Source organism: Myxocyprinus asiaticus, chromosome 47 (genome assembly GCF_019703515.2).
Source record: "Myxocyprinus asiaticus isolate MX2 ecotype Aquarium Trade chromosome 47, UBuf_Myxa_2, whole genome shotgun sequence".
Classification (NCBI taxonomy): Eukaryota; Metazoa; Chordata; class Actinopteri; order Cypriniformes; family Catostomidae; genus Myxocyprinus; species Myxocyprinus asiaticus.
The window spans coordinates 29,117,382-29,179,713 of record NC_059390.1 but is presented as its reverse complement, the minus strand read 5'-3'; the positions used below and the strand labels follow the sequence as shown (position 1 = coordinate 29,179,713).

General features: G+C 39.8%; 2 protein-coding genes across 3 annotated transcripts; one reads left to right on the top strand and one right to left on the bottom strand.

Annotated features, from left to right (window-relative positions):
- Positions 1-41,587: 41,587 nt before the first annotated feature.
- LOC127437004 (T-complex protein 1 subunit beta) lies at positions 41,588-50,578 on the bottom strand. Its single transcript, XM_051691584.1, has 16 exons — positions 50,459-50,578; positions 47,574-47,648; positions 47,425-47,490; positions 47,236-47,347; positions 47,080-47,156; positions 46,888-47,000; positions 46,602-46,804; positions 46,363-46,463; positions 46,156-46,283; positions 43,294-43,397; positions 42,890-43,009; positions 42,630-42,758; positions 42,449-42,552; positions 42,135-42,234; positions 41,870-42,011; positions 41,588-41,758 (listed from the first exon to the last, which is right to left on the bottom strand). The coding sequence occupies exons 1-16, from the start codon at positions 50,459-50,461 to the stop codon at positions 41,728-41,730; spliced, it is 1,608 nt and encodes a 535-aa protein (XP_051547544.1). The 5' UTR covers positions 50,462-50,578; the 3' UTR covers positions 41,588-41,727.
- Positions 50,579-51,884: 1,306 nt separating this feature from the next.
- Positions 51,885-59,799, top strand: LOC127437024 (ras-related protein Rab-19-like). Of its 2 annotated transcripts, none has more exons than XM_051691655.1 (3): positions 51,885-52,514; positions 56,511-56,688; positions 56,898-59,799. In XM_051691655.1, the coding sequence occupies exons 1-3, from the start codon at positions 52,296-52,298 to the stop codon at positions 57,182-57,184; spliced, it is 684 nt and encodes a 227-aa protein (XP_051547615.1). In that variant the 5' UTR covers positions 51,885-52,295; the 3' UTR covers positions 57,185-59,799. The 2 variants fall into 2 exon arrangements, with proteins under 2 accessions (XP_051547615.1, XP_051547614.1); XM_051691654.1 differs by having other exon boundaries at positions 56,505-56,688.
- Positions 59,800-62,332: the final 2,533 nt, after the last annotated feature.

Genomic DNA, 62,332 nt, shown 5'->3' with positions numbered 1-62,332 from the left:
AAGCTGCTTATATGACATCTTTTCAAAAACCGCCCCCCTGCCCAATTCAATGAACCATTCTTGAAATGAGGGAGCGCCAATTGTCTGCCAATCATTACACTAGTTTACTTTAGTAACTTCCCCATCACCCAATACACATGGTCTGGGGCAAAATGAAATTTGAGTATCTAAAACCTTATTGATAAAATTCTGGACTCTTGCCCAGAATTCTTGAATCTTAGAGCAGAACCACAGAGCATGGGCTATGTCTCCATCCTCCAACTGACATCGCCAGCTGGTAGGTGTGCTTTTTAAACCAAGCCTAAACAATTTAGAGGGAGTCCAATAGAAACTATGCAAAATCTTAAACTGAATAAGGCATACTCTTGCATCCCTAGACATAGTTTTTTACATTTTTTAAAACTCTTTCCCACTCCCCATCCTCCAATACCAAGTTCAAATCTCGTTCCCATAACCTCATAAGAGCTGTTAAGGCTCCGTCACCAAGACTCTGAATCAACAAGGAATAATACACTGACGCTTCATGCCCCTTTCCAAAGGCTGTGAGCACCATACAGAGAGTGTTATATTTTCAAATGATTTCAAAGCTCCATTTTCATAAAGGTCACCAAGTGTAGCCATCCCTCTCCATCCATTCTTTCCAGCAAAAGGGAGACTTGTTAAAACATAATTTGGGGTTCAGCCATATGCTTTAGGAAACATTTAGGTAAGTATCAAAATTGAACAGATGGAAAACCTTTGTCCATACCGAATGTAAGTGTGAAATAATGGGGTGCATTTTCACATTGTAATGCAGGGGTGTCAAACTCGGTTCCTGGAGGGACACAGTCCAGCAAAGTTTAGCTCCAACCTTAATTAAACACACCTGAAGCAGCTAATCAAGGTCTTCGGGAGTGCTTGAAGATTACGGAGGCATTTTAGAGCAGGGCTGGAACTAAACTCTGCAGGGCTGTGGCCCTCCAGGAACTGAGTTTGACACCCCTGTTAACGAATGAGGCTGGTATCCCTTCAGCTGACCACCAGAGGGAGCCCTCTCCTGAATACTGACACTGTACCATTTCTTCTATGGTGACTTCCTGTTTGCATCATATAAATAGCCATGCTTTTCCATTGTTCATTTGTGAAGTATTGCCAGTTTCACTGCCTTACCAAGCATTATTCTCATTGCCTGTTTATTGCCTACTTGTTATGACCATTGTGCCTGCCATACCAGGTGATGCCTTCTGGCCTGGCCAACGCACCAGCTGTGTTCCAGTCATTCATCAATGAGATCTTCAGAGACCTCCTCAACCAATGTGTCATCGCCTACATTGACGAAATGCTAATTTACTCTCAAGATAAAGCACAACACAAAGACATTAAAATGGTCCTCTCCCGCCTGCTGAAACACCAACTCTACGTGAAAGCAGAGAAATGTGAGTTCCATGTTACCCATACAACGTTCTTAGGGTATATCATTAGCCATAGAGGTGTTGGATGACTCCAAGAACAAGGCAGTCACGGAGTGACCAAAACCCAATACTGTTAAGGAGCTACAACGTTTCCTGGGTTTTGCGAACTTCTACAGGAGGTTTATCCGCAACTACAGTCTCATCTCTGCCCCCTTAACGTCTTTGCTCAAAGGAAAACCATCAAAGCTACCATGGAGTGACTCTGCTCAAAAGCCTTCGACACCCTCCAGACAAGTTTAATGACCGCCCCCATTCTCAAGCACCCAGATCCTAACCAACCATTCATTGTGGAAGCGGATGCCTCAGACTGCGGCATAGGGGCGGTTCTCTCTCAACGCCACGGTAACCCTGGAAAACTTTATCCTTGTGCTTTCTTTTCCCGTATACTGAACTCAGCTAAAAGGAACTATGATGTTGGAAACAAATAGAACTACACTCCATGAAGGCTGTGCTAGAAGAGTGGCTTGAAGGTTCTGTCCATCCATTCCAAGTAATCACCAATCATAAGAACCTCGAATACATCAAGGGAGCAAAACATCTTAATCCATATCAAGCCTGATGGTCATTCTTCACAAGGTTCCAATTCACAGTCACTTACTGCCCTGGCAGAAATAACTGGAAAGCTGATGCTGTCTCCCGTCATCATGATCCCCTTCACAACACACCTCAAAACGAATCTATACTCCCACCTTCTGTTATCATCGCACCCATAAGCTGGGACATCATGGAAGAGATCCAAAGAGTTCAACAAGCAGACCCTGCACCACCTGAATGCCCTCCAACAAAACAGTATATACCACGCACTCTAAGCCAAAGAACAATCCAATGGATCCATACCTCCCTCAGCACTGGACACCCTGGCATACAGAAAACTATAAGCCTGGTACATAACTTATTTTGGTGGCCTTCAATAATTAATGATGTCATGACAAAGTCATGTCATGCTTGTGCACAGTCAAAGACCCCCAAAGAACTGCCAGCTGGCCTTCTACAACCACTGCCTATCCCTCAGAGACCCTGGTCCCACCTGTCTGTCGACTTCATCACAGATCTGCCAAACTCCAATGGGTATACCACCATTTTTGTTATCATTGATCGTTTCTCTAAGTCATGCAGACTAATCCCCATGAAAGGTCTACCCACTGCCATGGAGACTGCTAACGCTCTTTTCCACCAAGTTTTCAGGATCTATGGTCTGCCAGAAGACATAGTATCTGACCGGGGACCACAGTTTACCTCCAGAGTCTGGCAGGCTTTCTGCAAACAACTAGACATCAACGTCAGCCTCACGTCTGGTTATCATCCTCAGGCAAATGGACAGGTGGAGAGGTTACACCAGGAGATAGGCAGATACCTCAGGTCTTACTGCAGTCATGAAAACAGAGGTGGAGTGACTTCCTCCCATGGGCGGAATATGCCCAGAACTCCCTCACTCACTACTCTACTGGACTCACTCCCTTCCAATGTGTGCTGGGCTACCAACCTCCAATGTTCCCTTGGTCAGGTGAACCCTCTACGGTGCCAGTGGTGGATGATTGGATCAGGCGGAGCGAGCAGGTGTGGGACAGTGCGAACGTCAGATTGCCGGATCCAAGCTGATCGAAGCATCCCCACCCCGACTAACAGCCTGGTCAGAGAGTCTGGCTATCTACACATGACCAAGTTACGGCTACCCTGCAGGAAGCTCAGCCCCAGATATGTTGGTCCGTTCAGAATTATCAGACAGATCAATCCTGTAACTTATCGACTGGAGCTTCCTGCTAACTACCGCATCTCTCCTTCCTTTCATGTGTCATTGTTGAAACCTGTCCACCCGACATCTGGCCCTGGAACCACGGATCCTGAGCCACCTCCTCCATTGGAGATCGACAGATCACCTGCTTACATGGTCAGAGAGATCATAGACTCACGTCGTCGAGGGGGCCAGATGCAGTACCTAGTGGACTGGGAAGGTTATGGACCAGAGGAGAGATCTTGGGTAGCCGCCAAGGACATTCTGGGCCCATCAATGATCCATGACTTCCACCGAGCACATTTGAATCGTCCTGCACCACGACCAAGGTGACGACCCAGAAGAAGAACACCGGGAGTTGTTCGTAGGGGGGGGTGGGTTCTGTAATGAATGAGGCTGGTATCCCTTCAGCCGACCACCAGAGGGAGCCGTCTCCTGAATACTGACACTGTACCATTTCTTCTATGGTGACTTCCTGATTGCATCATATAAATAGCCATGCTTTTCCATTGTTCATTTGCGAAGTATTGCCAGTTTCACTGCCTTACCAAGCATTATTCTCATTGACTGTTTATTGCCTACTTGTTATGACCATTGTGCCTGCTTTACTGGATTACTGATTTTGGATTACTGTTTTGCTCTGTTTGCCTGGTTGGACTGATTACCTGTGTAACGACTACTTTGCCTGCTTCAATGATTACGTCTCTGCCTTTTGTCTTGGATTTGTCTGCTGATTGTAATAAACTTCTTGCATATGGATTCTACCTTCGCCACCATGTCGAGTCCATTACACACATCTCAACAACTTTATAGAAAGACTTTGCAATTCAGTGTTGTACCAGAGAGGGGCTCTCTCAGGTGGAATAGACCAATGGGCCAGGTGTCTAAGACTAAAGGCATAGTAATAAAACAAAATTTTGGGGGGGCCTAAACCTCCTTTGTCAATTGTTCATGTAACTTACTGAAATGTAACCGACATCGTTTACCATTCCAAATAAAAATATTTGATATTCTATCAAATTGTTTAAAATAAGAAAGGAAATTCTAGAGGGAGAGGCTGTAGTAGATAATTGAATTTGGGGATACAATTCATTTTTATAACATTGACCTTCCCTGCCATAGACAAATGTAGTGAAGCCCAACTATCCACATCACACGAGAACCTTTTCATTAATGGGTTAACTAAATCTCTCACATTTGCTGGAAATAAAATATCTAAATACATAATGCTTTGCTTGGGCCATTGAAAGGTGCCAGGTTGGAAAGGCGTGGCATGGCTGCTGTCAGAGCAAGAGATTCTGATTTAGACCAATTCACTGTATCCTGAAAAATTGGAGAAAGAATTAATAATTTTATGGTGGCTAGGCATAGATCTACTAGGATCGGGGACAAATAATATATCATCTGTGTAGAGTAGAAGTTTATGCACCACACCTCCTGCTACAATACCAGTAAAATCATCCTCTTAATGCAGCTGCCAGTGGTTCCAGGGCGAGACAGATCAGCAAAGGGGAGAGATAACAGCCTTGACGGGTTCCCCTACCAAGAGAAAAATAATCTGAAATTAATCCATTAGTTTGCACTGCTGCTAACTGTTGTTTATAAAGTAACTTAATCCACTCAATAAAAGAGTTCCCAAACCCGTTAATTTCCAAAATCTTAAAAAGATAGTCCCATTCCACCATATCCACGCATTTTCGGCATCAAGTGAGATGGCAGCCATGGGGTCTGATCATTCGCTACTGACCACATAATATTTATAAAACATCTAATATTATCAGAAGAACTAATACCACAAATAAATCCCACTTGATCTAGATGCATAATTAGCCAGAATTTTAGACAATATTTTTTAAATCTAACTGGATCAGGGAAATTAGACGATAACATTAATTTGGGTCCTTATCTTTTTTAAGAATGAGACTGATCAGGGACTGTGTCATGGTTGGCAGTAGTTCACCTTTCACTGATGACTCTGTGTAAACTTCTAACATAAGTGGAGCCAGTGCTGTGACATAAGATTTAAAAAATTCTGCGGAAAAACCATCTGGCCCTGGTGCCTTACCTGTTGGCAAGGCTTTAATTACCTCAACAAGCTCCTCCAGGGGATTCACGTGGCACCATGCGAGGGTCGGACGTGTGAACGGCGAGCTCTGCGCACTTTGCTAGTTTTAATACTTTTTATGTCATAAACTGGTGAGAATCAATACACTTTCTTGATTGTTCTAGGAAGACAATATGTCAAAGAATTCAAAATCCTCAGGCTCTGAAGACATTAAAAGACACTTTCGTGCTCAAGCTGAAGCCCCTGAGCAACAGGCCGGAAGCCCGGGACTCAATTTAGACAGTGCGGTGAAAGAGATTCAGCGTCAACTGTTGAACATGTCAGCAATGCTGGTGACGGTCGTTGCTGACTTGGAGGATCTTGCTGTAATATGTCAATTGATCCCTGCCATGGAGACTAAATTAACTGAGATGGTTACAAGAGTGTCGGATGTTGAGAAACGGATCGATTATCTGGAGACATCGGAGAGAGAATTAGCTGCTAATCCACTAGCGACCGAGATGGACTTGGAGCGTGTCTGGGAAAAGTTGGAAAACCTTGAGAATTGTAACCGGCGAAACAACGTCCGAATTGTTGGAATTCCTGAGGACGAAGAAGGCTGAGATATGGTGAAATTCCTAGACGGGCTCTTACCGAGTCTCCTCGACATAACAGGCCATAAGCTTGAGGTCGAGCGAGCTCACAGAGTTACGGCTCGGAGATCCATGGAGGGAGACAGGCCCCGATCAATTCTGGCCAAATTTCTGATATCATCTGATACAGATCTCATGTTACGCGAGGCGAGGAGTAAAGAAAAGCTTTCTTGGAAGATCCACAACATTTTCTTGTTCCCAGACTTTGCGAATTTGACAAGAGAGTAACATGATCGATTCAAGGAATGCAAGAAACTCTTACATCAATGGAAGGTCGCTTTTGCACTGATGTTCCCTGCCAAACTGAGAATAGATACAAAGGATGGCCGAAAAAATTTACATGCCCACTGCAAGTGATGTCCTTCATAAAGTTAATGGAATGAGTAGGTCATTGTGTGATTCTCTCTCTGCAGCCGAGTGGGCCTGACTCACTGAACATTCACTTGACTGAGCGCCTTCTTTGTTTCTTTTGTGCTGGTTCTGCCTAGCAGCTGGAGTTTGTTTTGTGGGATAACACTCCTTCGGGACAGTTTGTGGATGAATCTACACGTTCTTTGTGCTTACGCCTCCTACTGGCTGGAGGTTGTTTTATAGATTATTTTCTATTTTCTGTAATTCTGTCTCACAAAATTTGTGTAGAAGCACCGGACTTGAGCAATCCGACGGCAAAGTTGTCGCGGGGGTTCTCCTAGGCATACATGGACTGTTTGAGTTTAGAGGGATGGATGCCAGTTGGCATTGTCGTGCGCGGGGTTAATGCGCATGTTTTTCTTTTTTCTATTTGTTTGGTTCTGGAGGAAGTTCAGGGTTTGATTGTTGCACTAATGTTGGAATGTGGTCGTTATAATTTTATTTTTGACACACAATTTTTTTTTTCTAATATGTCAAAATGTCAAATGTTAATATGAGTGGATTGTCTCTCTCCACATGGAATCTGAATGGGTTGGGGCACCCCATAAAAAGAAGGAAGGTTATTAATTTTCTTAAACTTAAGAAATATGATATAGTGTTTCTTCAAGAAACATATCTTTCCCCGCAGGAAGCTGAAAATTTTGGGAAGATATGGGGTGGACATGTTTTCTTTAGTGCTGGCTCAAGTAAAAGCAGGGGAGTCATTACATTGATAAGTAAGTATCTACAATTCAAATGTCTCAAACAGATTAAAGATAAATTAGGAAGAGTAATTGCTGCTTTAGCAGAAATTCATGGGCAAAGGTTGATTTTGGCTAATATTTACTCACCTAAGGCTGATAATCAGGGCTTTTTTATAGATCTTGAAGTGATGTTGCAAGCCACTGGCAACCATCATGATATAATATTGGGAGGAGACTTTAATCTTTTGATGGACTCAGTCCTTGATCATAGTGAAGCAAATGTGTGTAAGCCCCCTAGAGCAACATTGACACTTCACAGGATGTGTAAAAATCTTGGTCTTACAGATATTGGGAGACTTTTAAAACCCATCTGGTAGGGACTATACATTTTTTCATCAGTCCATAAGATTAATTCTAGAATAATTTTTTTTTTATATCTAAGTCCCTCATTTCATCTGTTGTTGAGTGTTCAATTGGAAACATTTTAGTCTCAGATCATGCCCTGGTGAGTTTAGAGATGTTGCCACATACGGAGAAAAAGAAATCATATAGTTGGCGCTTTAATTTATCCCTTTTGCAAAATCCTGAATTCCAACAAATGCTAAAGGCTGAAATCAATGTATTTATGGAGACCAACTGGTTCTCAGTATCCTCTGTGGGCGTGGCTTGGGAGGCACTTCAGGCGGTTCTTAGGGGTCGGATCATACAGTATGCCTCATTCACCAAAAAATCCAAAGCACGAGAACTCGTGGAGTTGGAAGGGAATATTAAAAATGCCAAGGCAGAGCTGAAGCACCGAATGTAGTCTGATGGCCTCAGAGAATTTACCTGATTGAAATACAGATATAATACTATTTTGTTGCGGAAGGTGGAGTTTTGGCTATTCAGGGCAAGACAGTCATATGTTGAGTCGGGGGTCAAAGCAGGGAAGCTTTTGGCTAGATATATAAAGCAGAGAGAGTCTTTTTCTACCATTCCCTCAGTGAATTCTGCTGGTGATTAAATATTTACCTCAGGCATTTATATTAATAATGCTTTTAAAGAATCTTTATCTCTATAGTTCCACATGTTTGTCTACTGATGAAGACATTAGATACTTTGTGGAACCATTAGAACTCCCTAAACTGACGGCTGAGCAAAACAAAATCTCTTGAATCTGAGATAACCTTGGAGGAGCTTGTCGAGGCAATTAAGGCTCTGGGGCCAGATGACTTTGCCGCTGAATTTTTTAGATCTTATGCTACAGAAATGGCTCCACTTTTGTTAGAAGTTAATATGGAATCATTAAAGAATGGAAAGTTTCTGCCAACCATGACTCAAGCCCAGATCAGTCTGATTCTTAAAAAGGACAAAGATCCAAGCGAAGCCCTCTTTCCCCATTATTGTTCTGTCTTGCCCTGGAACCATTAGCAGCCACGATAGGAAGGAAAGATGATTTTCCAGGGGTGGTGGCGGGAGGTGTGGCGCATAAGCTTTTGCTTTACGCAAATTATATTTTATTATCCGTCTCTGACCCCATTAGATCTATGCCTTGCCTCCATAGAATTATTCATTCCTTTTCTAAGTTCTCAGGATACAGAGTCAGTTGGTCTAAATCTGAAGCTTTGGCTCTGACAGCATACTGCCCAGTAAGGGCTTTCCAGCTGGGTGCCTTCCAGTGGCCCAAACAGGGCATTAAGTATTTGGGCATTTTATTCCCAGCAAATTTGACCATTGGATGACATTCAGCATTTCAGCTCTGTTTCAGCACTTGTAATACTCTTTTCCAATTCTATGAACTCCTGTGCTTTAATCTTTTTAATGAATGAGGCATATTGTATGACCTACCCCTGAAGAACAGCCTTAAGTGCCTCCCATACTACACCCACAGAGGGCACTGAGGACCAGTTGGTTTCTGCATAAACACTGACTTCTGTCTTTAACGTTTGTTGAAATGCTGGGTCCTGTAGAAGGGATGTATTAAAGCACCATCTATATGATTTTCTTTTCTCTATATGCGGGAACATCTCTAAACACACCAAAGCATGATCTGAGACTAAAATGTTCCCAACTGAGCAGTCAGTGGTTGATGGAATAAGTGACTAAGATATCAAAAAGGAATCTATTCTAGAGTAAATCTTATGAACTGATGAAAAAAGGTGTAGTCTCTCCCAGATGGATTCAGAAGTCTCCAAATGTCTGTAAGACACTGTAGTGTCAACGTTGCTCTAAAGGGTCTACACACTTTTGCATCACTATGATCAAGGACCGGATCCATTAAAAGATTGAAGTCTCCACCCAAAACCATATCATTGAGGATCCCAGATGCTTGTACTGTAGCTTCCCCTCAAGATCTGTGAAAATTTTTTTGATCATCAGCGTTGGGTGCATATATATTTGCCAAAACAAGATTTTGCCCCTGTATTTCAGCCAAAACAATAATGACTCTTCCTAAATGTAAACTGTTCAATTGAACTACACCTAAAAGTTTTCAATGAAATGTACCCCAGTAAATAACAACATCGAACCCACAAAATGAACAAATAAACTCAACAATAAGTCAATAAAATAAAATAATAATAAAAAGAGTAGACCAAGAAAGAGAGACGGTGGACAACCAACTAAAGGAAAATCAGGAAAATCAGACTGCATCAGGAAAATGCACAATGTGTAGTCCGTACCACTGATTCAGCACAGGCAAAGCCACCCACTCACTTTATTGATTTAATGAAGGCCATAGCTTCTTGTGGGCATGTGAAAGTCTTACGACCATCCTTGGCATCAATTCTCAGATTAGCCGGGAAAAGCAATGCAAAGCTCACATCCTGTGCATGAAGTAACTTCTTACACTCTTTGAATCTCCCGTTTCGCTTGTGTGGCACTAGCAAACTCCGGGAAAACCATAATGTTGTAATCCTCCCAGCACAACTTGCCTTTATTCCTCACCATACGTAAAACAAAGTCTCTGTCTGCTGACAGCAGGAACTTTGCCAGTATGGATCGGGGTCTGTTACCCACTCTGGGAAGCCGACGAGAGCTCTGTGCGTGCGCTCTATTTCCAGATGACGGCTCACTGTGTTGAATTAATTCGGAATAAGCCAGTCCAGGAACTTGTCCATTCTTGTGATCAGGATGGAAAGTTTCACCTCCATAGATGTGATCGCTCAACGCATTTCAGTGAGGCCCTCCATGTCGGTCGAGATTTTCATTAGCGCTACATAAATGTTCGCAATATCTTGACTTACATCCTGAGGCACTCTGTCATTCCTAACCGGATCCCCCACCATCTTGCTCTTGAGAGGCTTCAGACACGTGTGACCGTAAATGCTTTTTAATGTCCCCACAGACCGACAATTTCAAATTCTTCGACATCCTACACTCCCAGCGCAGTTTAACAATCAAAACTATGTCAGTTCACACCGAGTAATATTGATTAAAAGGATAACTGTAGCAAAGTGTAGTGGTGAACGCCACTAGGCTGCTTCCACTCGCATAGCGTCAAGTGACTCGCTGATACTTAATGATACTTACATTTTTAGAACTGGTAAGGGGAGGATTCAGACTGAAATAACTGGAACAAAAATATCACAACAAAATATTTTGAGAACAAAACCATGAATTTCATAACCTTTAAAATGTATTTAAATAAATTTCCAAATTTAATTTTCATATTTGTATTTCATAGAATTTATCTAGTTCATTGCATTACTTTCAGCAAGGAATTATTGTCTTTTATTGCTTCAATATAAATCATTAATGGTTCTTTGTTATTTTTATGCACTCTCTGCACTAAAGAATACATTTATTTTGAAATCACAAATGAGATTGCTGTTCACGACTTATGACCTGAAGCTTTATAAACATGACAGGTCCTTTAAAGAAGATACTGGGTTCAGTACTAGTTAAGATCAATCAACAGCATTTGTGGTATAATGTTAATTACCACAGAAATTTAATTTTGACATCCCTCCTTTTTAAAAAATAAAATAAAATCTGGGTTACCATGAGGCACTTACATTGGAAGTCAATGGGGCCAAACTGTAAATGTTAAAATACTCACTGTTTCACAAATTTAGCCACAAGACGTAAACATTATACATGTTAACATGATTTTAGTGCAATAAAATTGCTTGCTAAACTTTTCTGTGTAAAGTTATAGCCAATTTTACAACTTTGTTTGCCATGACGATGAAACCCCATAAACCTTAAAGCGACGATTTAAACAACTTTACAGCTCAAATTATACACAGGTCTTAACAGAATTTATATAAGTGCTTTAATAAAATTATAAGCTTCACATTTCTGCCTATAAACCCTCCAGAAATTGGCCACATTCACTTCCATAGTATAGCGTTGCAGCAAGGGGCGCTAAAGCGAGATTAGTGTGAACTGTCCACTTCTACGGTGAGTTTTCTCTTTCAAGTCAACTACTGTTATGACAGAGCAACAGTTTTAAATGAATATTGCTGAGCAAGTAATTGAACTTACTAGAATAATTACACATTCAGTTTATTGGCACAGACATTTGAAGGTAACGCTATCACCCCCTTGAGTACTGAGGTTTTTTCCCACCATGGTCACACAAGAATGCACGTTAAGCACATTCAACCGGACCTCACGTTAGCAATGTGGTGGCCAAGCACTCACATCTGCGTTCACCTACAGTACTTGCACAGAGTAGCCTATGTTTTGGCCTTAAGAATGAAGAAGGTCATTTACATACTGTGGTGCAAGACCATGAAGGGCCTTATAAATTAAAAAGTAAAATTTCAAATAAATCCTTAACTTGATAGGTAACCAATAGGGAGGACAGTACAGGGGATATATGATCCCTCTTTTTTATTATGTAGCAATGATGTAGGGGAAACCAAGGCTAGTTGTCATACTTTCTACTCCAGTGAATTTGCTTTATTTTTAAAGTTAATTTCTGTGTGGGCAAAAACCTCCTTCAGTCTTGAATACAAAAAAAGGTATTGAACATTTCACCTCTTCTCTTATAAAACAGCTATTTTATCATAGTTAACTCCACACATAGCTCATTCCAAAAGGACTGTTTAGTGTTAAACATGTTGAAGATTATCTAAAGCATTTAATTCATTAAGTGATGAACTGTTTCCTCACAAAAGCAGTTTATTCAGCACACTGAAGCATCTCTTCCAAAACATCCTTTAAAAAAACAGCCTTCACAGCTGTCTAGGGCTCATGGTGGTGTCAGCAGGAAATGTACTCTGAATTGGTGTCCAGCGAAGGAAACAGACAATTGCGTTTCAGACCGTACATGCAACGGTGATTTTTCACATGCGCAGTAAGGGGATTTATGCGTTTTTAAACGTTTCAGTGAAGATGAGGAACTTTTGGAAAATGCTAGAAAGCGGCAGTGTGGACTTAGAGCATTTAGAAAATGCCATTTTCAAATGTATCAGGATTAATGTAGGCATAGCCTAAGAGACTTCAGCACAGCAGAGTGCATAAGCATCATAAGTGTCAAAGTATTAAACAACAGGGAAACTCCGCTAATCATATTAATGTACTTGATGACGTAACTCAGGATTGTCACGTGATGTACGAAATTGAAAGTATGCTGAACCGAGAAGCATGTGTGTTTGAGAACTCCTGTTCTTTTTGTTAAGTAATCTTTGAATGGAAGAGAAGGTAAACATATTTGGCTTGCTGTCCATAATGGAGGGCTCAAGCTCGAGACCTGACCCGAGCCCGAGGTGCCCCCCCAGACTTCTTTGTCTTATTTAGTGGTAACTATAACTTTTTAACTTTTGTTAAGAACTCCATTTGTTTTCACTAAAGGAGAGAAACAAGGCGATTTTGAGACTGTTTTAAATAAATTCGTCATACACGAGAGGGTGCAGTGTCACCAATGAATCCAGGTGAAAAAGCAGAGACATTTATTCGCACGCAATATGACTTGTCAGAAAACTGTGACTTTGGCACCAACAGAAATCAGGAACATCAGAGACAGACTTGTTCTCGGCATCAGAGATAAAGACCTTTCATAAAGATTACAAGTAATTTAAGACCTAACTCTGAATGTTGTGGTACAAATAGTCTGATAAGCTGAGAAGGTTACTCCCTAGGTAAGGGGACCCCACGTGTAGCATTCAGGAAGTCGAGCACTCCAGACATAAGATTTGAAGGAGTTACTACAGGCCAGAGAACAACAGAGAGTGACAGACAAAACAGCAGTGAGGACAGGTGTGGCCGATGCGGCAAAACAGAACTGGGCCTGGTAAAACGGATAGAGGAGGTTAGTTCAGCCTTTGGGGACCACAGAACATTAAAGACTGATCCAGTGAAGATAATCCTCAAAGAAGGGTCTGAGCCATAAGCCGTTAATACTGCCTGTAGAGTCCCGTTACCACTGCTACCGAAAGTGAAAGAGGAACTAAGTAGAATGGAAGCAAATAGAGTGATTGAGAATGTCACTCAACCAACAGATTGGTGTCCGGGCCGTCCCCGAGAAAATAAAATCCAATCATTGAACTCCCATCCCCTAAGAATGTAGACAAACTACAGTTAAGTAAAGAGTGTTGGGAATGACCAATTGTATGGGGAAATACATACCTCACTTGGCAACCCTGAGAAGCCCACTATACAAGCACCTCTGAACTAAAACATCATGGACATGAGACTCGGCACAAGAGCAAGCGTTCCATCATCTTAAAGAAGCCGACACCAGCAATTACAGACTGGGTGACACGTAGACAGCTGGAAACCAGTTGCACACTGCTCATGAACACTGATCAGCGCTGTGTGCAGGTATATACAGATCAAGAAAGAGTGTCTAATGGGGGTCTGGGCATGCAAACACTTCAGTAAATACCTGAGTGGAATTGACTGATCACAAGCTACTGGTCCCTTTGATAAACTGTAACGACTTAAGACAAAGTACAGATCAAATGCCAGAGACTTTTGCTTAGACAAATGAGATTTGGCGTGTCAGCCGAATATGCTCCAAGGAAAATGGTAGCATATACATTTTCAAGGAGTCCACGGAGCAGCACCACATACAGCAGCACTGGTTGGAATAGGATGGAACCTTTGCAATGTAATCAAGTGGACCATACACAGAGACAACACAACAAACAAACACAGAGCAGCAATTCTGATTTAATGATCAAAGTGATGGAGAAAGGACCTCTTAATGGTATTTTTTGTACAAAACAAACCAGGAAGCAGCAAACTAACACCACATTCACATGACTCGTTGGAGTGAAGCAGCCAGCGTTTCCTCGCCGCCTCATTGCGCTTCCATCTTACCGATGAAGTATCATTATGTGGGCAGTATTAGCACTAAAAGCAAAACAAAGCCCTATTCAGATGGTCATTGTTTCTCAGGGTGACATTTATAAAAAGAAAATTTACATTGTTCCTCTGTGATAAAACACACATATGCGTTCGGACTACAATTAAGTCACGGTGTAAGAGCGAGTTTCGTCATCCTATGAACCCGGAAATTTGCTTCTCACGTGGTCAGTCGCATGGAATATTTGTAATATTTGTAAAAGAGTTTAGTCGAAGAATTAGTTCTGCCACTAGTTCTGTGTTCTGTGTATTTTGTGAAAATACATTTTCAAACATAGCAAATATATTTGTGTGTAAATAGAGTAAACAGTGCACTTTGCTCATTCTTTCGTTTCTTATGCGCTGAGATGAGAGCGCATCATCAGTTGTGCGCTCTCTTTCTCTCTCTCTCTCTCTCTCTCTCTCTCCAGCACACAATCAAACACACACACAAGTGAGTAGGGGGAGAGAGAGTAAGGCCACACATATGACATGTACAGTAAAGAAAATCTACATAAGAGATCCCACTCAGTATGGTGGAGTGGGACGTAACTTTCTTAATGTTTTATTAATGTGTTTCCAACATTTGTACACAATTTGTGTACCTCCCATTAGACTTTGGGAAATGGGGGGGGGGGGGGGGGGGGGATTAATAAAGCATTGTTGCATAATGTTTGCATATTGTAACATTTTTCTTTTTAAGAAGGAACTAAACGCATTTTGACAGGAAAAGTTTCAGCACTTTCAAAATCTGTGATTAACTATGTGATTAATGGCGATTAAATATTTTAATGACTGACAGCACTAAAGTTTCTACATTGTCAAATTTGTCATGTTTATTTTATACTTTTTTTTATGGTTAACATTTTTTATTGATTCTTCAAAGACAAAGAAAAACAACATATATGCAATGAATCAACATTTAACTCCCACTACTACCCCTCCCCAATTAAGAACCCCACCCAACCCCAAACGAACATCCCAGTGGTCTTACATAAATACACACACACAGAGAGAATATATATATATATATATATATATATATATATATATATATATATATAATAAACATACAACTATAAAACTATGCCTCTCTCTCCACAGTCCCACTCCGAGAGCCCCCCAAAAACATCAAATATCTACCCCATTTCCCATGAAAAGTATCCCATATCCCCAGCCTTCTACATGTTACCTCTTTGAAGGCTGCCACCATTCCCATCTCCTCACACCATTCCCGAATTGAGGGTGCTCCCACTGAGTTCCAACCCCTTAAAACAATCTGCCTGCCTATCATCGCACTGGTGAGGACCCAATCTTTTGTGCATTTGTCACCTACGTCGATGACCGCCCCATCACCCAAAACACAGAGTCTGGGGCAAAACAAAATCCGAATGCCCAACACATCACAAATAAAACTCTGTACTTTCAACCAAAATTCCTGAATCTCAGCGCACCACCAAAAAACATGGGCCATGTCTCCATCCTCCAATTGGCAACGCCAGCAGGTGGGTGTGTCTTTAAGACCATGCCTATACAGTCTAGAGGGGCCCAATAGAATCTATGTGGAATCTTGAATTGTATAAGTTGCACCCTTGCATCTCTAGATACAGACTTGACATTTTTTTGGAATCCCAGCCCACACTCCCTCCTCCAATACCAAATTAAAATCTTTCTCCCATAATCTCTTGATAGAGGTTAAAGCACCATCCCCCAGACTCTGAACTAGTAGGGAGTAATACACTGATGCCTCGTGACATTTTCCAAAAGCAGTAATCACCATTCCCAGAGTATCTGCCACTTTAGGGGGGTGTATGCTACTCTCAAAAATAGTACAGAGCAGGTGGCACAACTGTAAATACCTAAAAAACTGAGATCTGGGAATCCCAAAATGTTGAGCCAAAGGATCTCAACACTCCACTCTTATATAGGTCACTGAGTGTAGTAACCCCCCTCACAATCCACTCTGACTAGCAGAAGGGGGACTTATCAATACATAATTTTGGGTTCAGCCATATGCTCGAGGCAGCATTCAAATAAATATCTGAATTAAACACTCTGGACACTTTTGTCCATACTGAGAGCAAAATGCGAGATAACGGGGTGTAACTTAGCTTCTCCGGTTAGTTTGATAGAAAGGCTTTGCAATGGTGAAATAGGGGTAAGAACTTCCTTTTCAATAGAAAACCAGTGAGGGGCTCTTTCAGGTGGAAGCGACCAATGAGCCAAATGCATAATAAAAAAACAAAATCTTGGGTAGGCCTAGCCCACCTTTGTCAATCAGCCTATGTAATTTGTTGAAATGTAGTCTGAGATGTTTACCATTCCAAATGAAGGACTTCGCTATGCTATCAAATTGCTTGAAATAAGAGAGGGGGACATAAATAAGGAGTGACTGTACCAGGTAGTTGAATTTTGGAATACAGTTCATTTTAATAACATTAACCTTCCCAATCATCAATAAATGTAATGAAGCCCACCTGTCCACATCGCTCGGAAAACTTTTTATTAAAGGGTCAAAATTAACTCTAACTAAATCATACAAATTTGCTGGGAATAAAATCCCCAAATACTTAATGCCCTGTTTGGGCTACTGGAAGGCGCCCGGCTGGAAGGCCGTTACTGGACAGTACGCTTTCAGAGCCAAAGCTTCGGATTTAGACCAACTGACCTTGTATCCTGAGAACTCGGAAAAGGAATTAATAATTCTGTGGAGGCAAGGCATAGATCTAGCAGGGTCAGAGACAAATAATGAAATATCATCTGCGTAAAGCAGAAGCTTATGCGCCATCACCCCTGGAAAATCATCCTCCTTTCGTATCGCGGCTGCTAATGGTTCCAGGGCAAGACAGAACAGTAATGGGGAAAGAAGGCAACCCTGCCAAGCGCCCCTATTCAGAGTAAAATAATCTGAAATTAATCAATTTGTTTGTACCGCTGCTACAGGGTGTCTATAAAGTAACTTAATCCAACCATTAAATGTACTCCCAAGCCCATACATTTCCAAAATCTTAAAAAGATAATCCCATTCTACCATATCAAATGCCTTTTCAGCATCAATTGAGATGGCAGCGACCGGAGACTGATCATATATCACATGATATTGATGAAACGCCTAATGTTATCCGAAGAGCTACGGCCCCGAATAAACCCCACCTGATCTATATGTATAAGAGATGTCATAACTTTACTTAATCGGTTAGCCAAAATGTTTGACAACATTTTTACATCTAGCTGGATCAGGGAAATTGGACGGTAACTTTTACACTCGCTTGGATCTTTGTCCTTTTTAAGAATCAGACTGATCCTTTTTCTACCATTCCCTCAGTGAAATCTGCTGGTGGTGAAATATGTATCATTGATATTAATAATGCTTTTAAAGAATTCTACTTTGATCTCTATAGTTCCACGTCTTCGTCTACTGATGAAGATATTAGAAACTTTGTGGAACCATTAGAACTCCCTAAATTGACAACTGAGCAAAAAAATTCTCTTGATTCTGAGATAACCTTGGAGGAGCTTGATGAGGTAATTAAGGCCCTGCCTACTGGCAAGGCTCCGGGGCCTGACGGCTTTGCCGCTGAGTTTTTCAAATCTTATGCTACAGAACTGGCTCCACTTTTGTTAGAAGTTTTTATGGAATCATTAAAGAATGGTAAGCTTCCGCCAACCATGACACAAGCCCGGATCAGTCTGATTCTTAAAAAGGACAAAGATCCAAGCGAGTGTAAAAGTTACCGTCCAATTTCCATGATCCAGTTAGATGTAAAAATGTTGTCAAAAATTCTGGCTAACCAATTAAGTAAAGTTATGACATCACTTATACATATAGATCAGGTGGGGTTTATTTGGGGCCGTAACTCTTCTGTTAACATTAGGCGTTTCATCAATATCATGTGATCAGTAGTGAATGATCAATCTCCGGTCGCTGCCATCTCACTTGACGTCGAAAAGGCATTTGATATGGTAGAATGGGATTATCTTTTTAAGATTTTGGAAATGTATGGGTTTGGGAGTACTTTTATTGGTTGGATTAAGTTACTTTATAGACACCCTGTAGCAGCGGTATTAACAAATGGACTAATTTCAGATTATTTTACTCTGGATAGGGACACCCGGCAGGGTTGCCCTCTTTCCCCATTATTGTTCTGTCTTGCCCTGGAACCATTAGCAGCCGCGATAAGAAAGGAGGATGATTTTCCAGGGGTGATTGCGGGTGGTGTGGCGCATAAGCTTCTGCTTTATGCAGATGATATTTTATTATTCGTCTCCGACCCCACTAGATCTATGCCTTGCCTCCACAGAATTATTAATTAATTTTCCAAGTTCTCAGGATACAAAGTCAATTGGTCTAAATCCGAAGCTTTGGCTTTGACAGCGTACTGTTTAGTAATGGCCTTCCAGCTGGGTGCCTTCCAGTGGCCCAAACAGGGCATTAAGTATTTGTTCATTTTATTCCTAGCAAATTTGTCTGATTTAGAGTTAATTTTGATCCCTTAATAAAAAGGTTTTCGGATGATGTGGACAGGTTGGCTTCATTACACTTATCGATGATTGGGAAGGTTAATGTAGTTAAAATGAATTGTATTCCAAAATTCAACTAACTGTTACAATCTCTCCCTATAGATGTCCTCCTCTCTTATTTCAGGCAATTTGATAGTATAGTGAAGTCCTTCATTTGGAATAGTAAGTGTGCCAGGTTAAATTTGAATAAGTTACATAGGCCGATGGACAAAGGTGGGCTAGGCCCACCCAAGATTCTGTTTTATTATTATGCATTCGGTCTCAGACATTTGGCTCATTGGTCACTTCCACCTGAAAGAGCCCCTCCCTGGTTTTGCATTGAACAAGAACTTCTTATTCAAGAACTTCTTAACCCCTATTTTGCCATTGCAAAACCTTTCCATCAAACTAACCAGAGAAGTTAAATCACACCCCGTTATTTCACATTTGCACTCAGTATGGACAAAAGTGTCCAGAGTGTTTAATTCAGATATTTATCTAAATTTTGCCTCGAGCCTATGGCTAAACCCCAAACTATACATTAAGTCCCCTTTTTTTTGGTTTGAGTGGATTGCGAGGGGGGTTAATACACTCTGTGATCTTCATGAGAGTGGTGTGATGAGATCCTTTGAAAATTTGGTTCAATATTTTGGGATCTCAGATTTCAGTTTTTTAGGTATCTTCAGCTACGACACTTGCTCTGTACTATTTTTGGGAATAGCATTCACCCCCCTAGAGTGGCAGATACTCTGGGAGAGGTGATTTCTGCTTTTGGAAAAGGCCATGATGCATCAGTGTATTACTCCTTATTAATTCAGAGTCTGGGGGATGGAGTCTCAACCACTCTCAAAAGATTATGGGAGAGGGATTTAGACCTGGAATTGGAGGAGGAAGAATGGGCTACGATTTTAAAAAACATAAAAACTGCATCTAGAGATGCAAGGGTGCACCTTATACAATTCAAGATTTTACATTGGTTCTGTTGGACCCCCTCTAAATTGTATAGGCTTGGTCTTAAAGAGACACCCACCTGCTGGAGATGCCAATCAGAGTATGGAGATTTAACCCATGTCTTTTGGGGGTGTGTTGAAATTCAAAAGTTTTGGTTAAAGGTGCAGAGTCTGGTATGCGAAGTGTTAGGTATTCAGGTATTATTTTGCCCCAGACTCTGTATCTTTGGTGATGGGGCGGTCATTGACATTGTAAATAGACACATAAAGAATTGGGTCTTAACCAGTGTCATGATCGCCAGGCAGATCGTTTTGAGGGGCTGGAGGTTGGCTGGAGCACCCTCTTTTCAGGAGTGGTGCTCGGAGATGGGAAGGGTGGCGGCCTTTGAGGAAGTTACATTCAGAGGAATGGGGAGGTATAAAGTGTTCGTGGAGAAATGGGGTGGGTATTTGTCATTTGTGGATGTGTGATTATTGTTGTTGTATTTTTTTTATGTGTGTGCATGTGTGTCTATGTCATTTAAGACCACTGTTATGTTGCTGGGGATTGGGAGGGGGAGGAGTAATAGTTGGGGTTAAGTTTGATTCTATGTATACATGTTTTGTTCTATGAGGTACATTTATGTGAATCAATAAAAATTGTTAATCAAAAAAATGAGAATTTTTTGCACAGTATGTGTAAATGGTGAGCTTTTAAATTTGAGTGTGAAAAATTGCAGGCGGCAGCCTAGCGAGTTTATGGGGTTAAGTTATTGTGTGTGTGTTAATCAAGAAAAACTGTAAGAGGCTGTTTGTCTGTTACTGCTTTATGATGTATCAACTGTACGTGAATGAGCTGCACAATAAATCATGATATTACCGCAAAAAAAAAAAAAAAAAAATCAGACTGATCTGTGCTTGTGTCATGGCTGGGGGAAGCTTTCCATTCTTTAATGATTCCATATAAGCTTCTAACAAAAGTGGAGCCAATTATGTAGCTTAAGATCTTTTCAGCGGCAAAACCATCTGGCCCCGGAGCCTTGCCTGTAGGTTAAGGCCTTAATTACCTCGTCAAGCTCCTCCAAGTTTATCTCAGAATCAAGAGAATGTTTTTGCTCAGTCGTCAGTTTAAGGAGTTCTAATGGTTCCACAAATTTTCTGATATCTTCATCAGTAGACGAAGACATGGAACTATAGAGATCAAAGTAGAATTCTTTAAAGGCATTATTAATATCAATGGCCGTGGTAAAAATTTCACCACCAGCAGATTTCACTGAGAGAATGGTAGAAAAAGACTCTCTCTGTTTTATATATCTAGCCAAAGGCTTCCCTGCTTTGTCCCCCGACTCAAAGTATGACTGTCTTGCCCTGAATAACCAAAACTCCACTTTCCATGACAAAATAGAATTATATCTGTATTTCAATCGGGTCAGTTCTCTGAGGCCATCAGATGACATTTGGTGCTTCAGCTCTGCCTCTGCACTTTTAATATTCCCTTCAAACTCCACAAGTTCTCGTGCTTTGGATTTTGTGGTAAATGAGGCATACTGTATGATCCGACACCTAAGAACCACCTTAAGTGCCTCCCAAGCCACGCCCACAGAGGATACTGTTGGTCTCCATAAAACATTGATTTCAGTCTTTAACATTTGTTGGAAATCAGGATTTTGCAAAAGGGAGACTTTAATGCGGCAACTATATGATTTATTTTTCTCCGTATGTGGCAACATCTCTAAACTCACCAGGGCGTGATCTGAGACTAAGATGTTTCCAACTGAGCAATCAACAACAGATGAAATGAGGGACTTAGATATATAAAAATAATCTATTCTAGAATAAATCTTATGGACTGATGAAAAAAATGTATAGTCCCTACCAGATGGGTTCAAAAGTCGCCAAATATCTGTAAGACCAAGATTTTTACACATCCTGTGAAGCGTCAATGTTGCTCTAGGGGGCTTGCACACTTTTGCTTCACTATGATCAAGGACTGAGTCCATCAAAAGATTAAAGTCTCCTCCCATTATTATATCATGAGGGGTGCCAGTGGCTTGCAACATTCCTTCAAGAAAATAGCCCTGATCATCAACGTTAGGCGCATAAATATTAGACAAAACCAACCTTTGCCCCTGAATTTCTGCTAAAACAATAATTATTCTCCCTAATTCATCTTTAATCTGTTTGAGAGATTTGAACTGTAGATGTTTACTTATCAATGTAATAACTGTCCTGCTCTTACTTGAGCCAGCACTAAAGAAAACATGCCCACCCCATATCTTTCCACATTTTTCAGCTTTCTGCGAGGAAAGATGTGTTTCTTGAAAATAAATAAGCTTCCTTCTTTTTATGGGGTGCCCCAACCCATTCACATTCCACGTGGAGAGAGACAATCCACTCATATTAACTTTTGACATATTGATAAAATAGAAAAATAAATTGTGTGTCAAAAACAAGATTATACAGACCACATTTCAACATTAGTGCAACAATCAAACCCCGAACTTCCCCTTGAACCAAACAAACAGAAAAAAGAAAAATGTGCACGTTAACCTCGCACACGACAGTGCCAACCGGCGTCAATCCCTCTAAACTCAAAAGGTCCATGTACACCTATGAGAGCCCCCGTGACAACTTTGCCATCGGATTGCTCAAGTCCGATGCTTCTACACAAATTTTGTGAGGCAAAATTACATAACAGAAAATACTTTGTAAAACAAACCCCAGCCAATAGGCAGAATAAACACAAAGAACGTATAGATTCATTTACAGAACTGTCTCGAAGGTGTGTTCCTCCACAAAACAGTTTCAAGCTGATATAAAGCTGTTCAGTCTCCTCGGACAGACAAACAAGTGTTCAGTGAGCCGGATGTTTATGAGTGCAGCAGATGACGTAATCATTCCAATGTCCCCCAAAAATACGCCACAATGCAAACTCCAGCCAGCAGGAGGCATAAGCACAAGGAACGAACAGATTCATCCACAACTGTCCCGAAGCAGTGTGATTCCACAAAACAAACTCAAGCCACTAGGCGGAACCATCACAAAAAGAAACAAAACATGCATCCTGGTTCCTCAGAGGGTCAAGAGTCAAATTCACTCAGAGGCTGCATAAAAAGATATACCATGACTTACTAAGTCCATCAACTTTATAAAAGACATCCTTTGTTTGGGCATGTAGATATTTTGCGGCCATCCCCAGCATCCACTCTCAATCTGTCTGGGAACCCCAGAGCAAAAGCAATCCTCCGTCAATGCAAAAGTTTCTTGAAGGAGTGTTATTCCACAAAACAAACTCCAGCCGCTAGGCGGAACCAACACAAACAGAAACAAAAATGCCGCCCAGCTTCCTCAGACAGTCGAGCGTATGTTTAGCAAGTCAATCCACTTACATGAGAAACACCAAATGGCTTACTCCAATGTATTTATGAAGGACAGTGCTTGCTTGGGACATGTAAATACCTGCGGCCATCCTTTGTTTCTATTCTCAGTTTGGCCAGAAACATCAGTGCAAAAGCAATCTTCCGTTGATGCAAGAGTGTCTTACACTCCTTGAATCGATCGTGTTTCTCTCTTGTCGAATTCGCAAAGTCCGGAAACAAGAAAATATTGTGATTCTTTCGAGAAAGCTTTTCATTGCTCCCCGCTTCACGCAACACGAGATCTTTATCGGATGATCTCAAAAATTTGGCCAGAATTGATCAGGGCCTGTTTCCCTCAGCAGATCTGCGAGCCAGGACTCTGTGAGCTCACTCAATTTCCAGCTTATGGCCTGTTATGTCAAGCAGACTCGGGAAGAGCTCCTCTAGGAATTTCATCATATCTCGGCCTTCCTTGTTCTCAGGAATTCCAACAGTTCGGATGTTGTTTTGCCGATTACGATTCTCAAGGTCTTCCAGCTTTTCCCAAACGTGCTGCAAATCTGCTTTGGTCACTAGCGGATTAGCAGCTAATTCCCTCTCCGATGACTCCAGATAATCGATTTGTTTCTCGACGTCCGACAGTCTTGTAACCAACTCAGAGAATTTCGCCTCCATTGCCATAATCGATCGACATATTACAGCAAGATCCTCCAGGTCCACTACAACCTTCGTCAGTATCATAGACATGTTCGACAACTGCCTTTGAGTTTCTCCCGCCGCACCATCCAAACTGAGTCCCTGGTCTGCTGCCTTGTCAGGGGCTTCAGCTTGAGCACGTAAGTGTCTTTTAATGTCTCCAGAGCCTGAGGATTTTGAATTCTTTGACATATTTTCTTCATATAACAGTTATGAAACAGAGTGCATCGAATCTCACCGATTTAAGACACAAAAAGTATTAAAAACTAGCAAAGTGCGCAGAGCTCGCCGTTTTCACGTCCGACCCTCACATGGCGTCACGGGACTCCCCTTCATATTTCATTTTAACGATCTGATATGACCCGGAAGTTGTACGTGTCAGCTTTACTAAGCATGCACCTGGCATCAATCATCATGGAGAGTTTTGTCTTGTTCAGAGAAAATAAAAGAGTTACTCTCAAAGAGGAGGACATGACTACTGACAAGATCGGCATGATGTTTGGGGTACTGTAGTTTAATGCAATACTTTAGATTATTTAAAAAATTCCAATGTTATGGGACATAGTAAGATGAAACACTTAGTGCACTATAAGCGTTTTTGTCTGCTTTGTGCATAAATGCACTAAAACAATGAACAGAGAGAACTATTTTTATCCCACTTGTCCCTTCTTTTTCTTTACAGTTTTTTTTTTGTGAAAATGCTTGAAGTAAAATATTGTCTTTCCCTATGAATTGCATTGTCATTGTCTTAGCTGCAGATGTTTATGACAAGTGACATGGAAGAGAAATATGGTTCTGGTGAATCCGCTCCCCTTTGTAAAATGTATCATATCAGAGAGAGTATAGGGCACTTTCTGTCAAAAATAGATTGATGATGAGATAAGAGGTTGTGGCATGGGGGGGACGTGGTCAAGTGTCTGTCTGCGGGAGAGGGAAAGCGGTAAGGATCGTCACCTGGGCTGTAATTACTCTAACACCTGTCTCTCATTAAGGTGATGGCGGAGGGAGACATGATAAGGCCCGCCAGAGCAGCAGAGGGGAGAGAGAGGGTGGCCCAGCACAGTGGCGGAGGAAAGACCCGCAACAGAGACTGTATTATAGAGAGAGCTATTTTTAGTTGGCCACTAGAGCCGTTTTTGATTTGCTTTTGCTAAAGTTTGTGTGAATAAACACTCAACTGTTCACTGTCTCCTGACTCCTCCATTGCCCACAAACCTGTCATTATCACAGAGGTGCCGAAAACCCATCTTTGGAGGAGAACGCTGTTATGGAGTCCTCACCGCTGGGCGAAGTCTTCAAGACCCTCACCAGCATCCAGCAGAACCAGCATCAAGCCCTCATGGAGGTCTGCCTGGAGCAGGAACAGCACTTCCAAGTCCTGCTCCAAGCCCAAGCGGAGGACTGGCAGGTGCTCCGGAGCCTGATCGCCAGAGAGGGGGCTAGCGCTGTGACCTCCCCGGAGCCTACCCCACCTGTGGCCCTGATGAAGATGGGGCCAAATGATGATCCGGAGGCCTTCCTCGACCTGTTCGAGAGGACAGCAGAGGTATGGAGGTGGCCTCCCGATCAGTGGGTGGCCAACATGTTTCCCTTACTCTCCGGGGAGGCGCAGGTAAAGGCACAGCAACTTCCCACCGCCAGCCTCCTTAATTACAGCCACCTGAAAAAGGCCATCCAGCAACAGGTCGGTTGGACTCCGGAGAAAAGTCGCCAGCTATTCAGGTCCCTGAGCTTCGGGAAGTACGGCCGCCCGTTTGCTTTTGTGCAGCAGCTCCATGATGCCTGCCGGAAATGGTTGCTGGCGGGGGGAACCCATGGCGCCGTGGAAATTGTCGATCTGGTGGTCCTGGAGCAGTTCATCTCTCAGTTCAACTTCCTCGAGGCATGTCTGAGTGGGTCCAGTGCCACTGCTCGGCATCACTGGAGTAGGCCGTCCAGCTGGCAGAGGACTACATGGTGGCGTTTCCAGGAGGCAGTGAAGCAGTCTTTTCTTCTCTCTCTCCTCTCTCTTCTCTCTCTCCACCACCTGTGTCTCATGTCCCCCCCACCCCCCATCCCCCTCAGTCCCGCCCAGTTTCAGCTCCTCAGAAGTGGGGAGGAGCCCCGCCTACACCCCACCCCCGGTCCAGAGGACCTACTCCCCCTGTCTCCCTCTGCTATTCCCCCCAGGTTGGTGAGACCACCCCCATGAGTGCAGAAGGAAGACCTGGGCTGGTCTGCTGGAGCTGTGCCCAGTGGTGGAGGTGGGGACACTGGTCCGGATCCCCGATGCTCCACAGGCTGCCCCCGATCGGGTAGGGGCGTATCGGATACCGGTAAGAGTAAAAGGGGATACACATCAAGCTTTGGTGGATACAGGTTGTTCTCAAACCTAATCCACCAATTCTTGGTGCAAGGCAGGACATTAGATAAGAATAAACGGGTGAGGGTGAGGTGTATGCATGGTGACATTCACAAGTATCCAGTGGTTACCATTGAGATACAGTTCAGGGGAAAAAGGCATAGAGTCGAGGCTGCGGTTAATTCCCGCCTCACCCATCCACTAATTCTGGGAACCAATTGGCCTGGCTTTAAAAATGTATTGAGGGTAATGTGTGTGGATGGGTCCTGCAAAGTAGTGTCGCGGTGTGTGACGTGTGACGCTATGGCTAGAGAGGCGGTGCTAGGGCCGTCAACGTCTGCTCCGCATCATGATGACGCAGACGAGGGAATTCCCGTACTCAGGGGCTTCCCTGAGGGAGATTTCCCTCTGGAGCAGTCACGAAACGAGTCCCTCAAGCATGCCTTGGACCAAGTGAAATGTAATTGATGGTCAACAGCTCCAGTCTAAGGTTGCGCTCACATACCTGTACTTTTCTATTATCAAAGAGTGGTTGTATCGAGTGACGCAAGACATTCAGACCAAAGAGAATACAAATCAGCTGTTAGTACCAAAGAGCTGTCAGGAAACACTCTTCCAGGCGGCTCACTATAACCCAATGGCTGGTCACTTAGGTCACGAAAAGACTTTGAACCGTATAATGGCCCGTTTCTTTTGGCTGGGCATTCAAAGCGACGTATGCAAATGGTGTGCGGCGTGCCGTGAATGTCAGTAGATGAATCCACCGGCCACCCCAAAAGCACCATTGCGCCCTCTGTCGTTGATCGAGGTCCCCTTCGAGAGAATTGGCATGGACCTCGTCGGGCCATTAGAGTGGACTGCACGCGGCCATCAGATTGTATTAGTTCTGGTGGACTAAGCAGTGCCCCTGCGCAACATCTCAGCACGTAGTGTTGTGGAGGCACTCTTCAGAATTATCTCCCGAGTGGGGATTCCAAAGGAAATCCTCACTGATCAAGGCACAACATTTATGTCACGTACACTATGTGAACTGTATGAATTAATAGGCATTAAATCAATTCGCACCAGTGTTTATCACCTGCAAACCGACGGGTTGGTCGAATGATTTAACAAGACCTTAAAAAACATGATTCGTAAGTTTGTACACAAAGACGCTAAGAATTGGGATAAGTGGCTCGAACCCCTGCTGTTTGTAGTACGAGAGATCCCACAAGCCTCCACAGGGTTTTCCCCATTTGAGCTACTGTATGGGCGCCGGCCACGCGGTGTGCTCGACGTCATACAGGAAGCTTGGGAGGAAGGACCTTCGAATAGCAAAAACCAAATTCAATACATTCTTGACCTTAGAGCAAAACTCCACACTCTGGGGCAGGTAACACAGGAGAATTTGCTCCAAGTGCAAGAATATCAACACTATGGGAATTCACACAGGGAGATAAAGTGCTTGTATTGCTGCCCACCTCGAGCTCCAAATTACTCGCCAAGTGGCAAGGACCCTTTGAGGTCACATGACGAGTCGGAGATCTCGATTATGAGGTTAGGTGAACGGATAGGAGAAGGGCATGTCAAATCTACCACCTCAACCTCCTTAAACCATGGAGGGAGGCGGTGCCTATAGCCTTGGCAACGGTAGTTCCGGAGATGGCGGAGCTCAGGCCGGAGGTATCTCCCAAATCAAATTCATTCAGTCCCTTGCGGAGACCACTTCTCACTGTCACAGCTTACAGACATTGCCTGGTTGCAAGCGGAATTTTCTCACCTACCCGGTCGCACAAACCTCATAGAGCACCATATCGAGACCACCCCAGTGGTGGTGGTTCGTAGCCACCCCTATCGTCTTCCTGAACACAAGAAAAAAATTGTTCAGGAAGAATTAGAGGCAATGCTTGAAATGGGCATAATACAGGAGTCACACAGCAATTGGGCCAGCCCGGTAGTTCTGGTACCGAAGAGCGATGGCTCGGTCCGGTTCTGTGTTGACTACTGGAAAGTGAATGCGGTGTCCAAATTTGACGCTTATCCAATGCCGCAAATTTACGTGTTACTCGATCGGTTGGGTGCGGCTCAATTTTTTCTCGACGCTGGACCTAACAAAGGGTTATTGGCAGATCCCTTTAACTCCAATATCCCAAGAAAAGACGGCTTTTTCCACACAGTTCAGATTACACCAATTTGTGACGCTTCCGTTCGGTTTGTCCGGAGCCCCGGCCATGTTTCAGCGCCTCATGGACAAGATCCTCAGACCGCACACGGCATATGCCACTGCATATCTGGACGATATTATCATTTATAGTAATGATTGGTGGCGGCATATGCAACATCTGAGGGCTGTCCTGAGAGTGCTGCGGCAGGCGGGACTCACGGCCAACTCAAAGAAGTACGCATTTGGGTGGGTGGAAGTTAGGTATCTGTGGTTCCCCTTGGGTCACAGGCAGGTGCGTCCACAGGTTAACAAAACCGCAGCGATCACAGCCTGCCCGGTGCCCAAGACCAAAAAGGAGGTGTTTTGGGGCTGGCTGGCTACTACCGAAGGTTTGTGCCTTGCTATTCTTATGTCACCAGCCCACTGACTGATCTTATTAAAAAGGGGTCTCCCAATCCGGTCCAGTGGACAGAGCTGTGCCAACAGGCTTTCCATAAGGTAAAGTCTGCACTGTGTGGGGGGCTGCTTTTACATGCACCTGACTTCTCTCTCCCCTTTATTTTGCAGACTGATGCATCTGACAGGGGTCTGGGTGCGGTGATCTCACAGGAGGTGGGAGGGGAGGAACGGCCAGTGCTATTTATTAGTCGCAAGCTCTCCTTCAGGGAGACAAAATATAGTACCATCGAGAAGGAGTGTCTTGCGATTAAGTGGGTTGTTCTTACCCTCCGCTACTACCTACTGGGGTGGACTTCACCCTCTGTTCCGATCACGCTCCTCTGTAGTGGCTCCACCACATGAAGGACACTAATGCATGGATCACCTGTTGGTGTCTGGCTCTTCAGCCCTTTAAATATGAGGTGATCCACAGACTGGGGGCGCAGATGGTTGTGGCTGACTTTCTCTCCAGAAATGGGGGGGGGAGTAGACAGGCCGGATGTTGCCCTGGCCTGAGTCGGCAGTGGGGGTATGTGGCATAGGGGGGGTGTGGTCATGTGTCTGTCTGTGAGAGGGAAAGCAGTAAGGCTCATCACCTTGGCTGTAATTACTCTAACACCTGTCTCTCATTATAGTGATGGTGGAGGGAGACATGATAAGGCCTGCCAGAGCAGCAGAGGTGAGAGAGAGAGTGGCCCAGAGCAGTGGCAGAGGAAAGACCCGCAACAGAGATTGTATTATAGAGAGAGCTATTTTGAGTTGGTCACTAGAGCCGTTTTTGCATCATTGTGTGGGTGTTTGTTAAAACACAAAAGTGTGTGTGAATAAACACTCAACTGTTTGCTGTCTCCTGACTCCCCATTGCCCACGAACCTGTCATTATCACAATGAGATAAGAGATTGATGGATGAGATAAGGTGGGTGTGTCCGGAAGTCTGTTATGAACTGACAGTAGTTTGACAGGTGGGTGTGTCCCTATGTTTGTTACTGAAAGTAGTTTGATGGTGGGTTTTCAGATGTGTGTTATGAAGTGATAATAATTTGATGGTTGGTTATCGTATGTGTGTTACTGAGTGTTAATAATTTAACGGTTGTCATCAACCACCTTCAATGAGTGATAAATTATCAGTCAAATGCAGATGACAACCGTCAAATTATTATCACTTCATAACACACATCTGATAACCCACCCTCAAACTACTATCAGTAACAAACATACAGACACACCCACCTGTCAAACTATTATCAGTTCATAACAAATTTTTGGACACACCCACCTTATCTCATCCATCAATCTCTTATCTCATCCATCAATCTATTTTTGACAGAAAGTGCCCTATACTCTCTCTCATATGGTGCATGGTCCCACAGTCTACATTACAGATGACCGCAATGTAGCCATATTCCCTGCATCTGATGGCCACTTCAGCTCTTGTGACCTCACAATAAGGGAACATTACGAGGTGCACGGAGAGAGCATCAACATGGAAAACCCACCTAGTGCACCAGTAGCTCACAATCCTACATGCTTTTCCTTCCATCGCAGACCCAGCGCAGCTGCAGGTTCTGCAACTGGTGTTTCTGCAGTTTCAGGAGCAGCTACTCCAAAAACATTCCAAAGGTGACCAAACAAATCTTTTCCTCCTTGTCAAATTATGTGAACATTGTCTGTCACACCTGGTACAATGTTTAGTTATAGGAGCATCACCCCAGTGTTTGAGTATATCATGTAATTTTATGTCAGTTCAAATTACTGAAAACTATCTTGTAATGTTATCCATAATAACAAATGCATAAGACATATACAACATTTATTCACAAACTGGGACATATTTTACATTTTAGGAATATCTTCATTGCTGAACTTGTGGATGGAAAGCTGGAGACAAGCAAAACAATAACAGTCCATTTTTCTGAGTTTGAGGGTTCTGTTCAGGGCATCATTAGTAAAGTGAAAGATGCCCTTGGACAAGATGACACACTGATCCTGACTGATAGTCAGGGAAAGGAAATCCTAGATGCGGAAGGAACCAGAGGTACAGGCAACCTTATAATCAGCCACCTGAGATCCCCTACCATCTTACACCATTTTCATGTTATATTTACTATTTACTATGCAGGATCAGCTTTTTGGAAGCAGAATGCTAGAAAAATATATGCTTTCCAGAACAAGAATTCCTGCAGCTACAAGGAAGTAAAAGGAGACGACTAAGGTACAGAAACTGTTTCATTTTTTACCCCACATTAGAATGATTTTATATGTGTATGCATTTCTGTTCTGTTCTCTCATTGGTGCCTTTTTTGTATGCTGCATTATGATGGGTGAGATCTCATCAGTGTGCAAAAGATGTGCACCAATCAGAATGGTCAATTAAACATCACAATTCTGAGTAATAAAAAAATTAAATTGCAGCTTGCTGTAATTTAGAAATTACACATGCTCATATTACAATTTTATTTAATTGTGATCTATTTATTGGTATCTGTTGTACAAACTGAGATAAAAGTTTGCTTTTACATTTTGAATGTTTCAGTTGATGAGAAGATGCTGGCCTCCAAGATGTCTTGGACAAAATTGAAGAGGTCGTCCTGGCAGCACAGGAATTACAAGGAGTGTCCACCACACTGAAGGAACTGACAGAGTTTGCAAATTCCAACCGCGGAACCATGGTGTCCCTGACAGAGGCCCAAGTAGCAGCAGTTAGAGAGGCTTTTGCCTGTGTTGTCTGCAGAGGTCTGTATTTTATATTTTAATCTTTAAAAAGATTTTTTTAAAACCTTTTCATTGTACAAATTTTCTTTTTATTTTTTTATTATTATTATTATTTTAAGTACATCTCCTTACTGTAAACAAAGTGATTGAACTCTTGACATTTTTTTTTTTTTTTTTTGGTCTATCTTCTGTGGAATTCAATGCAACTTCTTTACTCTTTTCCACAAAGAAAATAGTGCTTCACATGATAGTGGCATTATAACAGACAATTCTCAAATACTGTAGTGTTAAAACTATTTTTTAATCAAATATGCGGGTCCAGTGGATGAGCCCATGGTTTCCTCCTGCTGTCAAAGCCTTCTTGGCTGCAGGAGTTGCATAGAGGAAAGTCTGAAAAATTCCACCTCTTGCCCAAAGTGTCGACTTGAAGATTCTTTTGACAACATACACAGACTCACTGGTCTCTCTGATGCATTGGCTGCACTAAGAAACGTACTCTTGGTTACAATAGCATAGTTGTACTGTTCATTGTTGTATTGTTCCTTGAATAGCGTTTAAAAAAAAAAAAAATCAGTTTTTGCACATTCATTGTTTTCTTTATTTTGTTCGAAATATTGGTCAAATTTCTTAAGTTGAGGTACAAGCTTGGATTCACACCTTCATTGCATTATTTTGTTTTATATTTTGTTTTCTACAAAAACTTGTAGAAATTTTGCCATTTTGGCAACACTTGTGCAATATTTTATTTTTGTTTGTCTTTTATATTCAAAAGTTTTGGTTAACCTGAATTGTTAAATTAAAAATGTCTTGGCAATACATGTTTACTTGCCCATTTATTCAGCTGATAACTCAAGGGTATTCAAAGGCACAATAGCAGCTAAATACATTTATACACTTAATTTTACATTAAAATCAATATTGTGCCCATTGTAAACTACACTGCTGCAAAAAAGAAAAAAGATAAAGAAATATATATCTATATATATCTATATATATATATATATATATATATATATATATACACATACACAATGATGACATTGAGGTGTATGCTGATTGCGTAATGTGTTTCATCAGAAAGTGTGTAGAGGATGTTGTTCCGTCCAAAACAATACAGATCTATCCAAACCAGAAACCTTGGATTAATAGCGATGTTCACGCGGCACGTAATGCGCGGACCTCCAATTTTAATTCCGGGTTTAAGACCCTCAAAACTGGAGCCCCACAGGGCTGTGTTCTCAGCCCACTCCTGTACTCCCTGTACACACATGACTGTGTGGCAACACATAGCTCCAATGCCGTCATTAAGTTTGCTGATGAAATGATGGTGGTAGGTATGATCACTGACAATGATGAAACAGCCTACAGAGAGGAGGTGCACAATCTGACACACTGGTGTCAGGAGCACAACCTCTCCCTCAATGTCAGTAAGACAAAGGAGCTTGTGGTGGACTTCAGAAGAAAAGACAGAGAACACAGTCCCATCACCATCAATGGAGCACCAGTGGAGAGAGTCAGCAGCTTCAAGTTCCTGGGTGTCCACATCACTGAGGAACTCACATGGTCCATCCACACTGAAGTCGTTGTGAAGAAGGCTCATCAGTGCCTCTCGGTTCCGAAACATTTGTTATATATATTATATATGTATATATGTTATATACTGTATATCTGGCTTTTACTGATACAAACGGTCACATTCTTGTACATAAATGCAACATATATTTCAAAATACTACAAACATCAAGGTTTGATATATATAACATTTCCCAAATACAGAGGTGGAATTTGTATTTTTTATGATCAAATATAAAATATATTTCATTTACATTTTCATATATGGCTGTATATCAGATTTCTGTTTGCTTGTAGTAAATGTTAAGCTCATAGGCCTATAGTTTATTACAGTAGATAGGTTACAAAAAGAATTGGGGGGAAAAAAATGACCAGCTGAAAAAAAGTAAAATCATAGTTTGGCTCACATCCATAAAGTCTTTCAGTGGATTTGCCAACCCAGACAGAGGTAGTTGATGGTGGGAGGGAAACACTGCACATAGCAGTGAGAGAATACATCCGGTTGATGCTTGCGCAGGAATTCATCCAGCTGGTTACTGGCACGAAGTTGACTCCGTACAGACGGCAAACACCTCAACTCCACCCTGACAGAAGAATATGATATACAGATGATAGAGTGTTGACAAAAGATTACTGATGTGTTATAATACTTTTATACTGGTCTTCTCAGGATGGTTCTGCTGATCTTGAATGGGTTTGTAATTTTATCACTGCATGTCTCTTGTGATTGGTCATTGGCGACAATCTGCGGTCAAATATCTGTGTCCGGATAGCACAGATACATCTCTGAGATATCTGTTTTAGATCTTTTCATCTAGAAATCATCACAATTTAATGAATTAACATCTGCTAAACATCTTAAAAAGATCAGATTAACAAACACTCTAAATAATGAAATCCTTTAAGACGTTTGCTGAATGTCTTATTGACATCCGAGAGGAAATGTCTTATAGATTTATTAAAGATGAGCAAACAATCTAAAAAAGATGTAAAAACACATCATCAAATAGATGTCTGGGTGATGAACGTGTGCTATCATGGTGTATTAAGAGCACTAAAATGTATAATTGACTGTAGTGTTTTTCTACATACAATAGCTGTACTAGTTCCCTTTCAAGTCGGTCATTCATGCTGTGACATTGCTGAATCTATGGGGTTATACCAACAGGTGTAGCCAAACTCTGAAACTCTTTAAAATCTCGTAAATTTTTATTGGCAGATAGCTCGCATCAGCAGGCGTACATAATGGAGGTACACAGAATTCCTCAGAATTTTCTCCTTCAGGGCAGCGATATCTCTCTCTCATATTCTGCACGTAAACTGATTTTATCTACTGGACTTTCCATCAAGATCTGTACCTCTCACAGTGGGAGAAGCAGAATTTGCTTTTACCTCCTGTGGTGCTCCGGCGATCACGGATTACTATAGTCACAGTTGAATTGCAGTGTGTGGAATTTCCCACCTGTGGGACAGCGAATGGACAAGAATTCTTTACCGTTTTCACCTTTTCTGTAAGTGTGTAACATAAGTGCTACAGCCTGATTGTGTTTGAATGTGCATTTGTATACTGTGCACAATCAGAAAAGAGACATTTGCTTAATGACATCTTTATAAAGATGGAGTTTTGCAAATGTTTCCACAAACACACGAAAACAAGCATATTTCCATCTGCCTGGCATGCATGAGTGCTGTTTTACGAACAGCGGTGCTCACTGAGACTGATCGTGTTCACTGTAAACCCATGAATCTCAAGACGCTTGCTCTCTGCTCGCTGCATTCGAAGTGTCCTCCTCGCTTTTCTGAAATGAGACAGCCTCAATGACGTATGCGGCTGACAAATGCGACCTCCGGAGGACGCATCCTTCCAAACGAGACGCTGTGTGTGTGTATTGCTTGCTACTGAGATGAGTCCTAAATAAAAGAGACCATCAAGATGCAACAGTTCTCTCTGAGTTTTCCTTTGTATCCAAGATACAACATCGAGTATCCTTCACCAGATGCTTCCATCACCTCCAGCACTGCCTGTATCATTTTTAGTGCACGCTGCTTTTTCTCTGCGTCAATGTTCATGTTCTTTAAATCGCGGATCTAGTACTGTTGCAATGCAGTACAGAGGGTTGGACTCAGTGTCTAGAAAGCGTGTGTTAACAGCCTCCAGTAGAGTTATTTTTCGCAGTTTTTTTGGTCTGTTTCTGCCTCTTTTCCGAGCAGACGCTTCAGTGCTGTGATCAAGGGAATAACTTCAGCAACAGACGCATTAGCTGAGCTTATTTCCTTGGTTAACCGTTCGGCTGAAAATTTTCGCCGGCCGAAATTGTTCTTTTTTTCTAGTAAGACCTTTGATATTAGGGCAAAAATCATATTCTTGATTTTTTATTTTTGTATTGTTTTCCTGTAAAAATATCTAAAAATCCTTAAAACAAGATCAGTTTGATTTATCTTGTTTTAGAAACAACACTGCATAAGATATTTCGGTTTTTCAGAGAATGTATTTTTAACATGTGTATTTTGTCTTACTGTACTGGCAGAGTTTTTATAGTCAAAACAAGTGAAAAAATCTACCAGTGCTGAAGAAGTAATCCAAAGTGTTTAGAATACGTTACTGACCTTGAGTAATCTAACGGAATATTTTAAAAATTACATTTTACAGCATGTATTCTGTAATCTGAAGTGGAATACATTTCAAAAGTAACCCTCCCAACCCTGTAGCCACAAGCCGATCTGCTTGAATTTTTGCACCAGGAGTGGCATAAAGTCCCCCAACAGCAATGTGAAAGACTGGTTGAGAGCATGCCAAGACGCATGAAAGCTGTGATTGAAAATCAGGGTTATTACACCAAATATTGTTTTCTGAACTTTTCCTAAGTTAAAGCATTAGTATTGTGTTGTTTAAAAATGAATATTAACTTGTTTTCTTTGCATTATTCAAGGTCTGAAAACACTGCATCTTTTTTGTCATTTTGACCAGTTGTCATTTTCTGCAAATAAATGCTCTGACAATATTTTTATTTTGAATTTGGGAGAAATGTTGTCAGTACTTTATAGAATAAAACAAATATGTTCATTTTACTCAAACACTTACCTATAAATAGTACATCCAGAGAAACCGATAATTGTGTAGTGGTCTCTTGATTTTTTCGAAAGCTGTATGCTAAAGGTTACATCAGGCTATAATCATTTGTGTGAGATTTTTTGTCATTAACAATTTTGCAAAAGGGATACACTGAAGCACCAACTATATGATTTCTTTTTCTCAGTGTGTGGCAACATCTCTAAACACACCAGGGCGTGATCTGAGACTAAGATGTTTCCAATTGAGCAGCCGAAAACAGATGAAATGAGAGACTTTGATATAAAAAAAAATCTATTCTAAAATAAATCTTATGGACTGATGAAAAAAAGATTATAGTCCCTAACAGATGGGTTCAAAAGTCTCCAAATATCTACAAGACCAAGATTTATACACATCCTGTGAAGTGTCACTGTTGCTCTAGGGGGCTTACACACTTTTGCTTCACTATGATCAAGGACTGAATCCATCAATAAATTAAAGTCTCCTCCTAATATTATATCATGATGGGTGCCAGTGGCTTGCAACATCCCCTCAAGATCTATAAAATAAAGCCCTGATCATCAGCGTTATGTGCTAAATATTAGCCAAAATCAACCTTTGCCCCTGAATGTCTGCTAAAACAATAATGACTCTTCCTACTTTATCTTTAATCTGTTTGAGAAATTTGAATTGTAGATGTTTATTTATCAGTATAATGACTCCCCTACTCTTACTTGAACCAGCACTAAAGAAAACATGTCCGCCCCATATTTTCCCAAATTTTTCAGCTTCCTGCGGGGAAAGATTTCTTGAAGAAACACTACATCATATTTCTTATGCTTAAGAAAAAAAGAAGGATGGTTATTTCTTATGGGGTGCCCCTACCCATTCACATTCCACATGGAGAGTGATAATCCACTCATATTAACATTTCACAAAAAATTGTGTCAAAAATAAGATTATACAGACCACATTCCCCATTAGTGCAACAATCAAACCCCAAACAGAACAAACAGAAAAAAGAAAAACGTGCGCATTAACCCCACGCACGACAGTGCCAACCGGCATCCTTCCCTCTAAAAAGTCCATGTACGCATACGAGAACCCCCGCGACAACTTTGCCGTCGGATTTCTCAAGTCCGGTGCTTCTATACAAATTTTGTGAGGCAAAATTACATAACAGAAAATACTTTGTAAAACAGACCCCAGCCAACAGGCAAAATAATCACAAAGAACATGTAGATTAATTCACAGAACTGTCTCGAAGGTGTGTTCCTCCACAAAATAAACTCCAGCTGATATAAAGTCATTCAGTTTCCTTGGACAGACAAACAAGTGTTTCAAGTGTTCAGTGAGCCAGCTGTTATGAGTGCAGCAGGTGACGTAATCATTCCAATGTCCTGCAAACATAATCCACATAACAAACTCCAGCCAACAGGAGGCATAAGCACAAAGAAAAACAGGCATCCCGGTTCCTTGGATGATCAAGAGTCAAATTCACCCGGATGTCACGCAAAAAAAAAAAAAAAAAATACACCATGACTTACTCAGTCCTTCAACTTTATAAAAGACGTCCTTTATGTGAGCATGTAGATATTTTGCGGTCATCCATAGTGTCCATTCTCAATCTGGCCTGGAACTTCAGTGTAAAAGTGATCTTCTGTCAATGCAAAAGTTTCTTGGAGTCATGCCACAAAACAAACTCCAGCCGCTAGACGGAGCCAACACAAAAAGAAACAAAAATGGCGCCCAGCTTCCTCGGATAATCAAGACACTAAACAGAGAGTCAGTCCACTCACATAAGAAACGGCCAATGGTTTACTCACCCATAGTTTGTATGAAGGCCAGTGCCTTTTTGGGGCATAAAAATACTTTGCTGCCATCCTTGGTGTCTATTCTTTTCTTACATTCCTTGAACCGATTGTGTTTCTCTCGTCGAATTCGCAAAAACCGGGAACAAAAAAATATTGTGATTCTTCCAAGAGAGCTTTCCTTTGCTCCTCGCCTGGTGCAACATGAGATCTTTATCGGATGATCTCAGAAATTTGGCCAGAATTGATAGATTCCAAGTCTGTTTTGGATGCGGGCGGATTAGCAGATAATTCCCTTTCCGATGATTCCAAATAATTGATCCATTTCTCAACGTACAACACTCGTGACCAACTCAGAGAATTTTGTTTCCATCGCCGTAATCGATCGACGTATTACAGCGAGATCTTCCAAGTCAGCGACAACCTTCGTCAGCATCACCGAGATGTTGGACAGTTGACGCTGAATTTCATCTCCCGACGTGCTTCCCAAATCAAGTCCCCAGCTCGCAGTCCCATCAGAGGCCTCAGCTTGAACACGTAAGAGTCTTTTAATGTCTCCAGAGTCTGAGGATTTTGACTTCTTTGCCATGTTTACCTCAAAGAGCAAATATGTAACTGGGTGCATCGAAAGTTCAGATCCAGTGAGAGTCTGTTCAATCTCTCTGTCTTGGATGAGTTTTAACATGTGATGGTGATGCTTCCACAGAAAGTGTCTCGTGCTCCCGTATTAGTCTATTTATTAAATGTAGCAAATTAGTTATATCCAAAGACAAAGACTGGTTTTGGGGGAAGGTTGTTCCTTCAGCTGAGAGGGTTAAAATAGTCCATTTGATCTGGAAACAGTTGACACTCAACAGAGCTGCTTTTATGGACTCTTTTCAGGCCTCTTCAGCTCATTTTCACCCAGTTTTGGTAGACTTTTGGGCGACAGCAGGGCAAAGTGTTTAATTTATGACGCTGAGGAATTCCAGGGGCCTCTCTGTATAATTTCCCTGACTCCTGTTCTGTTTCTGAGCTCCTCAGAGCTTACATATGTATAATCACACATTAGTGAATTTAATCATTCTGTGATGCTGCACTACCTGAAACGGTTAGCATCATCGGCATGCGTATCCATCCACTCATCATTTTACTTCTCCCTTCTTATTGTGATCCGAGGAGAATCTGTTGGTGTCTTTTACTACCCCTTTGGCTAGTAGGCATCGTTGCACATGCGAATCAGTAGCACGGCGTGATGGGATACATTCCCAATAGCATCAGCAATGATGCAGCATGAATGTCCGACTTGAAAGGGAAAGATAAGGTTACGACTATAACCACAATTCCCTGAAAGGAGGGAATGAAATGCTGCGGAAGCTGGCTGCACTTTCTTTTCTACAAGGGTCGAGTAACGTTTGGACCTTTCCGTCGAATATTCTGAAGAGATGTCACTGTGCACCACCATTATAGACACCCTCCGTGCAAGGGAGGTGGAGTACAAAGTGCTATCTGCCAATTAAAATTGGAGAGATTTTAAAGAGCTTCAGTGTACGGGAGTTCGAGGAAAGGATGTTTTATGGGTGTTTTAATTTATCCAGTTTAAAGTTTACAGCTTTCCAGGAAAACTATTGACTTTCTCACACACACACACACACACACACACACACCCACCCCTTCACAATAACTTCCGTGGCAATATGGCTTTTCTTATGCCGGTCTCTCTCTCTCCGTCTGCTGGCGGTGTGGCTCTTTTATGCCGTCCTCCCTGTGCTCACTGAAATTAGAGAGAGGTGTTAGACATAATTTAGCTCAGGTGTAAGCACCCTTACCGCTTTCTCTCTCTCCGGAGAGATGCTTGACCACGCCCCCGCTGCCACATTCAGAGATTGGCTATGCCTGCGGGGATAATCCCCATAGCATCAGCAATGACGCAGCATGAATGACTGACTTGAAAGGTAACTGTTTACATCGTTTCATGTCTCTTCCCAGATAACACACGTACATCTCTGAGATGTCTGTTTAACAGAATCCTTGGGTAATTATTGACCCTTTTCATTTTTGTTCATTTAATAAAAATGGTGTACTTTATCTGACTGGTATGAGACTTTGCGACTTTTCCTCCACTGGCTATCTGAACACACACACACACAAAAATCTGGACTTGATTCGATAAGTCTAAATGGTCGTAAAAAATAAAAACAAGAGTAACACGTACTTTTCGGGTCAAAATTTAGCCCCCAATAAAAAGTGAATGGGAAAGACTAAAATATAGAGCGTTTTTTTATTTTTATTATTCCTTGTTTTCAATCTATAAATCTGCCACAATGCAGAAGAAAAAAAAAAAAAACACAGAAATGAATGGGTATGACCATAACACAATGCAGAACACATGCAATCACACACACCAAATCCTGAGTTTGAGACGGTTTACCTTATTGATGGTGGGGAAGTTTATATTTAAGTGTGGGAGCTGCACCTTGCAGACAAAACACTGCATCCGTTTTTTGTTGTTCGTTTTCTTGTCACTTTTATTGATTTACAGTTTTTGAATTTTGATGTTTGAAATAAATGACTGGTAACACTTTCTATGCCTTCTCTTTGTAAGACTATGTTCAGGTTTGACTGTAATCATAATGTAGCATCATTGCAAAAACTGACACTTCAAAACAATACCTCTAAAATGCTAAACTTTGACAATAATTAGTCTTTCATAATGTCTAAATATATATCCAATTACAGAACTTGTAATAATATCTAGACACTATATTTTCTACAACAAGAGATGAATCAGTGATCTCAACCATCAAGTATTTAAATTATTTCTATTTTTTTTTTCATTACATGGCAGCAATCTGTCCTAATGCATGACATTAAATATTTTTCCTCATGCATGAACTTATGATGAATGTATTAAGTGAAGACAACACAAAACCTGTTAATTTAAATGACAATGAATGGTGTAATTTAGAGATATATACGGTCTAAATATGTCTATCTGGTGTGTTTACATCTGGAAGACATTTTTTATGTTCGCTCATCTTCAATACGTCTCTAAAACAAGTCTTCCCGGATGTCAAAAAGACATTCAGCAGATGTCTTTGAGATGTTTATGATTAAGAGTGTTTGTAAATCTGATCTTTTAAGATGTTTGGCAGAAGATAATTCAATTGTGATGCTTTCCATATGAAAAGATCTAAAACAGACATCTCGGAGATGTGCGTGTGCTATCCCAGTATTCAGTTGATTATAATCACAACCACTGACAGGATAACACAACACCCTGACATGCAAAAGATGTGCAACCTAATAATAATGGGATAATACATTTAAGTTCTTACCTGACCAGACTCTGAACAAAGCTCAGACAGCTCAGCAGGAGCAGAAATGTCCTCATGCTGCTTTGATGTGTTCAATTACTGGTGTAACTAGTGAACATCACCTGGTCACCTCATTTATCTAGTCCAGTGTCACATCTGCCGCAGGTCATGTCAGAGCTAATAATGCAAAACATCATACCTCTATCAAGAGTAACATGATAAAAACACAACACTTTAAAGTTGAACTGACTTCAGTGTTTAAGCTTTGAATGTGAATTTCACCGTTTGAATGTGATTTTGGACAGATTTCAGGTCGTTTTGACCTCTTCATGTGTGCTGTTTGATTTAACACTCAGCAAACAGAAAGCAGTCATCTTCATGTTGTCAGATTTCACAGACACAAGTCAAATATTAATAAAAGGCCAGTTTTTCTCAAAAGAGACCTTTTACTGTAGTTGCAGCTTCAACACAAAGAAACAACACCTGCATGAGTCTGTAACGTTTTTATTGCGTAAACAAAAGATCAAACTGTCATCGTGTGAACAGACACGTGACTACACAAAAACTACACCGTAAAGAGCCATCAGAGACGGATGTTCATGCTAATAAATACACTGTGCATTTGCGTTTAACAGGGGTGATGATCGGGAACACGTTTCCTGAAAAACAAACACATCAAACACAGTCAAACTTCTTTTGGTCTGTTTTTCACATAAAGCTATGACAACACGAGTGTCTCATTTGTGTCTGAACATGACATCTGGTGTTACCTGGGAGCAGCTTTGATGATGTTGTCCACTCTCAGGATCATCTCTGCGGCCTCGGCAGCGCTCAACAGCACCTGTCTCTTCACCTGGAAGCTCTCTGTGATGCCCAGAGCCGCCATGTCACCGATACTGCCCTGAGTCATGTCTGGCAACACACAGGTCAAAGGTCACAGCTGCAATGCTTCAGTGAATTTACTGAAAGTGAGCTTGATCTGTTACTAGCTAATCCAGAAGCTGTGATGTGTAATGTAGTGTTGGTGAACCTCACCCAGGCCGAAGGTGCTCTTGTTGTCCTGGTGAGCAGCTCTCAGTTGAGACACCAGCTCTGCACTGTCATATCCTGCATTATCTGCGATGATGATGGGCAGCTGCAACACACACAACAACTGTGTTCATCACAGAAACACAACTATACAAAGTCTGACCAGACACTCCTAGGAGAGAATCATCATGCAACCTCTGATCACCGCATACTGTTTGAATAAGGTCTGTTGTGTATCAGTCACACTTGAGTCATTCAGGGTAATAATGCATTTAACACAACATGCTTATTACAGCAGCACTAGCATGCATGACATTCACCATGGTCAGTGCTTTAGCGAACGACTCCATGGCAACGGCCTCTTTGCCTGGGGTTCTGTTGGCCAGATCGGACACGACTTTCGCCATCAGCATTTCAGAACATCCTGCAACACAAACAGAGATTCTGATTTCTGCCATCAGATCTGTCAGAGAGGAGCGTGTGATACGAGTGTTCACTGACCTCCGCCGTAGACGGTACGTGGCTCTTTAACGGTCTGAGCAAGCACGCACAGTGCGTCGTGAAGAGAACGCTCCGCCTCGTCCAGAATCTGCTGCGTCGCCCCGCGCAGGATGATAGTGCACGCCTCACCTGCACACACACATTACACATCACTGCACGCAGGGCCCGGAAAAATGCAGGTAAAATACATGATGAGAAATGTTGTCTTTTTTTATTTTTATTTTTTTAAGAAGAATCAGATAAGGTAAGGTGATATTTACCCATGTCCACTCCAGAGAAGTGAATGAGAGTATCTTCTCCGATCATCACCTCCTCGATGAGCTTACAATGACCCAGCTTCACCAGCTCCGGGTGATCAAAAGTGGATGTGATCTCACCTCCTGCAGGAAAACACATCAACATGAATCAGTTCTAAATGTGCTAAAAAAAACACATCAAATAAGACGAGAGCAATAGTCATCGTTCACACAGGAACCTCTCTTGCATTCGGTCTGCGCTGAATGGAAATTGTTGGTTAATGTACACAAGCATCTTTAGCTCACACGTCAAGTACTGAATCTTTGAGAAACGGGTCTCAAGAGCCCTGAACTCTGTTCCATTCTGCTGCGTTCAGTCGAGCAGCTTGCGAAGAGCTCATCAGAACATGATTTTTGTAGAAACACACCTGTGACCAGAGCCAAACGCTCCACGCCAACAAAGTCAGCATGTTCAATGGCCATCACGCCAGCCGCGGCAAACAGCTGCTCAGGATAATTATAGATCAGCTGCCTGAGGATTACAAATACATCACAATCGTCACTGTTCAACATTCACATGATGCCATGAGATATTAAGCAATTAATTAATCATTTTAGGAAATGACTCATTTTCAACAAAGAAAATAAAGATTATTTAAAACTATGAGGATTTGCTGCACTGTGACATCATTTCCATGACACTTCAGCTAGTTTTCTCCCCAGTTTCTCATTACTGTAATGTATCCCGAGTAGGGCTGGGCGATCATGTGGCTGCAAAAATGATATCTTGATATTTTTCAGCCTATTGATGATATCTGATATTCACCTCAATAATGATGTATTATCTGTGAAATGGCTCAGAAGTGATTTGTTTTCAGAGGAAGCATCACTTTAGCCACTGCTGGTGTTAGATCATGAAGTTAAAATCTATAAATAATGCCACCCCTGGAGTCACGAATTCGAATCCAGGGCGTGCTGAGTGACTCCAGCCAGGTCTCCTAAGCAACCAAATTGGCCCGGTTGCTAGGGAGGGTAGTCACATGGGGTAACATCCTTGTGGTCACGATTAGTGGTTCCCGCTCTCAATGGGGCATGTGGTAAGTTGTACGTGGATCGCAGAGAGTAGCATGAGCCTCCACATGCTGTGAGTCTCCGTGGTGTCATGCACAGTGAGCCATGTGATAAGATGCGCGGATTGACAGTCTCAGAAGTGGAAGCAACTGAGACTTGTCCTCCGCCACCGGGATTGAGGCGAGTAACCGTGCCACCATGAGGACCTACTAAGTAGTGGGAATTGGGCATTCCAAATTGGGAGAAAAGGGGGCCAAAATAAAAAAAAATAAAAACATTTGTTTTTAATTATCTATAAAGAATATTTCCCACATTTTTTAACTAAATGAACACAAGAATGATACTTTATTGTTTTCATTTACATGCACCCATATACAATGATACATAATATAGCCTAATAAAAAGCATGATTTATCATATATTTGAGTAAAACACTTTTGTAAATGAACTTCACTTACTGTTTTAAACCCAGTTTAATATGATATAATATTGAATTTTTTGTCAAGTTCATGATTGTAATATACTACTAAATAATTCGTACTATTATTTTTAGCATTCAATTTTATTAATTCAATAGTAATGTTTCTGTCAGCTATGATTCAGTGGAACACAGAGTGTGCTGCGGTGTCAGTGTGTGTGTTTAACACTTTACAATGTTCCTGATGAAACGCTGTGATTTCCTATTCTGTGACACTTTGTCCTGTTTTTCCATTTGTATAATAACTTCTTACAAATATTTGGATTTGCGTGACTGTGTGAACCTGCAGCACTTTGCTGTCACGATGCACGTGAACTGCTCCGAGACCTCTGCAACAGCGCATCATGTGACCGTTTCTGTTACCGTATTTTATAAACCATTTTTTTTTTTATTTCAGCCAAAATTTCAGTGCATCAAGATAATAGTAAACTTTTAGAATTTCAAGATGGTAGAAAAATATTAACTTAAATTATAGATTATATGTACGAGTAATGAGGCATTACGGGTTGTTTTTTCCCCCCATATAATTATTTTGACTAAATTAACACATTAAACCAACAGCCGCAATATTAGGGCCCTATGAATTCCATTTTATTTTTTTCCCATATTACATGTTTTCCATTTCGTTTTCCTTAAATTCTGCGTTTTAAAGTTTAATTACATTTTATCATAAACATTTTTTTAAAAAGTGTAATCAAATGAATTCATAGAATTTTAATCAAATGAGAACAGAACAATTAGTTTTCAGCATACCACTGCATTATTTTTATCAAATATTCTTCAACACTGATTCTCACAGCACATTTCAAGACACAACATTGGATTTATTTTTTGTTTTATTTAATTATTTTGTGTCAAATACAGAGCTGCACAGTAGAGCATCACAGTTTTAATGTAAGCAGTGATGAAAGTCTTGCTCGTGAGATATTACTTAAATATAAATGTAATTATTATTTATATTTTATTATTATCATTATTACACATACTACTACATTGAATATTACAATTTTCTATATAGAAGTAATTTATTTCTGTCCCAGTTGTTCAATTTCATGCGTTTAGTTAAACTGAGCTTTTATTTTGGTAGAAAACCAGATGTTTTTGACGAATTCACTTCTCGCCTCCGGAAAAGCTGTTTACTATATGGGCTAATGTGCTTATTTTACCACTAAAGACTATAATTTTATATTAGTTAAAATTATTATTAATATAAATATATAGTCTGCATGAGCTATGCACTTGACAGTGAATAAAGTGATCTGCTCTTTGTCGTTCAAACACACACAGAGCACGTGATTAATTATGCAGTTGATGTGTAAGCCGCTCATGTTCAAAACCAATTTGTTTAATTAAAACTCAGCCTTTATTGGTTTAATCATCACACTAGGACACATCACGATATTAATATAACTGTGCATTTATACATTGATTTGATCCCAAATACGTCAAATTCCGTGACATTCCGAGTTTAATAGTTATTTTCGTTTTTATGCCTGGATTCTGCGATTGATTGTGTTTTCCACATCACGGAAATCACTGGGCCATAATATATATATATATATATATATATATATATATATACACACACACACACACTACAGTAATGACATTTTGGGTTAAAAGCATTTAACAGTCATTAAAATGATCTCACAATGCAAAAAAATCTTAATGGCCCTGAATATAGACTTTTTTCTGTACGTCAAACAGAATTTCTTTCATAGAAATGTTAATCCATCAGCACCTGTTGATGAAGCAGTTGATGCCGTGTTTAAGGATGCGCTCCACCTTCTCCTTCATCTTCTCTTTCTCTGCAGACTCGATCTCCGCCACCTTAGCTGTGGAGTCCACACGAACCCTAGAGCCGAAGATCTGCACACAGCATCATCATCGTCATCATCATTATCTCACATCAACTCGTTTAACACACTCTCACATCTGTGTTCAGTACCTTGATCTTATCAGTGTCCATGCCAGTGTTAGCGATGAGGATGTTAGCATTCTCAATTCTCTTGGGCTGATTCACACCGACCTTCTTATCCAGCAGAAACCCTGTTATAAACACTGTTATTACCATGAGCTCACACAGCATCTCAATCAGGGTGCGTCAGTGAATAACTGTTGCATTGTGGGAAACCGTTTCATCGGTGTTTTGAAGTGGAGTGCAGAGCGTGTTATGGATCTAATTACCTTCGTCCAGGTACGAGTCGGTGAGACTGCCTCCCAGTTTCTTGATGACATGAATGGCCTCCAGATTCCCAGAACCCTTCAGTCTCATCACAGCTTGCACTGCTAGTTTAGCAAAGTGATCTTTGTGATGGGTCAGGAGTTTAGATGACAGAGTGGTGCGGGCGATGTTCAGCAAATCCTCCTGGAACTTATCCTCGTCATTTCTGCAGACGCACATGTGCAGAAGACATGTTTCAGTTCACACGGCCTGTTATAATCATTTAAAAAACAAGCCAGTGATATTCACCCATGATCCACGGCTGCTGCTTTGAGGGCTTCTCGAGCAGCTTGAGTGGCTTTTCTCCATCCAGAGATAATGATCTGAGGATGAATCTTCTTGGCAATCAGGAGCTCCGCTTCCTACAGCACAATCAGTACACAATCATCAATAACATACATAATTGCATCTATATCCACAATATAACACACGTGTGTGTACCCTGAGCAGTTCAGCGGCCAGCACGGTCACAGATGTCGTTCCGTCACCAACTTCATCATCCTGAACTTTAGACATGTCTGGAAACATGAGAAGAGCTGATTAACATCAGTCCTGAGTGTTCATCACACATGACGACATGACTGTGTGTGTACTCACCCACGAGCACTTTGGCAGCAGGATTATCCACACCGATGGCTTTCAGGATAGTGGCTCCATCATTGGTCACAGTGACGCTCCCCTCTCTTCCACCGCCCAATAGGATCTTGTCCTGTAGAGACAGTCAACAACAATGATCTCGCAGTCAGAGATATGAGCGATTTCTGTACATCTAGAGGTGATTCATACCATTCCTTTGGGTCCCAGAGTGCTTTTGACCAGATCTCCAATCGCTATGGCACCGATGAATGAAGACTGCAATGAAACATCCACTGAAATCAATCAGTCAATTAAAGATGATTAATAATCACGTGTGATAATTAATGATGTGCACTCACGAGGCGAGCAGTCTCTGCTTTCTCCTCATCTGCTCCATGTCTGAAGATGTTGACGGGGGCCATTGATAAAGACGCCTGTCAGATCACATCAACTGATCATTACTCACACTTACATCATCCCCATCCACACCAACGGTACTACATTATTCTTATTATTATAATCATCCAATTGAATGTAATGACGCCATTTTAAATCAGATTTTAAAATAATTTTACATATTTATAATGTTATATTACCAAGTATAACTGTATTACATTTACAATACATTATTATCGTTGCTGTTTTTATTAACTGTTAAACTTCTCATTTTCAACTTCTCATTTTCAAACATTAAACTGAATGATTAGAATTTATAACTAAATAACAATATAATTTTAACTTTTATGACAAAGTTAAACAATTATTTCTATATTCATTAAATGTAATTATTAGAATTAATTTATTAATGTATTAACTTGTTAATTAAAACATACTTTTTAATTATATGACAAAGTTAAACAATGTAAAACTATTATACATATTTATAATGGTTATGTTACAAATTATAAATAGTAATATTCACAATTTACAAGTGTTTTATTAATTACAAATGTTAGACAAATAATAGATAAATATCTATTAATTACTATAATCATTAAATTGAAAAATTTGAATATTTATAAATAAAATTTACATGACAAATGTAAACAAAAAATCAACACTTTTAATGGTTATATTATGAAATATTAGAATTGTATAATATTTAAATGTTTGTTGTTGTTCTTATTAAACTACTACCAATTGTTAGATTTTGAATACATATTAACATTACTATCATCATTAAATGTAATATATAGTATTTATAATTAACACATTAAATTAATATAAGTGATGACAAAATTAAAATAATATAAAATCAGTTATTTACAATTGTAAAATAAAATATACTGTATAGTATTTAGGATATATAATAACTTTTATTCTTATAAAAATACTAACAAGTGATTTACTAATAATAATAATATCTTAAGTCATATTTCACTACTATGATTTGAAGCGTTTAATAAACAGCAGGTCTTTGAACAGTGCTGTATATTAACAAATGTATAAATCTGAGCACAGTCAGTGTGTGTGTGTGTGTGTGTGTGTGTGTGTGCGCACGCGCGCAAGGCTGTGTCTCATTTGGAAGGCTGCGTCCGCCGGAGGTCGCATTTCTCGGCCGCATACGTCATCGAGGCTGTCTCGTTTCAGAAAAGCGAGTAGGACACTTCGAATGCTACCTTCTTTCACGGGAATTCCGAGTATGCATGAGGTGCATCCTTCGTGGGCACTCACAACCCACAATTCTTTGCTTCAACGGAAATGTCTAAAAACAAATGACGCCAATTTGCCCGTAAATATGTTCAAACGCAAGGAATGTTAATTCCCAAGTTGAAGTACCTCAGTAGATGGGTTTAGAGTATATAATATGTATATTATATTAATATATAATTAAAATAAAGTATTAGACTAAAAGTACACCTGTAAAATCTATTTTCTTTTCTCTCTACATCATTATAACTCTCCTAAAATTTACCCCATACATTTCCTTCCAGAGGGACTTTGTTCCCTTCTCACTCAAAGCGCTCGCGCTTGTTAAAGAGTGGCGTGCTGTCATAGCAACCATGTTACGTTCCGTTTCCGTTTGTCCTACGAAGGCCGTCTCGTTTAAACGAGGCTTGTTTAAAGGGGGACACTCGGTATACTGCAGCCTTCAAAGGACGCGTCCTACCTAGCAGCACTCAGCCTTCGAAACGAGACACAGAGTGCGTGTCTGTGCGCTTGTGCATGAGTGTGAGTACGCGTTGTGAGTGCGTGTGTGTGTCTGTGTGTGTGAGTACACCTGTGAGTGTGCGCGAGTGTGCGTGCGTGAGAGCTGTGTCCGAAATCGTTCATTCATTCACTATTTCCTATATAGTGAATGGTAATTAGTGCACTATATCTCAGCAGTGAGTGAATGAAGCGAGTGAGTGAATTTGGAAGATGACCTATACACTGAGCGTCTGAGCTCTGGGGCTGTCGCAGAAACAACGTCATATGAAATTTTTAAATACTTGGGCCATACTTGTTATTCTTATTAAATGATATATTAATACAGTAAATATTCATTCTGTTTGTCATTTTTAATATATATGTTAATATAAAGAGTAAACATTTTATCATATGTAATTTATTGTATTTATTTGTTTTACTTTAGTATCATCAAATGTACACTCGAAATTAGAGTGCATTGTAAGAATGAATGAACAAAAGTAGGGAACAAGATGTAGGGAATGAATTCGGACAACTTCAAAATGGCCAACACCCAAAACAGTACACTATATAATCTCACAGAGATTCAGACACTGGCTCCTCCCGTAGAAAACACTAGAAAATCCATTGAAGCGGCCTGATAACGGGCTAAACTGACACATTCACATCTATCTACAGCACATTGTAATATCTGCTGCCGGTGTACAGAGCGTTAATAAACAGGTTATAAAGTCATCATTATATCTGTAAAATGAGTTGAACAGATTGACTGTCACACAATGACGCATTAGCCGCTAACATACACACACGAGCGCGTACTTCAAATACTGACAAAAACACTATCAAGTGCACTTTTATAATGCTCCTTAAATTCATATGAACTCTTAATAAAGATCAGTGTTTAAATGAAACATTATTTACATCGGTGTTTTATTGTTAGTCTCTCGTGCATGTGCTGCAGAATCACTCATGGAGCTTAAATACTGTGTATAATAACACAACAGGATCATATTTTCCGTATAAACCCGCTCTAAATGTCTCTTTAAAATAATCTCGGTGCCTTCGTTTAGTTAGATGTTTAATAAGTAATAATTTAATTATTTTAATCGCTCACCATGATGATTATGAGGTGTGCCGAGGAACCGCACGCGACAGGAAGAGCTCTATCAATGAAGCGCGCGACAAACACGCCGCTTCCGCCACATGAGCTCCTGGGAGAACACCTTTCACAATAAAAGACCTTTCACATTAAAAGACCTTTGACGTTAAAATACTTTACACAATAAAAGACCTTTCACATTAAAGGACCTTTCACATTAAATTACCTTTCACAATAAAAGACCTTTCTCATTAAAATACCTTTCACATTAAAATACCAAATCAAATCAAATCACTTTATTGTCACACAGCCATATACACAAGTGCAATGGCGTGTAAAATTCTTGGGTGCAGTTCCGAGCAACATAGTAGTCGTGACAGTGATGAGACATATACCAATTTACAATAACATCAAATTAACGCAACACAATTTAAAATCTAATATACACATAATTACACACAACACAATATACAAATAATAACATACAATGTACAGTATACAATACACACAATATAAAATACACATTATTCAAGATAAATAGTATATATAGTATATATAAAGACCTTACACAATTAAAATACTTTTCACATTAAAATACCTTTCACATTAAAATACTTTTCACAGGACTCTTAAGTGACTGTGCACATTTTAAATTGTGATATGCTGTAATTTGTAAAATATTTTGGAAATAACATCGTTTTTACTGAGGCTTGGGCTTTTCAAATGAAAAGTATTAATCACATATGTTGCAAATATATATATATATATATATATATATATATATATATATATATATATATATATTTGACTGTGGTAAAATATTTATATAAATTAATCCTGTAATTACTCCAGTAATATTCAAGATTCTGCACTATTTATAGGTCTCTAATCAAATATAAGCAAATGTGTGACATTGATCATGTTCACTCTTTGTAGACTGTCAGATTTTCTTCTATTATCATTCTCAAATCATGATCATCAGGTCTTCTTCATCTCAACTCAAATATTAAGACATTCTCAAATTCATGTACTTTTTTACTTAATTAACTAAAATTGTTACACAGATGAATTGTGTAACAGACAGTTTTTATAAAATAAAATAAAAAATCCTTGCTGTATATGAATGTTGTATATAACACATAAAATTAACATTTAGTTGTGTTTATATAATAGATACAATTTTATTAATATTTCATTAACTTTAATACATTATTACTGTATATTCTGTAAATTTACTTTCATGATATTCATCTACTAAGATACATATAATTCTCTGGTTGTTTTTGGAAACATTTAGCCAAAGGCTGTTTACCAGTTTACAGTAGTTTAGATGGTCTGATAAACTACATTACCCATAATGCAGCTGAGTAGGCAGCACTTTCACCTGTTACACCTGGTGGCTGGTTGAGAAGGAAAAGATAACCCCAAGAGAGGCAAAGACGGGCATGGAAACACAGACACACAGTGGAGATTTACATTAGAGAGCTGAAAGTGCTCCAGAGGGTATCAATACCAGCAGAACACACCATCAGGTTTGAAACAGCAACAGGTCTTTGTGCTCTGAGATGCAGGTACATTGAGAACTCTTGTCTGTTCAGCGCTTTGTTCCTGTGGGAATTACTGAGGGGAAACCTGCACATCTCTCAGGAGAAACATGATATGTAAGGACAGGGTTTTAGGAGCAACACCTGAGCTCAGGTGAACAGAGACATATAAACACATTTATCTATGGAACACTGGGTCAGCACTCATTTTGGGAGCTTTATGAAGAACGTGTTTTTAACACAGTATTACATTGATATTGACACTGGAACAAGCACATTGTTGTCCTGATCTAGAGTCAGTCTAACACATGGATCAAGAGGAGAAGGAGTGGACTATGCAGTCTGGATCAGAACCAGAAGACTCGTTTGACTTCCTCTTTAAGATTATTCTAATTGGAGATTCTAATGTGGGGAAAACCTGTGTGGTCCAGAGCTTCAAGACTGGACTCTTTTCAGAGAGGCAGCAGAACACTATTGGAGTTGACTTCACTGTTCGAACGCTCAACATTGAGGGCAAAAGAGTAAAGGTCTGGCTCATTCATATTTATTCACTATTCGGCTGTAATATATGTGATGTATACAGAGTTAAATTAATTAAAAATATGACTAGAATATAAAATACCTGCACAACGTTACAAATGAATTTATTTGATGTTTTTGGCTAATGCAGTCTTTAGAATGTAAAAGTGTGTAATACATGAAGCTCGGCTGATTCTTATAAGCATTTACACATTGCATGTCTCAGTGTAAGACTGAACAAGTTAAACCAGCATTGGTTTAGCAGAACAGGTTCTGCTGGTTTATCTAGATCCACATGCTACAAAGTTTTACACCAAAGGTGTGTTACGTCATTACTCAACAGGAAATGATAATCTAAATAAACATGGTGGTTCTGTTCATGCATAAACTTTGTGTTTGCCTCTCGTATCTGTGGACTATACGGACTAATCTGATGTTGAATAAGAACATACAGGTATAAACCCATTACAGGAGGGTTGGAAACATTTCCATTTTGATTCGTGCAGTTTCATTAGAAATCACCTTTGGACTTTCAAGACCAACACATTTGACTTTCATTTTTGTTATTTGGACTTTGTGTATCATATTACATTAACATGTAATAGAGTTCTTCTGAGGCAGAGAGCGTTCTTTCAGACTACAAACAACTTATTAATTTGGTGTTTCCCACCTTTTCAGTACTATACAGCATTTTCAGTGTTCTGGACTCCCACAACCCCATCAGTTTTGTGTATCCCCATAGCCCAGTCAGTCTTGTGGACCTTCTTAGCCCCATCAGTCTTATGTGCACCCCCGCTGCCCCGTCAGTCTTGTGCGCCCCCGCTGCCCCGTCAGTCTTGTGCGCCCCCGCTGCCCCGTCAGTCTTGTGCGCCCCCACAGCCCCATCAGTCTTATGCAGGGGTGTCAAACTCAGTTCCTGGAGGGCCACAGCCCTTCAGAGTTTAGTTCCAGCCCTGCTCCAAAATGCCTCCTTGTAATCTTCAAGCACTCCTGAAGACTTTGATTAGCTGCTTCAGGTGTGTTTAATTAGGGTTGGAGCTAAACTCTGCTGGACTGTGGCCCTCCAGGAACCGAGTTTGACACCCCCAGTCTTGTGAACCCCCACAGCCCCATCAGTCTTGTGTACCCCCACACCCCTGTAAGTCTTGTGTACCCCCACACCCCTGTAAGTCTTGTGTACCCCCACACCCCTGTAAGTCTTGTGTACCCCCACACCCCTGTAAGTCTTGTGTACCCCCACAGCCCCATCAGTCTTTTGTACCCACACAGGCGATTGGTTGGTGTTTTGTGTGTAGACGGTCACTGCTTGGTTGCATGTCATGCGGTTAGATTCTTGCTTTTTAAATGTTGTAAGATGTCTTAAAAATGTCCCAGACAATGTGTGCAGTTACTGGTTATCCTAATAATCAATTGAAACTAAAGTTTTGTTTAAAACAGCAATGTTATGATCAGAAACCACTCGCAAAGCAAAGCACTCCTGTCCCAGATGCTCCTTCCTCCATCAGCTGCCTACAGAAGGATTGACTTTGACTTTGAAAAAGCTTTGTAATAATTTGTTTGTGTGCTCTTTTCACTTTATTGGCAAGAAGTCAACAGGATTACTTATATTATCCACCATTACGGCTACGATAGACGGCCAGAAACGGAGCGCAATGAATTACATATAAACAACTGCATTATTGTGCTAACAGGTGTGTGTACATGTGCTGAAAGTTCATTAGAAATGTTGAGAGTTTGTTCATTTCTATTTAGCATCCTTTTTTGTGAATGCTTCACGTGTTTTGAAATGGCATTATTACTGAGTATAAAAGTGTTTTTATAAAAGTGTTTTTCCTGAACTGTCTGTGAGTAGTGACAATGTTTTCAACTGTTTTCATGCTGTGATGCTAAATGGATAAATTCTACAGTGGAAGACCATAATTATTATATGAGACATGTACAGTAGTTAGATGTTTTATCACGTTTGAAATTAACTGTATTCTGGTTTTCCTATGTCCTGCATTTTTCCTGCCTGCAATTCACTTTCTTTTGAGAGTCTTTGCAGAATGTGCTTGTCTTCCCTTAAGGGGAAACGGTGATTTTGAAAACAGTGCAGACATTATTCAGTATCAGTTCAATTTATTTGTACAGCTAGTGCTTTTAATAATACATACTGTTTTATAGTTGCTTTACAGAGAAAATGTAACTTTTGTGTACAAAGTTTATAATGTACACTGACAACCAAAACTTTGGAATAATGTACAGATTTTGTTGTTTCGGAAGGAAATTGGTACTTTAATTCACCAAAGTGGCATTCAGCTGATCACAAAGTATAGTCAGAACATTACTGATGTAAAAAACAGCACCATCACTATTTGAAAAAAGTCATTTTTTATCAAATCTAGACAGGCCCCATTTCCAGCAGCCATCACTCCAACACCTTATCCTTGAGTAATCATGCTAAATTGATCATTTGGTACTAGAAAATCACTTGCCATTATATCAAACACAGTTGAAAGCTATTTGAGTTGCCACAGTATGCAATAGACTGGCATGTCTTAATGTCAATATTAGGTCAAAAATGGCAAAAAAGAAACAGCATTCTCTAGAAACTCATCCGTCAGTAATTGTTTTGAGGAATGAAGGCTATACAATCCTTGCAATTGCTAAAAAATTTCCTGACTGTACATTGTGATCAGTTGAATGCCACTTTGGTGAATAAAAGTACCAATTTCTTTCCATAAGAGCAAAATCTGTACATTATTCCATGAACTTTTGGCCGCCAGTGTATGCCCAAATAAATATGTTTATTTGTATTGCATGTAGTTCTTTTTGTACGGTATAGTTTATTGTGTGGCTGCTAATACATTGTTATTTCGTACACAAGAACAATAAATTCAATCTATCAACAGGATCAGTTGTTCAGTCAACACTAAAACATTTCATGTAGGTTATAGCATTTAGATACGGATGTAAACTAACAATTATAAAGCTAGACTGAGCTTTCTACACAGTCATCTCCCACAAATTAATTATATTTTATCTGAAAAACAGCAGCATGACAGTCTCATCGCCTGAGTCCTGTAATACACGAGCATCCTGCTATCTGGACCTCCCTTGTATCTGCAATAAGTACATCATCTCGATACAACAAACTCTTCAGGTTCTGAATACACTCAATATATGCTTTAAAATAAACATAATTATCTACAGTTCTCAAAACATGTCCAACTTTACAGCTGTGAAGGTGCTAATAGGCTACATAGCTTTTCAGGTTAGTCTGCTCAGGTTCTTCCATCGATGGATAAAGACAAAATAATTAAAATTCTTCTCTTTGCGATATTTGGCCATCATCCTCAAACCCATAATCATTAACAGATAGGTGAGGAAGAACAATATTGCCTCGCTATAATTCTGTGATCAGTTGTTCTCAAGTTTTTTTCATTTTTAATGCTGCGTTAGTACATAACAACGATTGTTTTCACTTAACCAGAAGTTCCGCCCACATCACCCGCAAAGCATCATGGGAATATTGTGGATACAAATGAAAATAAATTATTTCTGAATTAAACTTCCCAAATATTATGGTAATTAAATTTGACAGATCCAAAAACCTTAACATTTAAAACAATTATAATCTTCAATTTCACTTCTCATATAAAAACAAAAATTGTTCTCTCAAATGCTTGGTGTGATGGTAATGACATCATCGTACTGGGGACAGTGATTCTTTGTGATCCATTTTTTTTTTTTACAAATTCTACATATAAATACCAAATGAATTTAAATTATTTTTTTAGGAAAAAGAGCAAAGTATTTTTGTGAAATAAACTTTTTAAATATACAGTATCTAATAAAATTATTTTAATATATCCTTTAAAACTAGAATGAATGCTTTTCATAAGACGTTTTTAATCAGAAAATATCTCTAATTAAAGAATCACCCTATCCAACTTTGGTGAGAATATAGAGAATAATTTGTTTTTCTGACAGAATGAATTCTTATTTTTTGCTGGCAGATGCAGGTCTGGGACACGGCTGGACAGGAGCGTTTCCGCACCATCACACAAAGCTACTACCGTAGTGCACATGGAGCCATGATAACCTATGACATCACACGTAGAACCACGTTTGATTCGGTCCCGCGCTGGATCCATGATGTTAAACAGTTTGGAGCAGCTAATGTACTCATGGCTCTTATAGGTAAAACCACATACACACAGAATGAGCTGTATTATACAGTTCAAACACACACTTAATTTAATTAAAAACCCACACGCAGCAACCTGGGGATTAGTGTTTTGATCAAGATATAAAATGGGCCAACTTTGATAACTTTGTCAGGATTTCAGATAGGCTCTTATCAGTGCTACAAGACATTTGAATATTTTGATGTTGTTGTTTTTTTCTAGGTAATAAGTGTGACCTGGAGTCCAAGCGAGATGTTCATTTTGAGGATGCGTGTAAACTAGCAGAAGAAAAAGAAATGTTAGCAGCTTTGGAAACGTCTACGAAACAGGCTAAGAGCATACAGGATGCGTTTATCCTGATGGCACGAGAACTGCTTCTACGACATGGAATGAACATGAAACAGGACGATTTCTGTAATGACTCCTCACAAGTCATACTGCCAACAAATTCCCGAGCCATTCACGATCATGCTTTATTTACACATGAGAAGAAGACCTGTGAATGCTAATACACAATAAACACACACATTATGTGAGATCTGATCCATTAGCTCAGCTTTTTAACCACAAAGGAAATGTGACAGTGACTGTTTTACTATTACTCATTTGATCTGTTGATCTGGAGAAAAATCATGTTACAAGAATCAATTAACCTCGTGACAAGTGTGTATCTTATATAGTAAATATCACTGAATCAAAATTAGAAGATGGCACAGATCCAGCAATATTAATTTAAAGACTATGGGCTCTATTTTCATGACCACGCTTGCTGCAGTACAATGATGTGCACTAGATTTATCCAGTTTTCGTGAGAGTGCAAATTCTAAGTGCAATTTTTGTGCCAGCGCAAAGCACAAGTGGGTGTGGATGGGAGTGTTTGTGATATTTGTGGGTGTTTGCTTGCAAATTGTGGGTATATTGTAAATGAAGTGGTGCACATCCAGGGTTGGGGAGTAACGAAATACATGTAACGGGATTACGTATTTAAAATACAAAATATAAATAACTGTATTCCACTACAATTACAATTTAAATCATTGGTAATTAGAACACTGTTACATTCAAAAAGTATTTTGATCACTGAAGAAATTACTTTGCATTTTATTGTCATTTGTTTCATTTAATATTTAGTCCTTTCAGATGGAAAACATTTATACATATAAATGATTCATTTGAACAGCAGTGAAACACTTTCTTATGATGTGTTACATTCATACGAGCAGACAGAGAAGTACGTTTGAAGTAAGTTTGGAGCAGAAGAAACAGAAATAAACCTTGTGTAAATTGTCAGCTTTACGCTAAGATGCTATTTCTAGCCATTTTACATGCATGTTACCAGACACGATCATATTTTTATTTTTTCAAGAAAATTCACATTGGATCATAATTTCTTTTTTTCTAGTAAGATCTTTGATATTAGGGCACAAATCATATTCTTGATAATAATTTTTTTATTGTTTTCCTGTAAAAATATCTAAAAATCCTTAAAACAAGATCAGTTTGATTTATCTTGTTTTAGAAACAACACTGCACAAGATATTTCGGTTTTTCAGATAATGTATTTTTATCATGTGTATTTTGTCTTACTGTACTGGCAGAGTTTTTATAGCCAAAACAAGTGAAAAAATCTACCAGTGCTGAAGAAGTAATCCAAAGTATTTAGAATACATTACTGACCTTGAGTAATCTAACGAAATACATTACAAATTACATTTTACAGCATGTATTCTGTAATCTGTAGTGGAATACATTTCAAAAGTAACCCTCCCAACCCTGTGTGTGTGTGTGTGTGTGTGTGTGTATGTGTGTGTATATATATATATATATATATATATATATATATATATATATATATATAATAGATTCTACAGAGAGATTAATTCATAAAAAATGAATTGCACTTTCCACAAATGGATAACAAGGTTGCAAGTCATATGGTTGCACATGTAGTGTAAATTCAGGAATACCTGTAGTGGCAGACCAAAAACCACTTCATGTAAAAGATTGTCTTAAAAACCCACGTAGGTGTTCTAGGGTTAGACATCAAATGTCTGTATCCCCTGTTACCATATGATATTCCCCCTATTAAAAAAACATGGAACATTGCTTAAAAATGTGATGGCCAAGAAATAACTTTATTAACTTTGTTTGTTGTTCTACATAACTATTTTAAATAACTATTTAAGAAAAAAAAAACTATTTTTATTGTGTGACTGTGTTCATCATGCTCAGCATTAAGCCCTGTTACTTAAGAACAAATGATTAAACAAATATTTATTTTAATTTATGAGAACTGTATTAATATACTATTATTAATTAACTTTATAACATAAAATTAAATCATTAATGAATGGTTTATTTATTAATAACTATAAACCAGCATTTGGTCCCAAACTAGGGCAACATTACTGACTGATAGCTCAATTAATGTGTCTTCTATCATGTGAAATGACTTTTTTAAATGTAGCTGAATTGTTTTTATTTTTATTTTTTTTATTTTTATTTTTATTATTATTATAAGAGAATTTGCATCACTGTCTACCCTAGAATGCATATGTGGGTCATATATGTGTTTCCTATGGTATTAAATGCATTTAACACTGGTAATGTTTTTTGTAATGCATTGTTTTCAGTTTCCATTTGTATTATATGTTAAATACCATGTTCATGTTTATTTTTATGTATGCAAGGATGGGAAGTTTTCATTCAGCCGATGCTTTAATCCAAAGTACTTGATATTATATCTTTTACAGGGACAGTCCTCATGGAACAGCCTGAGGTTAGATGCCTTGTTCACGGCAAGGGCACAATGATAATAGCTCCTGGAGCACTTATTAATGTGTTTGAACCTGCAACTTGTTTCAATTCAGTACACCTCACCACTCTGAATAACAACTATAGCTACATAGAGTGACATATGGTGTCATTTGACAGTATAGAGTACATACGGTTGTTACTTTACAAGTTTATCACAAACTTTTTTTTTGTAAAAAAAAAAACAAAAAAAAACATTTTATCCATATTATTGTACTTATATGTACCCTATCTGTTTGTATAAAGTTGTATTGACATTTCATATTTTATCACCAAACATGCAAATTACCCATATTTCTGCTATACAGGATTTTTTACACTGTAATGTTAATGTTACTGGAACTCTTCAGAATTTAATAAAACATATATCAACTATTTAAAAACAGAAATTTCTAATAAAAGTATCATTAGAGTTAATTTTCCTTGAAAAAGATTTTATAAAGAAAAAGTCTCTAGATTTCACCTGGGTCTTTTTTACCCACATATGCATTTAAGAGGGGTGAACTTACATTTGTGTAATCTTGTAGCAAACTAATATTTGACTAATGGTCACAGATCTGAACATCCTCACCAGTCACACTTGTGTTTCATGATGTTTGAGTCTATAGGGCTTCACACACACACACACACACACACACACACACACACACACAGTGCATAATGTCTACTTTGTCCCTGGCTAACCAATGTTTCACACTTCTGATTTTAAAAGAGGGTTAGCACTGCTCTAGAGCCATCAATATAAACATGCCGTTTCACCGTCAGCGAGAAGAAACCGTTAAAAATGTGGACAGTATTACTTTAGTTTTTTGTAGTATGTTTTAAAAGATGTAAGATAAGCAGTTATTAACACAGGTCTGTGCCTGTGGCAAGCATCCAATCAATGTTATGATCTCATAAATATGCCAATAAGAACGTTAATCCAGAGTTTACAGTTGTGTGAAACCTCCACACCTGAGGGTCAAGTATGAACATTATGATAACACATAGCTAAGAATTTCAGGTGTGAAAAGCCCTTATGATGTTGTATATTATGCATATTTATTATTGTATATGTGAATGTATCTGACAGGAGACTCGAGTGTGAAGAAAAGCTTATTAACTCTTCTTTGAAATCACTGATCAGCCCAAAATGAACATAATGAAAAGAAACTTACACTATTTGACTCCTTTACAACAGATCCTACAGAATGACATACTCCAGCTGTAAGCAATCTTACTATTTAAATCAAGTCAGTTGTAATTATATAGCACTTTTCACAACAGGCATTGTTTCAAAGCAGCTGTACATGAAATTATGCTATAACAGAAAATTAATATAATGCCAATATTAGTTATTTATGTTTAGAACTATTAGTGGTTAAAATGAGTAAACTAAGTGTTGTGGGACAATGATTAACCAAATGATTTTATTTGAACTATAAGTTTTAGTGTTAAAGTCCTTGAAGTCATCGCGAATTAACTGAGGAAATACACATAGATGCATTGTCCTTTGATATTGGCTGATGAAGTTTTTGTTAGTGGTTAATTAATTTTCAATGTAGTTCTTTTTTTTTTTTTTTATACTAATACTATTTCTTAAAAGATATTGTTTGTTTTTATCCACGAGTGCCCTCATCACCATGGAGTACAGTCACATTTGTGACATGTGACTGTTACCAAGCATTTTTCTGGGGTTCTTCTGCACTTAAATGATTTATAAAATCAGAGACAAAGATTATCTAAACCTTCATTCTGCATGATGAACTTTAATTGAAAAGTTTCTTGATTAAATTTTCACATACGCAACACTACACATATGTAACAAAAGAAGACGTTTAATATGTAAAAAAAAAAAAGAAAGAAAGAAAGAAAGAAAAAAAAGTCTTCCAAGAAAAAAGGCATTTTAAAATAGAAATCATTCATGGAACATACATTTTCTACAGAAAAATCTCAGTTTTTTCTTTTGAAACAGCAGCACACACTCAGCAAATATAGCATCAAACAAACATCACATATCAACAGTTCAAACACTCTCCCACCTTTCTGGTCTGTTTCCCTTTTATTACTGGAGCTTAAAAACAGAGAAGAAGATCATTACAATGTGAATGAACATGTCTCTCCAAACAGACATACGGGTCACAGGTCACAAGAGACTGAGGATGTGCCAGTGGTTTAGTTGTTGGAGCGATTAATTGGTGTAAAGAAACACGTGTAACTAGTCTGCTTTATTTCCACTCGATCAGACGCATTTCACAGTATCCCTGGACACTAAGTGCACACTGAATGAAGCATGTGAAATCATGAGAATAATGAACATATGAATGTAGAAGTAGATAATGAAGTGTTGGTGTTGTACATGGCTGTGAAAAAGTATTTGATCCCGATTTCTTCTATTTTTGTGTATTTTTCATACTAAATAGTTTTAGATATATAACATAAAACAAAGGCAACCTGACTAAACACAAAATACAGTTTTCAAATATATATTTTTTATTGAAGCAAAAAAAGTTATCCAACACCTATATCACCCATGTGAAAAACTAACTGCCCCCTTAAACTTTATAGCTGGTTGTGCCACCTTTAGAAGCAACAACCGCAACCAAATGCTTCTTTCACAACACTGTGGTGGAATTTTGGCCCACTCTTCTTTGCAGAACTGCTTTAGTTCAGCCACATTAGAGGGTTTTCAAGCATGAACTGCCCGTTTAAGATCCTGCCACAGCATCTCAATCGGGTTCAAGTCAGGACTCCAAAACTTTAATTTAGCTTCTTTTGAGCCATTCAGAGGTGGACTTACTCCTATGCTATGGATCGTTGTCTTGCTGCATAATCCAGTTGTGCTTGAGCTTCAACTGGTAGAG

Coding starts and splice junctions, on each gene's coding strand:
- LOC127437004 (XM_051691584.1), bottom strand. Junction 47,157..47,235: donor TGCTGCCAAAGTGCTCGTGG/GTGAGTACACAC, acceptor TCATGTTTCCAG/ACATGTCTAAAGTTCAGGAT. Junction 42,759..42,889: donor CTTCTCTGGAGTGGACATGG/GTAAATATCACC, acceptor GTGTGTGTGCAG/GTGAGGCGTGCACTATCATC.
- LOC127437024 (XM_051691654.1), top strand. CDS start 52,296: ATGGATCAAGAGGAGAAGGAGTGGACTATGCAGTCTGGATCAGAACCA. Junction 52,515..56,504: donor TTGAGGGCAAAAGAGTAAAG/GTCTGGCTCATT, acceptor TTTTGCTGGCAG/ATGCAGGTCTGGGACACGGC. Junction 56,689..56,897: donor TGTACTCATGGCTCTTATAG/GTAAAACCACAT, acceptor GTTTTTTTCTAG/GTAATAAGTGTGACCTGGAG.